The sequence below is a fragment of the Homalodisca vitripennis genome, chromosome 6 (assembly GCF_021130785.1).
Source record: "Homalodisca vitripennis isolate AUS2020 chromosome 6, UT_GWSS_2.1, whole genome shotgun sequence".
Lineage (NCBI taxonomy): Eukaryota > Metazoa > Arthropoda > Insecta > Hemiptera > Cicadellidae > Homalodisca > Homalodisca vitripennis.
In genome coordinates, this window is record NC_060212.1 from 109,842,552 (window position 1) to 109,914,640 (window position 72,089).

General features: G+C 33.2%; 3 protein-coding genes across 4 annotated transcripts in view; 2 read left to right on the plus strand and 1 right to left on the minus strand.

Annotated features, from left to right (window-relative positions):
• Positions 1 to 4,806: 4,806 nt before the first annotated feature.
• LOC124364714 (aldo-keto reductase family 1 member A1-A-like) lies at positions 4,807 to 17,661 on the minus strand. Its single transcript, XM_046820403.1, has 6 exons — positions 17,504 to 17,661; positions 12,512 to 12,651; positions 12,011 to 12,057; positions 9,655 to 9,893; positions 6,808 to 6,964; positions 4,807 to 5,015 (listed from the first exon to the last, which is right to left on the minus strand). The coding sequence occupies exons 2-6, from the start codon at positions 12,516 to 12,518 to the stop codon at positions 4,887 to 4,889; spliced, it is 579 nt and encodes a 192-aa protein (XP_046676359.1). The 5' UTR covers positions 12,519 to 12,651; positions 17,504 to 17,661; the 3' UTR covers positions 4,807 to 4,886.
• A 4,727-nt stretch (positions 17,662 to 22,388) lies between these two features.
• LOC124364715 (aldose reductase A-like) lies at positions 22,389 to 45,864 on the plus strand. Of its 2 annotated transcripts, none has more exons than XM_046820404.1 (7): positions 22,389 to 22,521; positions 23,265 to 23,435; positions 26,202 to 26,340; positions 27,941 to 27,987; positions 31,778 to 32,016; positions 33,678 to 33,834; positions 45,650 to 45,864. In XM_046820404.1, exons 1-7 carry the CDS (start codon positions 22,405 to 22,407, stop codon positions 45,782 to 45,784), a joined length of 1,005 nt encoding a protein of 334 aa, XP_046676360.1. In that variant the 5' UTR covers positions 22,389 to 22,404; the 3' UTR covers positions 45,785 to 45,864. The 2 variants fall into 2 exon arrangements, with proteins under 2 accessions (XP_046676360.1, XP_046676362.1); XM_046820406.1 differs by lacking the exon at positions 33,678 to 33,834 and adding an exon at positions 34,287 to 34,443.
• A 13,415-nt stretch (positions 45,865 to 59,279) lies between these two features.
• The window catches only part of LOC124364716, a 286,928-nt gene continuing 274,118 nt past the window's right edge, over positions 59,280 to 72,089 (plus strand). The window contains exon 1 of the mRNA XM_046820407.1: positions 59,280 to 59,516. Coding sequence (XP_046676363.1) covers positions 59,417 to 59,516 — 100 coding nt within the window. The 5' untranslated portion in view covers positions 59,280 to 59,416. The remainder of the gene's footprint in view (positions 59,517 to 72,089) is intronic.

Here is a 72,089-nt window from a genome sequence, read left to right on the forward strand (position 1 = left end):
TAAAATATCCGGTTCAAGCAACGTTGTTAGAACCGTAGCTGTTGATAATCAATCATTATTAATAATTGAATTGTGCAAGTCATTTCCAAGATTACAACTTTTTTGTTGGCATGTCTTGGTTACATTTAAAGTATCAGAGAACAAGTTATGTCCGAGCAATGTTTACCACCCCTATGGAGGACAATTCAAAAAGAACACAGCGTCCCCGATGTGTCAGTAGTTTGCTCTACACTCGATGCAACCTAGTTCGCAACTGCGACCGAATGTGCCAGATTTGAACAACCCCCTCTCTCGCACTTTAGGTTTATTTTGGGCTCTCCCATCAAATACTAATTCCCTTAAATACCAAATTTTTGAATCATCAATCTAATAATAACATTAAAAAAGCCACTTTTCTTACCTCTCAAATCTCTACTGCCAAGTGCGGGTGTGCACCATAATTGATGGGTACGTGGCTTTATAGACTGATACTCGTATTGCGCAAATTAACGTAAAAGTGTACCTTAAGTTATCGTTTGATCTTTGGCCGTTAAGTGCCATTACGTACCTCTACTGTTAGTAGCAAGGTAAGTGACTTGTTTCCTAAATACAACAAAATGTAATCTTAATTCAAACTTTCATAGTTCTACATAAAAAAATTAGTTCCTCCCCTTTGTTATTCTGAATTTTCTTAACTGCCTAAAAATGTTAAATCGTTTTTATAAAAATATATGTTTATTTATACTGCCAGCTGTCAACAGTAGTTGTTTATATTTTGATAAATATTTATACTTTTTTATCTAATACACTAAAAATGATTTGTTTAAAGTTCATTATTGGCGATGGAAGGTTCGAAAGGACAATAGGATTTTAGAAACCTGATTTACACTGACAATATTTTAATATGCACAATCTTGAGCAGGTCCTCGAAAGCACATTTACAACAGAATAACGTAAGCGTATGTTGGCCGGAAACGTCTGATATAAAGGTTCTGAGAAATCAGTTCGCAGCTTTATAAATTAATAACGTTTACCCACTCGTATTCACTTCTAGTGATTGAATTCTTTCATTGGTTCTATTGAATCATGATAAAATGAAGTGTGTGTGAAGTTTTATTTTCCAATAACCAACTGGTATCAATATTTTAATACGTTGATATTGCACTCAAGGCCGATGTTTCTTTAACGATAACAGTTATTTAACGTGACCTCGCGTTTTTCTAATCTTATCTCTTTAAAACTAATTATATTTGTAATGATTTTTCTCTAGCGTACCTATTCAAACTTCGCCATTCTATTTTCTAAGTCTTCACTAGCTGGCACCCACTACTTTCCACAAATTTGTCTGTAACAATTTTCATTAAAAGATATCTATAATTCGGAACAATTACTGGTTATTTAAACTTCAAGAGCTAATTGATGAAGTGCTAAAATGGAAAGCATAGCAACTTCTAATTTACGATTAGAATAAGAAATCATTTATTTCGGTAATAACAAAATATTTTATGAAATGAGTCACATACTAAAATAATTACAATCAGATAAGTTCGCTTAATAGTTTACATTGGTACAATCTGACAGGAATTCTTGTACACTACATAGATATCTATCTAGAAAAATGATATTAACTTTCTTTCAAAAATGTTTTGAGCTGGATAGGTTTTTCAGGTTTCGAGGCAGCGCTTTATAGAGCCGCAGATTAGAATAGTGTATTGCTTTTTAATATGGGTCAATCTCTGAATCAATGTTACCTTTGTGGCGGGTTATTGTACTGATGGTTAAAGGTATTTTCTGTGCAAAATGGTTATTTATAAAGAAACTTAAAACTTCAAGTATGTATATACTTTGGAGAGTGAGAAAATTCAATTACTGAAAAAAGGCTTACAGTGAGCACGATGACCAGAACCTGACATAATGCGAACAATTCTCTTTTGGAGTCTAAATAGTCTTAAAATTACATTAGATGACTCAAAGAATGCAATAGCATATTAACCTACTGTACAGATAAATGTAGTATATTTAAAGGATCGTTTCTTTACCAACTACAGGCATCAACACTTGAAAGGCTAAAGTAATTCGAGACAGCTTGGTGTATAGGTTATGAATATGTTAAGAACAGTTTAGTTTATAATCCAAAATAATACCAAGAAGAGGGGCAGATGTTGAAGAAGAGGGACAGATTTTTATGGGATGATACCATTTACGATGAAACTCGCAAAATCACGGAAATATGGTGAGAAAATAGTTATCTTAGTTTTCTCTTCATTTAAGAGAAGACCATTTGACTTAAACCATCTATTTAAGTCACAATATAACTGATTCATGATAAATTCTACTGATAAATTAGCTGTGAACATCACGACAAGAAGACATCGAACAATGTTTGAAATTATATTGGAAGGAAAGTCATTTAAATACAGGATGTCGAAAAGTCCCGCACGGGCTTGATGATTTCCGAACGAATTAAGGTAAAGCAATAAGGCGAAGTTAGGGCTAAGAAGCCCTCTCTAACACTTAACCTGAGGACCAATGGCTTAAAGGTGACTTCCGAACCACCACCAATGGCCGGGCAGGCGGGCTGCTTGCAAGGACAGGAACATCAGCGGTCACCCATCCAAGCAGCAGCCACGCTCGACGTTGCTTGATCCGGTTATCTTGCGATAACCCGCTACACTGCACCATTGGCAATAATAATAGATAGTTTAATATTCTTGTCTTAGCTCAAGTTGTGAAAGTTAAGCTTAGTGCAGCAGTGCTGATGTACCAAGTTTTATTGATTTACTTGTAATCGCTCGGGGGTACCAAACCAGAGCGGGAGTTTTTTACACCCTGTATATAGAAAATAGGAAGGGAAAAGTATGGTCCTTGGGGTACTCCTGAACTGGCTCTCATCCAACCGCCTTGAAATTGTCATTGATAGGGAATCTGCCTGATTCCTTTCAGAGAGGTTCGAGGAAAGAAGTAAGAGAGCCTATCTTTCCAGTTTACTAAAAAAATCGGAATGGTTGACGCAATGGATAGCCTTGTATAAATCACAGTATATAACACTGACACACTATGACTAATCCAAAGCGGTCAAAACGGTCTCCATGACGCTATTGACAGCACTGCAAGTTCAATGTTCCTTTTTTCATGAAAGTAATAATAGTAATAATCATCAAGTAATATTATTGTTTGTTGATATAAAATCGGTTTTTGTTTTTCAGTAGATTATAATATGTTTTTGTACACAGTGCTTAATACAAACACCATTGAAAAACCATTTTCTTGAGATGATACCAGTGCTCAATTAAACAATTTTATTGACGATTTTATCAAAACATTGCTAGAAAACACGATTACAAATATATGGTTGTGATGAAGAGTTATCCAAATTTCATTCCTTACATTCAGGCATTTCTTACTTAAACTGTAGTGGTTTTATAAAACAATTCAAACTGTAATTGGCCACAAAGTTTGATTGAGTAACATTAGATACCTCTAGTTTGTGCCAGTCTTCTTTTTTATATAATACCTTTGAAATGAGGTGTCACTTTCTAGGGGTTGATAATTAAACACTTTGACTTACCCCTGAAATCCTCATTTTGGAGGGGGGAGAGGTGAAAAATTTTCATACTCCAAATAAGTCCTTAGTTGGTCAAATAAACATCCCCGAAATAAATCGCTCTATTCATAAGAAAGTTAATGGGGGGAGGGTCTTTTAAGACATTCGGTATATAAGTTAAGATTCACGCAAAATGTCAAGTCATTAGAGTAGGTCATTCTTGAGATATCGTACTGACAGACGTGCAGAAATTTAATGTGTCCATTCCCTCGACTGACAGTAATAAACAGAGGACAGGGTTGTCACGAAATTTAAGACTGCTAAAAATTGGAGAAGACAATAGATTCAATCTCCATACAAAAACAAGTGCTATTGTTTCGAAGGACGCCGAATCTCTCCAGTACAGTGTTGCGGTGACGAGGTTGTGCTAATGTTGGTATAAATTAATGTTATTATATGATTGAGGTAACGTCAAAGTACGTCACCCCACGTGACTAATAAGCTTCTCATACGAAATTTTAAGTCTATAGCTCAATTTCATTAGGCTATGTGTTATTATGTTCCATTTTAAAATACACAATATACAACTAAAAAAAATTAAAAATGTTTGTAAAGTCGCTATCGAGTACTGCTTTACAGTACAGTACTATGATAGTTACATTACAATTTACAATACTTCCAAGCGTTATTTCATTTAATCAATCAAATTTTAAGTAGTGACTTGATCCGTTGTCTTAAATATTCAGGCTTTTAAGGGCAATGTAAACGTATTTCTCAACATCATTAATGACATTAATTACGGTTTTTAAAATTCTACTTTAATTTTATTAATTTTCTAAACGCAGCAAAGGGGGCTGAAAGAATATATTATATATGTTTGTCCGTCTATGAGCAACATATCTCGAGTATAATCTGACATATAGACTTTACATTTTTTATAAGGATTCATTTCTATATAAGCAACATCAAGTTCAAAGATAGTACATGTCCCTCTGTGATATGCTGAACGTTAACAAACCATGTGGCCACAATTAAAAAGCGGAATAAATCAATGTAAAAGGAAACTTTATGAAATTTTAACAAGTGACATAGTAATATATGAGGCCCAAAAAACAGAAAGCATGAGCTATACAGACTTAAAGTTTTTGCATGCATCCTCATGGAAGCCTGATACGTGAGACGTGGTATGGCACACTTGCAACCGTTTTTTTTTTTTCAATCAAATTAGGAAAATATTTTAAGTAATATTTTTGGATAAAACACAGTCAATAATTGAGATTGTAGAACATTTTTTAAATGTATTATTTAAACTGGTTTACAATGAAAAGCGTATGACTCAGGTATGTGATGAAGGTTGTAACGTCTACGGTTTCCTGTAAGGATACTCAGGATGAGTGAGCATCCCCTCCAGGATAAACCTTCTTCCGTCTTCTCCTCGGTCCAGTACCCCCAGCCGCAGCATTTCCTGCTTACTCAGATGGAAGTCGAAGATCTGGAACACAAAAACTGATTTATTTCTAGTCTCTAACCTACGCATAACACTTATATGAATCACATTAATTTATTTTTAACATAGGTGATTTAAAAATTTAAATCTTGATCTCATATGACCTGATCTCTTCTTCAGGTGTATGACTAAACTAATGCATGACTACACTATAGGTTGAAGTAAACATAACATACCAGAGCGTTGTGCCACGCACAAGTCAGGAACCACACAGACATGTTGAGCGTCTATTCCAAGCCCATTAAATGTATTTTGTTGTTTATAGCGTTTTAGAAGTATAAAAATATCGTATCATTTATCGAAAACAAATTGACTTAAATAAAGTTTAAGTAGATATCTAATTATATCCATTACATAGAACCCCTATTTCTTTAAACATGCATTACAACTTGCATAGTAAATTAAATATTTTACAGAAAAATTCTGTGCTTTTATCTTCAAAACGATTCATTCCGGGCCCAAGGAACGATATGTTAATATCTTATAAGTGCACTTCCATTATAGCTACTCCTATCGACGAACACTATAGAATAGATCGGATTGCGGATCTCGAAACGTAGTATTACTGATTAAACTGATTATATTTTATCACTGAACAATTTAAAATACAATTTAGACAGGATCCAGCGACGCTTCGTCCGAGCTGTCGGTGTTAGGCTGGGTCACAACTATTTTGATGTACCCATTGATCTAGTTGAGGCCTCTCTTGGACTTCTCCCTCTGTCTACTAGAAGGCAACAGGCTGATGCTCTTTTCCTATGAGGAGTTCTTCGTGGCACGGTCGATTGTCCTGACCTACTCTGTCGCATTGATCTGCGAGCTTCAAGACTGACCCGCTCATGTAACCTGTTTTTTGGTCGGTCGCACACCCCACCAACTACATCATGCACGGCCCTCTTCCACGTTTGCATCGACTGGGCAACCAGCCGTGTCGCCAGTTCGACTTCTTTGATGACAGCCAATCTGTAATCAGAGGAGTCTTCCAGAGTTGGGTTCCCCGGTGAATGTTTGTTTTCCGGAATAGAGTTCTCTAAATAAATATATTATATCTCGAGCTTACTTATTGTTTTATGTTTATGTATGTTATCGTTGTTTCTTGTCATTGTTATGTTAGCTATTGCTATTATTGTTATTATTAATACTGCTTTTCTCGTATTACCTCTATTTATTGAATTGTTGATTTAGTTTATTAGTTTGCCTTTTGAATTAGCTTATTGTTGGTTGAAAAAAAAATGATTGCTTAGTTATTGAATTGTTGTTTTAGTTTATTAAGTTTGTTTATTGATTTAGCTTGTTGTTGGTTGTCGTGCTTGCAATATTTTATTGCTTTGTTCTTTATTGATACCTTTGTATTGTTTTTCTATAATTTGTATTGTCATCTTGATATCCTTATCTGTAAAATGGTGTATTACCGTTGATAAATAAATAAATAAAATGTCCGGAAAAATTATGTTTCCTTCATAGTCGTTCCATCGTCAAAAAAAAACTTTAAAGAAGGAAGAGGTTTTCCTTAATCTATACAAAACATTCATAGGTTTCCATTACACAAAAACTTAACATAGTGTTCACAGATTGGTTGTAAATTATGCACAAAATATGTTGAGATAGGTTCCGGGTACTTTTTTTGAACAGAAACCATATTAAATTTTCCTCTTTATTCTAACAAACTAAACTCCTCATCCACGTATTAAAAACTGACCATTGTCGCTCGGTTCTTAAGGTACTAAATTAGGCTCAATCATTGTGAGCCAGAGTGTGTTCATTAAATTGTACTTACGTCAATGTTTTGCTTCAATCTTCCAGGGTTGTTGCTCTTTGGTATGACAGCGATACCCAACTGAAGCATGTGACATAGCAGCACCTGAGCGGGGGTTTTGTTGTGAGTTTTAGCGATTGCTAATACGTCAGTATCCGTTAGAGGATTTTCAATATTCCTGTGTGCAAATTTTATGATTATAAGTTTGTAATATGATCCTTAATCTAGTTTTACATTACACCCAGTTAAATTGTGTTTGACGCATGCTATCCTCTAGGCGGTTACTAAACAGTAATCATCGAACAATTTTATAATGACGATCATTTAGTAATTGTAAAAGTTCTTCTTTTATTTATTAGCTGAGCGTTAGCGAAGCCTGTCACTCGAGGGGATGGAGACATTTTATTTCTGCACGTGTGTCAGTACGACATCTCAAGAACGAACTACTCTATGAATTGACATTTTTCGTGAATCTTTACTTCTATACCGGGTGCCTTAAATGTTACCATCCCCCATTAACTTTCTTGTGAATAGGGATGGAGTGATTAACATTGAGGAATGTTTATATGACCAACTGAAAATATTTTTGGTGTATGAAAACCCTTCCCCCCAAATGGGGTATTTTGGGGATAAGTCAAAATTTTTAAATAGCACTCCTTGCAAGTGACACTTCATTTTAAAGGTATTACAAAAAGAAGAAGAATGACACAAACTAGATGTATCTAATGTTACTCTGCCAAATTTGGTGGCCAATTAAAGTTTGAATTGTTTTATGAAACCTGACACATTAAGATACATTTAATTTTATTGTAAGGCAGAGAAAAAAATTCACGCATTAGTTATTTTGAAATTTACGACACCAAATTGTTAAATAAGTTATAACAAGAATAAAAAAACAGAAAAAAACCATGAATAACATAACCATGGTTTATTTTGTTTTGTTTGGTCTGACAAAAATCCCAGTAGGAAGTCCTTGAAATACTAATGGCTGGTTTTGCCATGTTATCTCTTATTGGTTAATAGGAGACACACACATTAGCTGGACTGAAAGTGTATCACATACTAAGACACACTTTTCTAGAGGTTGCTATCTAAAACCTTAGACTTACCCACACAATACTCCATTTTGGAGAGAAAAACTTTTTGTATCATTCTTCTTCTTTTTATAATACTTTTAAAATGAGGTGTCACATGCAAGGGGTTACTATTTTAAAAGATCGACTTACCCCTCAATACCTCACTTTAGTGAGAGAGGGGTCAACAGTTTTTATTCATCGAAAACCTCCTTAGTTAGTCATATAAACATCCCCCAAAGTAAATCATTCCATCTCTATTCATAAGAAATTAATAGATGGGTGGCTTTTTAAGGCACCCGGTATAGAGAATTTCGAGTTAGATGATGGTACATGTGGCTGAGTGTGTCTCTATGAACGCTCGTGCATAGGACTCCTCTACAATGAAATGGGTTATAGATAAGGAATGTTGCTTACAAATACGCGTAACCTGTTAATTAAGTTATGTGACGTCTAAAATAATCACATACTTGAGAGACTATACATCGTACGAGTTGTCACATAACTACTAGCTTGCTGCACTTGTGTCGATACAATGTTTCAGTTGTTTACGTGTATAAATAATATTAAATACGACACATTTACTTCAAAATATGATAAATATAATAGAACAGAAGCATGTCGAAAGACTTTAACGATCTATGTTGATACCTTGGCATTCGGTTGCAACAATATCATCGTCAAATGTATACTCTTTTATGGTGTGTTACAAAAATGTGACTTTTGATGATTCTTGAAGACGATTACAATAGCCAATAAGGTAAAAACCCATCCAGCAAAGTACTTTTATATTTCTTTTTTCAAACAGAAATATTAAATAAATAATAATATTTTAATTGCATTTTAACTATCTATCTCGTGTATTATTGTATAATTTAGTGTAGTAAAAAATACTCTATACAGTCAAACATACACACTATTTTACGTTGTTTTTGTATCCAGATATAACTTTTAGGTTTTCTACTGGCCTTTCAATACCTCTACAGAATAAAGCTCTTTAGAACAAAAATGCTCTTGAATTTTTCAAAAAAAGAATTAATGCACACAAACCTATACATCCCCTATGCCTAGTACTTTTCCATTGCCGTTTCTAAGTATTTTAACTTTAGCGGCTTCAAAATACACATCGGAGCCATAATTAGTTTTGAATACTTCATATTTCATAGGAATTTCTAAAACTTGCCACTTCGTCTTTTCTTTGAATCGTATTCGAACAAACTTTTCAATTCTGTTCACTTTGGAAAGATGGATATATAACTATTGAATATATTGTTCAATACTCCAAGCACGTCATATTTGAACTTACAATACATAGTCATAGATTAAATGTAGTTTGAGTATTTTACCAAACCAAGTTAATTTTTCTGTAGTTTTAATGTTAAGAAAATTATTGTTTTGAGTTTTATAAATTTTGGAACTAGATAAGTTTTTCGTGAACTTCATCTATAAAAGTACTGGCAATAAAGCCTTTTGGTGTTTTTTTTCATTATCCATTTTTTTTCTTTTTTTTCCATCTATTTTGATGATTGATACTATGGGTTGGAGTGTCTAATCTTTTTTGGAAATAGCTTTGGGCTTATGTGGAAATCATGTCAGATTTGCAATGTCTGTATCAGGGGTCATTTCGATAGTGGGGTAGGAGTGACATTTAATCATGAACAACAATGAAAAACAATATATATATATATATATATATATATATATATATATATATATCTTTTCCTAAAGTAAAACATTAAAAGTATATAAACTACATTATACTAAGTTCGACTAAATACTGTCAAATGCTGCTTACCCACAAAAAAACCCTTGAGGAACTCCCATAGATCCCATAGTGGCGTATGAGGTGATGAGGATACCGTTCTTCTTATAGTATTCTTGCTCTTCTTTGCTCTGCTGATAAACGTGAAGCTCTATCTGGAGGTTGGAGGGTTTGATGCGAGAATTCTGCACAATATTATCTATCTGTTTCACGTTGAAGTTGGACAGCCCGATGTACTTCGTCAAGCCGGCGTCAACCATGTCCTCCATCGCCTTTAAATTGTATGAATGGAGTTATTTACAAGCTGTGTTAAGTTATTAATACGTTTAAACTATTTCACGGTGGTTTATTCAGTAACGTTATAATGTGAATAACGACATAAACTCTTGGTTTATCTTGCGAATTCCGGAATTACAACAGGGATGCTAACGTCCAGTCATCACTTTTTAAAAGTACTCAAACTGCACATTGTGAGATAATTTATGGACTTTGAAAGATAGTCCCAGCTCCGGTCACCGTAATATTGAAACGTAAATAGACATATCTTAGTTAATTCCAGTATTTAAATTAATTTTATTCAAAGTTGTATTCAATCTGTTATGTAGTTATTAGTGATGGAAGACGTTCTTATATCCAACCATCGATTTATGATCCATCCATCCATACTACTAGATTATATTCATCTGCAGCTATTTTTAATATTATTAAGATATTGATATCGTAACGTAAATATGTTAATTTAGATACGACAAATATTCTTTGTTTAAAGTTCTTTTCTGACGATGGAAGTTTTGAAAGGATAACAGGATTTCGGATATTTGTCTTATTTTTATGTTACAAAAGGTATAACATAATGTTTCGAGGATCGGAATCCATCCTCTTCGTCGGGTGGAGATGAATTAATAGATACCATAAAAGAACAGAAAGAAGAAAAGAAAAGAAAGAAAAGAGTTCAAACATGCCCAAAAGCCGCTTGGCCAGGCTTTGTTCAGATTTATCGACCCGGTGCCGAAGAAAGACCCGATAATTTCCTCGTTAGTATCACACTGTAGCCCATGCTGGTGTGATTGTGATTCTCGTACTAGTGAGTTGTGCTCGGAACTTGCATCCTGTGCAATGACAAAGCTTGGACTGGACTCCAAGCGTCAATCATGGAATCCAAACCTGTTATCTTTTCGCGACAAATATCATATAAAACTTAAACTGCAACAGTGTCCGTTTATTCTTGTTAAAGATCATTATGATTGTGCTTACATGGAAATTGACGTCCCACCTTCATATAAGTATTAGTTATTAGCATTAGAGAGATATATTATAGTAAGTACAGTAGGTATTAGTATATTATATACATTAGAAAAGTATCTTAACGACTTGTTTTGTTGCGTTTTAAAGTGTCTCAAAGACGAAACCATCGTCAATAATACATGTTAATAAAAAGAATGTCCACCGTGCCTTTAAATTTGCTTTTAATATTTTTAGTATAGAATATAATTTATTGTCAATTCTCCATATAATTTTATTGGTTATAGTATTATTCGTTCAAATAAACTTTACTATTTTTTACTTTTCAATTTCAACATTATCTATATAATTTGTAATGGGGAATGAAACGAACGATTCCCGAACCATTCGACAGCATTCAATACCTATAGTAACACATTACCGTACACTGGTTGTTATATAGTTATTTTAATTTTTAGATAAAGAAATATTCATGGGGTGTTTCTTTTAATGTTTTTAAATATAAAGTGTAATCTCTATCCATTCTAAATTTATTGGCTTGTACTTATGTGACAAAACTGCTAATGTTACAAAGAATGTGTAAGATATATTGAATAATTCACAGACCATGTTTGATGTTTTTTTTTTTTTTTGTTATCGTAGGACAAGAAGCTTACAAATTGCACCTAGTCCTAAAGGGCCTTTGCGCTGCTTCCGGAGTGACGGGATATTCTGGAAGGGTAAGGTTGGGGTTAGGAGCCGCCTCCTGTCGAGATCCATGAGGGAACATTTAGAGTATTAGTCCCGGGCATGTCCCCTCGGAAGAGGAGAAGCCAGCTCTGAACCAGCCTCTTCAGCAAAGCATGCAGTGGGTGGTACGCCCTTATGTCTGGGCTAGCCAGAACAACTGACTTAGGAAACCCCCAACTCCAACAGTCATCTCCCGCAGTAGACTAGACCTATCGAATTACCCTTGCACCCCAGAATCCATGCTACATTTGAGGTTAGTGATGTGCCGCTCCTGGACATCCATAAGATTGCCTAGATTTGTGTCACATCTGTTTTTGCTGTACCGTGTGTGGCTTCAACTGGAAGGTATAAACCCTCCTGGGGAATAGGATGTTTGATGTTAGAGAAAATATTGTTATTCATTCATGAGTTAACTTACTTTCCACACAGCAACGTGATCGGTCTGCATGTCTAAGCCTTCACTACCTGTGACGGAATTTACAATGTTAGTTTGTGAGAAAATTATACATTGTACCAATAATTGTTTATTTAAATACAATTTATACATAGACTCTTACAGAAAAATGAAAACCACATTTACACATGTGTTGCAAAAAAAAAACAGTGCAAGAAATGTCACATAAAAAAAACAAATAACAAGCTTCTGATGATATATGTAATGATTTTAAGAGTTGCGTTTAAAAAGTCAAGTTTGGTATAGAATTACATTACTTTATTTGGCAAATTATAACATAAGTTATAAGAAAACAATTAACGCAAATAAAATAATAAGTTCAAGTTATTAATTAAAAATAGGATTTTGTTATAAACATACCAATAATTTGTTATTAATATTGGTAGTTTTTAAATCGATATTAAACACATTTGATTGTAATAATAGAAACTGGCTAAACAGTATTTATGTTGTGATGAACATTACCTGACATGATGGTACTGTCGTACTTGTACCCCACAGCGTGGTGTATCAGATACAAATCCACGTACTCCAACTGTAAGGCCTTCAGCTGCTTCTCTAAGAACTCCCTCGCGTGTTCGGCATGGATCCCCTTTTGGTGGAAGCTACACAGATACACAGTATTATGAGTGTATCTAGAATAACTTTGAAATAAAAGAATTATATGTATGTAATGGATACAATTAATTTTTATGCTGAATTTATGATGCTATTACTAATTAATTAATAATTTTACCTTACATATTTACAACATTATGTCATATATACCGAAGGTTAAAATTGGACACTGAAAGGATCTTGGAAACAGTAAGAAATACAACATTAAATGGACAAACTTATGCGAAATAGCAACACCAACTAATATATGTATGCAATTAATTATCCGAAAAACTTTGTTGGAACCTTCCAGAAATCCACCTCAATATCCAAGTTAACTTTATTTATTCATATAGTGCAGATTATTTACATTAAGTAACATCAATCTAGGTAGATTTCTTATAAATCTGGTCATAGCAATCGTTCTCATAATTCCCAAACAATATTCTTGATTTTCTTCGATCATGAGCTCCAGAACCCAAAACCACCATAATACAAAACTGTATACGTGAACATGATAGTTAACGTAGTTTGTAAAAGATTCAGATCAAACCAGGTACATACACAGAACTATATTTGTATAAATAGCTTAGATGAGTTCATTAACGAGTCTTAACCAATGAAAAGTTTCTAGATGGTGGCCGTTAAAATTCGAGCAAAAATTTTAACTCAACTAATTTACAACGTAGACCATAACTTTAAAGTGTATTACGTGATTTCAAACTATTTTTATTGAAGTCACCACTTTCTTTTCGGCCTACGGGTGTATGTTTTGCACATGCTTTTAAAGTAGAATGACAGGTTTACCGAAATATAAACAAAACATCTGATCTTGAGGTAATGAACAATCTGTTAGGAAAAATTAAAAGGGAAATATAAACCACAATAATATTCAACATTATGTACTAAAAGGAAAATAACGTTAGCTTCTCTAACCTAGTAGTGTTTTACAATTATTGGTTTTCTAACTGTTCAATCAGTTTACTCATATTATTATTGATAATGTCCGAAATTTTTGCATCATGTGGATCTAGCCCTGCTTAAGCAGACTTTCCTTGGTTATTGATTTTTTCAGGTTAGGTTACTTCTGCAATATCAACTCTGTCAAAATTTACAAACTCAATTCATACACTGCTATTATTAGCTATGTTGACTTTAACACACTAAAATCTTCCAATGCTAAACAATCGTTACAAGAGCACTAAAATATATAGTAAAATACTGGTTTGAATAAGTTTAACAACAACTAATCTATGTGTTAACTAATTCAACTTACAATGTATTTACTTACTGCACGTAGTACCAATATTAAACCTCATCGGAATCACGGAACCTCATAAATTAAATTTCAACACGTTTAATATTAATTTTATTTATTAAAATTCATTTTTCAATTAACTACTAGTTTCACCCTAACGAGGTTTAAAAAAGGATTAAAAATATATTTATTAGATCTTTACTAGTTAATAAAACTGTACACTAGTGTAGTTTAATCCTGGAAGAAACTTAAACTTTCTGTTTATTATAATTGTAACCTTTACTCAATGACATTGGGCCTTACCTTACATTCACTTAAGAAATAAATTACGTAAAGAAATATTTTATTACAAATTTTGATGAAAAAACGTCAAAGACGAAATGACTTTATAAAAGATAAATAAACTTTGACAATGTAAATAAAAAAACACAAGTACAACAAGGAAAAAAATAGATGCTTTATTTACAAGATATTTAGCAAGATTTTATTTTAGAACGATTTTTTTTTATAAACTGTTATTATAAACTTATAATTTCATGTATATACCACAATGACAATGAAAATGAATTAATTATTTCGTAATTAGAAGATTGTTGTTAAATGATACTGACCAAATTTCAGAAACTGATATAAATGATAATAATGAAAATGTATAAATATTTAACAAATCCTTTAACATTTATAAGCCAGTAATCATTGTAAAAATAATAGAAAAATATGAATAATAATGATAGATTATTACTATTTTTACTTATATACATCTTTTTATGTTAAATAATTGAGTGTTTCATATTATTTAAAAATATTAAATAACCATATATTAAGATTAGCAAACGTCTTTTTTTAAGATGCCCCATTATAATAAATGGTCATTTCTTTCGACTAGTCGCACAACTGCATTTCTATTTTATTCATTCTATGCTTTCGATATATCTAAGGTTTCAGATGGTGGCTATTTAAGTTTAGATAAGGAATGGTTATATATAAGTTATTGTGCATTATAGCGCAAAACAACAAACTGTTTTAGGAATCTCAGGTAATTTATAAAAATTTTCAACTTTTTTTGTGATATAACGTATGGTTTTTAGATAGAGGGTGTACAATATTGTAACTACGTTGCAACATTGCGGGAATAGTTGTGAACGCTATAACTACCATAATTCGTAATAGATACTTATAACGTTATATATAAAAGAAACTTGGTACATATACAGTGTTTATACATAGTTTGGATGAGTTCGTTAGCCAGTCTTAACCAATAAAACGTTTGCAGATGGTGGTTATTTGTATTTGTACATATGTTTTCGAGTATTTCACAAAGTATAAATAAAAATTGGCACTTTTAATAAATGTTGTTATTCCAAACAACATTTATGCCTACTTATTGTTAGAGAACTTTTTAGGTTCCAAGATTGTAGCCATTTTAAGTGATAAAAGTATAAAATTGAACCATTATAAGTAAACATGTTTTCAAATATAATTGTTACTAATTGTAACTAAATCAAGTCCCCCGTTAAAAAAAATCTTTACGGCTGTAAATGTTTTTGTCTAGAAGATTTTAAGACAATTGACTTCCTAAGTATTACGATTATATTGACAAACCAACATTGATGGTTATTTTCCCATCAAGAATGTGTATTTTAATTACGGTAGCTACTTTAAACTTAACTAAAATTAATAAATAACTGTTTTGATCGAAAATAATTTTTAATCCAAATTTATAATTCCTATATTATAATTAATGAATGGTATAAAAAAAAGGTTAAACAATCATTTTTATATTGAAAATACGTTATATTTTTAAGTCTTTAATTAATAACATATTAAAAACCCTATTACTTTTATGCCTATTAATACACCATGCTTTTCTGATAAATTCGATAACACACGTGTGGGATTTTCCAGAAACATATAATATATATAATAGATAGAATTTAAATTTATGCAACTTGTAATTAGTGTTACTACAGCAATACATTTTGTTGTATTTAACATAATCTTGGTAGATTCAAGGGACATTACTCTGTATTACTGAAAAATTGAAACACAAAACCATTTGGCATCTGAAACTCTCTGGTCTCAAAGTTTACACCTTTTCTAGAGCAAATGAAACTCTAGAAGCTATCGAGAAACACAACTTATAGTATCCTAGAAGTACCCAACTATTCTCTAGCATTTACTGCTCTCTAGTAGACATTTGCTTATGCTTCCTTAAATTGCAGGTCTTCAATCCTTATGAAAAACTTGCATTTTAAAAGCCTTACTCTTAAAAAATAACATGTCATGTTCCACATACATCTCAGGAGACACAACTTTCTAATCCCTTCTCTTGTACGCTTCTACTCTTTAGAAGACTTCAGCTCTTATAAATATGTGGCTTCTGAAAGAATACCTATTTGGCTCGCCTGGGTTTCATTCGTGTAACTGGTATCCTTCTTCTTCTTAAAAAAAAAAAAAAAACTGGTCTCAGAATATGAAAACCTTTGCAGTTGTTTATTCTCATAAAATATTTGCAGTTATCTAGAAACGTCCAATCTCTTAATAAAGCGCCCATTAATAATTCTCCCGCCATATATCCTGCGCCTGACATTTGAAGCTTCTGGTCATAAGAAGGCATTAGTCTCTGTTAATATCTAGACAGTAGGAGCCACAGCCCTCCTACATCCGGAATTATCTCTGGTTCTTAGACTTTCTAGTATTTTGAACCATCTGTTCTCTGAAAATTTCCTGTGTGTGGAAACTTTCAGAATGAAAAAACTCCTCAGATATATCCTTCACTCTGTGATCTTCAAAACTCTCCATTTTACAATCTTCTCCGCGCTTACGGCCTCTGGAAATTTCCATCTACAGTGAGGTCTTGGAAATGTTGGAAAATTTCCAGCCTATATCAACTCCTAATCTCTCAGAGCTTTGATTCTCAGACGGCTCACCATAAACAGAATCGCCGTACACAAGCTAAAGCAAAAGCTAATTCTTTAGTCAATATCCATGAATCCATTTCTGAATGATGAATTCTAATGTCCCAGTAACCCCTACTGGCGACATTTGTTAAGTTTCTGAATCATAATTTTCGTAAATGATGTTTATGCCGATGTTTAATAAAATATAAGCATAATTTTAGTGTCCATGGATAGATGATCTGGCTATGAACGCTATTTATGGTCAAAGCACTCAGGAAATTTATTGTTATTATATGCAATGTTTATTAAAATTTTGGTAAGTAAATTGATGTCTACCAAATAAGCAGAAAAGTTGTATAAAATGCTTTTGACTACCCGTGCCCTTGGCTCCAAGAGCTCAGAAGATAGTTGTTCTAGAAAATCCACACCAAATTTGATTCGGATTCAAGTAACTACTGTATATTCCAGGGCAGTATGAGTATAAAATATTAGATACAGGGTACTAGATCCTTCAGCAACACACTAGAACAAGACATTTATTTGTAGGGTGCATTCAATGATATTTGTTAACATTCAAAAAGAATAATTACGGTTGTAATCTTGATAACACATAGACGGATTTGTTTACAAGTACACAGCATTTATTCCAGAAGTACCTAACACTGTACACAAATTTTAGAAGATATATTATTAGATGTTTACCAGGAATGTGCCAAGTCCGATGACCGGTAACTCGAGTCCGGTTGCGGCAGTAAACACAGATCTGGGCCCTAATTTGGCTAGCATCGCTGTTAGAAGGTAGGGGTACCGCGTGACTGTGTCAGTGGAACCGCTATTACACCTGGCTGCTACGAAGTGGGCGTTTTATCGTTATAGATAACACAATATCTGATTACTGAAGTACTTTGTGTTTTGAAAATCATTGGCCTAATTGAATTATATTTCACAACTTGTGATAATTTGTACTTTTTTTATTTAAACTTTTCCAGTTTTACAATATGTGTAATACTTCAACGATTATGTATATTTATAATAAATTTTTAAATTGCTGTTAAAATGTACGTACATATGATAATTTAGACACTTAAATCTCTGAAATCGACCCGTAAATACACTTTCAAGTAGGTAAATCGTTTGATCTAAGACGTTATAAATGAACTATTTGAGTATTGCTATTCAAAACTAAACTGTAACCAAAAATAGCTTACAAGGAAAATAGTCTACTGTTGACCAAAGTATACTTTTCAGACCAACTTTCTTGATCAGACAGTAAGGCTAACGCTACTATAGTGAAGGGAATTGTCAGAAGTAGGCTACTCTTTTTGACTAAAACAGACTTTTTAGAAAAAACGTATGAATCCTTTTTTATTGTGCCTAAAATGGAAACGCTCCAACAGTAGCGTTTTAAATTTAATTATTTTAAATTTAAAGTACTGTTTTCACGCTAATCCTCAAATAAGGGCCAGTGGTAATTGAAATAATATGTATTATTAACATGTCCATTTACTATTAAAAATTGTAGAATTCTACGGAATTTGAATTTTGAAATTGTGTAAGACGCCTTTACATATGCTTTCTTATTACAACGGAACTACTGTTGGGAGTTTACGTTTGGTGTAGCGAGAGGTACTGGGAAGCTGGGTAGGTTCGAGCGAATTCCTTGAACTAGCCATTCCAAATATATGCCGTTGTTCTTTCTCCACCGCTCTACCCCAGTGTAAACTCGTCCGGAATGTGTTGATTTGCCTAATTCAACTTAAGAGCATCATTTAGTCATTGTTAACAATATGGTTAATCCTTTGCATTATTTAATCAGTACTCGTACTTTAGGAATTCGCGAAATGTATTGTATGTTTAACATATGTATAGTGCCTATTTAAATATATACTTATTGTTTAACTAAATTTCTGCATATTTATTATGTATATATATTAAATATAAATATTGTTGATAAAATCATTTAAAATCCCCCTACCTTCAATCATAGATGAACTTATTGCTGGTAAAATGCGTTTTAAATATTTAATTCCATCAGGTTTTTCAATAATTTCATCAAGTTTGTTCGAAATAAAAACTTTAATCGCTTTCTTGTCATTCAAAAAATTGTTATTTCCAGCCTTTTCTTGAGCATAAATATAATTAATAATTCCATCAAGTTTTGTCAAATCATCGATATATCTGTATTCAATCTTATTATCACTGTATTTTCTTACATTAGATCCTTCGATTCATTTTTCCCAAATTGGTTTAATTAAATTCATATATTTTTTACCTCTACTTGATTTAGGTTTTTTAGTTGATGGATCATTATTTTTGTAAATTGAATCAGATTTCCATAAAATTTCAGTATACTTTTTCAAATCTTCTTCAGAATACAAATTATCTCGTGGAACATCATTGTCTATTAATAATCTCCACAACCCTTGAGTACCTTCATACGTTTTTTCATTAATAATTATATCATTATGTTCAAAATTCACGGGTAAATTTCCAATCATAAAACTTTTCTTTTTTCTGTCCCAATACAAACCAAATTTATCAGCCTTTGCTCTAATAGGATTTTTTACCAATTTCACCAATTATTATATCCGTTGTCCCAGGACTTATTGGTTCAACTATTGAAGAATCTTCAATGATTCGGGGTCTAAATGGTGTTGAGGATGGTAATTTTGGTAATTCAAACTCTTCAGATTCGGGAATTGAAATATCGGCAAATTGTCGTGCAACAGGAACCAAATCAATCATATGTTTATTTTGATTTAAAACATTTTCAATTTTACCTTCAACATTTTTAATTGCAGAAGTTACAGGTTGATTAATTTTTTGAAGGAATTCTTGTTCTTTTTCATCCATTCTAAACTGTTCTTTAAATTCTTTGATTAATTTTTTTTTCGATTTGATCAAGTTTTTTTCGCTTCTTCAGAAGTTACGGTCGCCATTTATTTAGAAAAAATTTGAAACGTGAACGTGCAAAGTGAAAACGTGAACGTGGAACGAAAAAACGTGAACGTGAAACGTAAAAACTTGAACGTGGAATGTAAAAACGTGAACAGATTTACCGTTTTTCAGTTATTTTCATAATGTAAATAAAAATTAAAGATAATGTAAAAATAATTATAACAAATATTTTATCAATTAAATTTGTCAGACCACAGACCATAATTTATATTAGAAATTTTATTTAAATATTTACAATTTTTAGGCTTCAAAGTTAGATTAATTGTTAAAAATCCGTAGTCTTCTTTCCAAATTTTATCACATAACTCATTAAAGTGGTTAAAACTCATATCAGATCCCACATAATTGTTGTAAATCTTTCTCGAATAGTGATCATCTTGCTTAAAAACACACAACATATTCAAATTATTTCTAATAACCTGTTTATCAACCTTTGAAAAGCATTGGGAAAGATAGATACAAGATATGTTTTTGTGACGAGACATTACGAAATATTCCTTAATAACATCTTGATTTTCTAAAATACAATTATCAAAAACGATTAAAGAATTGGGTTTACATTCGCTTAACGGAACTATATCCTCAGAAGCATTATAAAAATGTGATATTTTTTTGCTTAAGTTCCTCTCAATATTTTCAAATCTTTCTTGCAATTTTGTATATGCGTCTTGTTCCAAAGATTTACTAAAAACATACAAATTTGAATCAACCTATTGTAGATAAAATGCAATAATAAAGTTGTCTTTCCACATCCACTTGAACCAACAATTAACAATCTAATAGGTTGATCTTTCTTGTTTTCTTCAAACGTTTGTAGTTTTATCTGATCTTTCTTTGTGCTTTAAAAATTTCTCCATTTAAATAGCAAAAATGAAACTATTCAAGTTGACTTCAGAAAGCTCTAAATTAGTTTTAAACTTAGAACATCCTATTCATTTAGATGAAGGATCAAATTATTTTATTGGTTTAAGTGGTTTTTATTCTGATAGTTTTGTAATAAAATATTAGTGAAAGTTCTCCTTATTGTATAGGATTTAGTGAAAATAAAATAACAAAATATTATGGTTTAAACAAAGGATATTATACCTTCGATCAAATAAAAAATTCCTTTAAAAATTATCTGAAAACATTCAAACAATCAGATAAATCTTTAAACTTTGACGAAACACAGTTTGAAATGCAAAAAATTATCACTTTAACAAAATTCAAATAAAATCACCAGTAAGAATAATAAAATCATGGCATTCGGTTGACATGTTTCACTTTAATCGTGCTATTAAACAGAGATACACAGAAAAAATATGTGACGGTCTTTGTTGACAAGAAATATTCATACTAAAAATCAGAGCAAACCAGTCAGTGTTGCTGGTTTTTGAAAAATGAAAAATACATAGCCTATATTGTTAAGAATATTTACTTTGACAATCTATTTTGATAAAGAAGCCTTTACACAATACATCAAGATATCTAGTGTGCAACGGTTCTAAGCCCTCGGCACAAGTGTTCACACTTATATTGAAATAATCGCAGAAGCAATCGGACTTTTGATTGAAATTTGATTTAAATTGTAAATAGGGGTTACTAACGTATCTGTGGCCTTTAAGTATGGTCGAGACTCCTCACAATAACTACAACTCTTCCCTTTCACCTTGCATATCATCATTATTTATGCTGGTGTGATGTATTGACTGAGTTTTAGCGAAGGTTATGCCACCCGAGGTACTGTAAACATTGTATGTTTATCTGTCTGTACGCACTATATCTCGTGAACAACCTTTAGAATTGTCATTTGCTTAAAATGAAGGTGTATGTCATACCACTCATGTTATACACTGGTCTCATCGGTTCCTTTGATGACACAAGAAAAGAATAAATAAATATGTAAGAAGTATACAATGGTATGATAAAATGTAACATTGCAACCCTTGTGGTTGAATGATCTATAGTGTTGAAACTTTGCTCATTGGAACCCAGTCTACATTGTATAAGCACACAACCTTGTTCTTCGTGAAGGTTATAGCGAAATTTCCACTGAGAGTAAGATCGTTCATTTGCTGCTTTAGTTTTTAACGGCAATAGAAATAAGAAAGTATTAAAAGGGTTAAAAATATAAAACATGTAATTTTTAACATCACGCATTTCTTAGCTAAATACACTCAAAATCATCAGACATAAATAATAATTATATAAGCATTTTACTACAAAACAAAGTTAGTAAGTGTTCGCGACTTCAGACAAATCTTAGGTGTGTATAAGGTTCTCTGAACACGATTTGACAATAATTTTAATGATTTATGGTTGGTTTTTAGTACAGCAAGCCAAAAACTTCTACCAGGGAAATATTTTTGAATATTTTAACCCTTTTGACACACTACCATTATCTTCTCGCGGCTGATAATAGATTTCTTTCTTAGAGTAAACTGCTCAATTTGTACCAAAAACGTTTTTAGTTATCAAATTAGCCTAAACGGATTGTGAAATTCCACTAGGTAAAAACTTGACAGAGGTAGGTATGTTCAATTTAACAGTAGTAGCTGAGAAATGCAGTTCAACTAAGCCAATGACTTCCAAGCTTCGAGGAAACTGCAGTAGTCAAACACACCGTTATCGGTAGAGATAAAACCTTGTGTAGCTAGTAGTGTTCAATGCCAGCGCGTGTTGCATCTTCTGCAGCAACGATGCTCACCAATCTAGGGCCCAGATCTGTGTTCACCGCCTCTACCGGACTCAAGTTACCGGTTATCGGACTTGGAACCTTCCTGGTATGTTTGACTCTACCAGATATGTTCAAATGTTCAATTTATATATTTCAAAAAAGATATAACCAATCATATAGTATCACATTTATAAAGTTCTTGATGCAAGTTCTAGTGACTGCGTGTTTAATGCTAGTTTTAAGCTATTTAAATCTAGAGCAACAACGTAAATTGGAACTTCATTACAAGGAATGTATTGTGTAGTACGAACCTTATTTCTCTGCCTAAAACTGAGGTTTTTTGGTGCAGTCGGTTTTTAGTTAGTTTTTATATTTAAGGGTCACAGCGCTTTAAAATAACGTATGTGATGATGAAAAATGGAAGCAGCTTACATTTTTTTATAAAAACTCAATTTAATAGCTTTTCTAATAATGTATTTATTTAAAGTAAAATACAGGATTTAAATATTTCAAAACCGTATAAAACAAAAGAACCTTACAATATGTAAATGTAATAAGACTTCTGGGAATGAGATGTTTTTTAATAACGTATTTCTTATGAAACTTAAACTTTTATAAATAAAATCTCTGACATGACCCTAAATAGTACTTTAAATACTTAATATTCCTCGGGGAACGATTCATTACTTCTGTCTTTAGAAAAGGTACCTTAAGGGGTTGTGACTAAAAACATTTACAGAAATCTAAACAAAAATACCTAACCGAAAACTGGTGGTGGACTTTAAAAGGGTTTCGTCAGAATTACACGGTTTTTACTATACGAAAAAGTATAATATTTGAATTGTTTAGAGTACTGATGAAAGTACGTTGGTGAAGTCTCTGAACGCCGCGCTAGAGCTGCGCTATCCTCTCATAGACACTGCCTTCCTCTACGACAACGAGCACATCATCGGCAAAGTGCTCAAGGATTGGATGGATAATGGAAAACTACGCCGTGAGGACATCTTCATTACCACTAAGGTAGGTGAAATCATTACTAAAACACTATACAAGTACTACAACCTGATCAATCCATTTTAGATTCATGTTCTAATAAGAACTCTTTATAAGAACTCTAAAATAAGAATTCTTTATTGAAGCTTCACCATTGATGCCATTTTAACAGAAGATAAATTGTTAGTACGAGGCACTTTATTGTAATTTAACTTTGCGCTTGATAATAAAACCATCTAAAAGTCTAATTAATTCATAATAGCAAATTAAATGTCATAATAAGAGAACATTAAATGTCTATTCTCTATATAGAGGCTGAGCGCTAGCAAAACCTATCACTTATAAGGGGCTGATAAAATTTAATGCTTCTCTTTCTGTTTATTTGACTGTCTATCCGCTTTATATCTCGAATACGAACAGACCTGAAATTTTGTATAAAGCTTCATTTCTATACCAGAAACATAGAGTTCGATGGTGGTGCACGTCACTCTATGAGGCTTGGCTCATTAAACGATAATATACGAGATTTTAACATTAGCTTTTATTCACATCAGCTGGTGTATTAAAAACAAAATTAAACTTTCTAAATTTTCCCTCGTAAAATTTCATGGGATTTGAGTTTATATAGAAAGTAACTCGATGGAGTACTGAAAATAGTTCAATTTAACCAATGTATATTTGCATCATTGCATTCAGAGAGAGAATGAGAAAGAGAGAGAAAGAGAGAGAGAGAGAGAGAGAGAGAGAGAGAGAGAGATTGACAAATTTACTTAAATTCCGTTATCTAAGCGGTTAGTTGTCGAATTGTGTTAAGGCAATTAACGGTTAATTATGCAAGGTAAGAGCTGTTATGGCATGGTTTTCTATAGTACTCCAGGAATATAAATTACAGATATTTGGTACTCTAAGACACACTTACGTCAAATGCTATACCGAATGTAAGCCTATTTCTATTTAATTAACTATGCATTTTTAGTTTACTGTGACGTTGTATGGGTTGGATAGTTCACCTAACACTATTATAAAAGATAATACATCTTTCATGTGCGTTATTGAGTTTTATTTTACGGAATACTTTAGGAAAATATTCGCAAATTTCAATTCTATTAGTTATTGCAAATGTTGCCAGTGTCTTTAATCAGTAAAAACTTCACTTCTATTAAAAACTAGCACATAATAGTAAGCTCATTCGGTAAATGACAACGAGGTAATTTTCAAGAACGTCCACAGACAGCTTTTTTGTGGATGATAGTAGAGTATAAGTAAAAATATTTAAAATTCAACATTTTAGAAAGTCTATACATTACTTAAAACATTTTTTGGGATATAATACCTTCACAAATAATTCATTCATATCAAAGATTTCAAGACAGACATTGTAGAAAGCAGGTTAAATCTCTAATCAGTGTTGTATTTAAAATCAAGTTTCGAATTTATAATCATAATTCGCAAAGTTCCAAGATAAATATTGTAGCCTAATACTAAAATTCTTAGGTGTGTGATGAAATTTAATTTCCATGTAAATGTAGAAGCAAACAACAAATTATCAACGAAATAATGGTACTAAGTTTCTAATTTTTAAATTAAATTATAAAATATTTAAAAACCGATGTCTTAAAATTCAATCATACAGAGTGGGGCAGGGAAGTATCCTTACTATCGACAAGGCATTGTGAGTAGAGGTGTCGAGCTGGATGAGTGGGGGTAAGCTCAAAAAACGCTGTGGCCTTGAAATTTCGGTTAGTGCCGGGTCAGTTGTGGCATGGCTTGGTCAAATGTACAACGCTCTTTAGGGTGTGAGGTATTTTACTCGAAATAAGTCTACTTTTCTGCATCCAGCGCTGCGAATTCGTTATGGGGTTCCCTCTCGCAATGCTTTCTCTAATCTCAAATCCATATTATTGTGGGCGGAAAATTTCCTGCATGCAGTAGTGCAGTGCGAAAGAGTTGGGGCTCAAAGGACTTTTCCAAACTCCAAAAAACCGTGTCAGAAGATCGATCTGTCATCCTCCTAAGCATTCTGCCCGCATGCATGCATCCGCCTTGGTAACAGCACTGTGCGTTGTAGTCTCCACTAGGAACTTCGCTGCCATCCATGCAAGATGGACATCTTCCAAGACCTCATAGAACGGGAAAGTTAAAATCGTGTTCAGCCATTTGAAACTTGGATTGCAAACTTGCATCGTGGTGCCCGTGTTCTGTTTGATGACTAGGCCACTTCCACATTTCTGGAGTGCAAACACGAAAACGGGGACACTAATTGTGATTTAATAGTATAGAAAAGATATGAAGAATCGCCGTTCATCATTTCGCATCCATACTTTGTACGTTTCGAGATAGGTACGATAAAAATATATTATTGCATTTTTGTCTCCAGTGATCACTTTTATGTTGTAGTGATTCTATTGATGTTTGTGTTATATTTAACGTACTGAAGTAGGTTTGATTTAGAAAGTCTCTGTTGTGTACATTGATGTCGTCAAAATAACGTTTTTACTGTTACTCACTCGTCATGTATTAGATGTTATCTATAGAAGAGGGCAGCTGATAAAAGTCCATAGAATGTTGTGTTAGAGATAATTTTATTTTCACTACAGGCCCCAAATGTAAATCCATCCCCAATAATAAACAGGGGTATTTTGAATCTTTACCTTTTATAGTAAAATATACTCTAAAATAAATTTCAAAATAATGTTTGACAATGATGATCCTAGGGGAGCGGATATAAAACAACACTTAATACTAAGTATCAGGCATGTTTATGCAGTGGATTAATACTGTGTATCTATGTAGCTTCCACCCCAGGGGATCCGTGTCGAACACGTGAAGGAGTTCCTAGAGAAGCAGCTGAAGGCCTTACAGTTGGAGTACGTGGATTTGTATCTGATACACCACGCTGTGGGTTACAAGTACGACAGCACCATCATGTCAGGTAATGTTTATTACAACATTAATGTTTATATTGTTCATGTCTAGTATAAGAAGACTTTTTATTTAAGTATCCACACTCAGCATAGACGTTTTCCCAGTAGCAAAAAGTACCAAGTAAAGGTTTTAGGTTGATTTGAAGGGAGATTTATTGGTTAAAGTTGGTGATTTAAACCAGTAAAATGACAATCGATAGTTGACTTACAATCGACTGATGCTATCGGACTCTTGCCGACTATTCCAGTCGTGTAAAGTTACTAATTATTAATTTTATGTGGTTAGCAGGGCCCCGTTCAGAAGATAATTTATTTTTGTAAGCTTCATATATTTTACGGTTTAATTATAGCGACACGATGCTACAATATGTTTGTATATAAAATATTAACTTAAGTTTAGTATAAAAAATTCAAGCGGAGACAGATAAACAATACCTAGATAAGTCGTGATATAGCTACGTTCCAGCAAAACTTTAGCCAGTAATTTTTAACGAAGTTTAACTTGTGAAAGTACAGAAAAACATGTTCAAAGAGAATATTTTGTATTGTTAGTAATAAGATTTGCGGGACTTCATAATAAAATAACTTAAATTTCTATATTTTTTATTTTAATTTTAACAACTAGCTTATCTATACAACATTTCAAGACAGATATAGCAAATGTTTTGTCTCAAAAAGTAAGGAAAATTCAGTCAATAAAATAAAATCAACGTTTGCTCTTACATATTATATAAACAATTTCCAGGATTGAGTTAGTTAAAAGTTTTGAAGAGGTGCTTGTCTATCTCATCTAGAGTACAATGTATAAGTGTTTTCGAATCTTGAGTCACTTTAGCTACTTTTTCCCTGAAAGCTGTTCAATACGAGTAACTTAAACTTTCAAGATATCACCGCAATGTTTATTGAACTATGTAATCACGATTGGCTGTGGCAATACTAGTAAATTTTTAAAATAACCAACGCAATGTTTAATTTATTGATATTAACCTGGTTTAAAATGTATACTTCCATATTCCTTGAGTGGGAAATTTCTCTATTTTGTAAAAACGTAAAATATGGTTACAGTTAACATATTTTATGTATAATGTTGTTTATGGTTATTTTATAACATCTTTTTACAACTCTTTAGAAACTACTATGTTTAAAACTAGTTAGGTTTACATATGTTATAACTTTTATTTGATTTTTAATATGGGGTTTATAAAGCACACATCACTCTAACGAGTTTTCCTAAAGTGATCTAAGTCTTAGTTATGCCGTACGAGTATCTTCGACAACGTTTTCTAACACAGTTATACTTTTATTTCGGCTTCTATGTCGAGATTCACCTTCACTCAAATGACTTTTTACAGAAAAAATACTCTCGTTCATTGATATGTCTAAGTTGATAAACTGTAAAAGTGGGTAGACCATAACATATTTAACCAAACAATTTAAAATTTTATTTCAGCTCTTTTGAAGGTTTGATATTAGAATTTGCAGTTTTATTTTATCACTGAAAACATACAGTTGTATTGTTAACTAGTGTAATATTAATATTTGTATGGAATTATCAGTTTGTTACTAGTGTTTGTAGAAGAGAAAATTATCGTTGTAATGTCTGTACAGGTAGTGAAGGCCTAGACCTAACAACTGATCACGTCGCAGTATGGGAGGTAAGTGACAATTAATGTTTATTATGATAAATGGACAATTTAAATACACTAGAATATTTAAAATAACTAATACCATTACAATAAGCAATACCAGCTAGAGAACAATACTTGTTAAAATACTATGCACTGTTTGATGTACTGGTTTCTTTGTCATTTCGTTATTAAAATAAATTAATTTTTATATAAATATTTATTTATTTCGAATTATTATAGTTTTATATGAAAGTTTTTTTTTTTATTTTATGGTTTATTGTATAAAGGGCAATTTCTGAAAGTAAGACTGGACAAAATTGTATTGTTGTCGTATAACAGCTACAATAAACCGATTCGACCAAGAATCGAAAGACTCGACAGAACATAACGTAACGTAATGAAAAGTTGGACAGACTGCAATTCTACGGAAAATGTGCCAAATTACAAGTCCCTAGGACAGACAAACGGCTGACGGGTGATCATACGGATGGACAGACTAATGTATGGATGGACAGACTGATGTATGGATGGACAGACTGATGCATGGATGGACAGACTGATGCATGGATGGACAGATTGATGTATGGATGGACAGACTGATGTATGGATGGACAGACTGATGTATGGATGGAAAGACTGATGTATGGATGGACAGACTGATGTATGGATGGACAGACTGATGCATGGATGGACAGACTGATGTATGGATGGACAGACTGATGCATGGATGGAAAGACTGATGTATGGATGGACAGACTGATGTATGGATGGACAGACTGATGCATGGATGGACAGACTGATGTATGGATGGACAGACTGATGCATGGATGGACAGACTGATGTATGGATGGACAGACTGATGTATGGATGGACAGACTGATGTATGGATGGAAAGACTGATGTATGGATGAACATACTGATGTATGGATGGACAGACTGATGTATGGATGGACAGACTGATGTATGGATGAAGAGACTGATGTATGGATGAAGAGACTGATGTATGGATGGATAGACGGATGGATAAAGACAAGATTTAAAGAATGCTTTTTCGAGTCCTTAATAAAAACACGTTAAAACTGCACATTTTAAAATGTACGTCACTAAGTAAAGGAAATAATTCATGAGTGATTTTCGGGGTACTCTAAGATTAAAAACTGTAAACGTAAGCTTCAAGATGTAATATATTAAACGATTGAACTCAAGAATCAGCCAAAAATTGCAATTTTGTTAGAAATTACTTATATTGTTGGGAACAAATCTGATTTTTCGACACCCTACAGCTCAATACTATTTATATTTTCTTTACAATGACAACCATCTTCTTAAAACAACAGATTATCATCCGGACGCTGGTCAAATATTGTGCTAAGGTAGGGCAAAGTACTTAAATATATAAGATCAAAGGTTAGAGGTACGTCTATTCATTGGAGGTAATAATTACACTACTATTGTGGAAGAAAAAGAAAGATTGGACCACGATCGACAGGTAAACGGGCGGTTCACCTATATTTATGGAGGATAATAGTATCCTCCAGGCGTAAAATCATGTATTCATAGTGGTTACTGGGCTACTACTGTGAAAGAGTCAGATGGGTCACGATTGACAGGTCAACGGGCGGTTCACCTACAATAACGGAAGATAATGGTGTAATTGAGTGAGAGTTACCGATGCCTATAAACAATACGAGCTAGTGCCGAACTGAAGTGTGTACGCGTTGAAGTGTTTGAGCAAATGAACTATGTGTTTGGCAAATGGTAGAGGTGTTTAAATTTAATTCTGTTGTATATCGTAATGCTATCCTAAATGCCACAGTATTGCTGTTTTTAGTTTTAATTGGAAAATTTAAACTACTCATAAACTGATATCGGTCTTATGGAGTATAAGTACACACAAATCTCTAAAAAAATTGATGGTCCTGTCAAGTGTTGCAGTATTGGTAACATGCATATTCCACCAGAGCCTTTTTAAAAGGTTACTTTTGAGGCATCTCCATGATCATTGCTAATTCATTGAAAGCGTTAAACAATATAAACGGATGCTTTCCAATTATTTAATTGATAGGAAAACAAATGGCTAAAATTGGGATCATGCCATTTTTCAAATGTCATAGAAAAGTGTATCATTTATAAAAGTTGAGTAAAGTAAAGATGTCTTATTTTACCAGGCGAAGTTAGGACAAAGAAGCCATCTCTAATACTTAACCAGGGTCCCAACGACTTAAATGTGACTTCCGAACCACCACCAATTGCCGGGCAGGCTGGCTGCTTACAAGGACAGGATCGCTAGGCGGTCACCCATCCAAACAGCAGCCACGCTCGACGTTGCTTGATCCGCGTATCTTGCGATCACCGTTGTACCCGCCATTAGTTAGGCGTTTAACGCCACAGAGGACGGTTTAACACTCCGACGGCATCTGGTAGGAGCCTTTGTATTCGTAGTTCAGTATTTTCAGCAAAAGATATTTTTTTATTGTTTGCAATACCAACAGTTTTTCTATGGTTATTATGGGTGTATAGCAACAAGATAATACTAAGCAACCTCTTAGAAACATCATCTGAAGATCCACTTTATTCCTGGCGCATAATGCAAAGAGATAGACTACAAAATCCTTTCACTATTTCCATTAATTCAGCCAAATCTTTCAACTATGGAAACATTGAATTCCATTACGTCTAATCGAGTTAAACTTGAAGCTAACGAGTGTATTCACTTAAGAGATGAAGTAGGTCGACACGACGCTAATCAAGTAAGAGAACTATGTAACATCTTACATAGGAAACCCACTATACGTGAATTCGAGATGCTGTGTCTTATGACAACTCACATGTTCTCGTAACCTTCACAATTTGTTATAACTGGAAGCAAGTTCAACCAGAACTAAATATCCTGAAATAAAACGTTATCATCGTCACGACATTTTAAGAGGCCGTTTAATTTAAAGGATTGGAAATTAATCTTTTAATTATAAACGCTATTTTTTTTTAAAGTTAAACATTTTTCATGCTTTGCACAGAAAGGGAAAGGCGTGGTTTATCACATATCCACTTACTTCTGGGGCTTCATGGTAAGATCAGTTCCGATAACATTGATTAAGCTGTTTGCTTGTTAATGTTTAATGTATGTCCTGAAACAACGAGAAGGATAGGCTGTAATAATATGAATTTTTCCTCTTCTCTCTCCTCAAGTTAGCTGGAAAAATTTAAATACATATAGCTAATTATAAGGTAGGAACCCACATCTACATGTGCCATTTAATATGGTTCGCTGAATTTTAATATAACATTTCAAATCTATTGTACATTTTATTACGCTACATATTTTCCTACGTTACATGTTAAAATCTAATATAATTGTACTCAGTTGCTTACTCATGCCAATGGCGCAGTGTAACTGATATATTGGATTGCAAGATAACCGGATCAAGCAACGTTGAATTGCCTGGAGAAATAAGACACTTTTACCTTTTTGCTGCCTTTACGCCTTTTTAAGTGTTGGAGAGGGTTTCTTAGCTCTTTACATGATAAAATAAGACATCTTTACTTTACTGAATTAGTTTACAAAATGTAATAACCCTGCGATTTTCCCATTTTCATCATGGTTACCCATAAAACCCAAATGTTCACAACGCTCAGCCAAACCCCATATATTAACATGCACCATCAACAAATTCAGTGTCCTTAAACTGAATGGAGGTACATGCTAAATTCAAGTCTGTAGGTCAATTCGTTCTCGACTCATCATGAAGTGAGTCAGATTATTATTAATTTCATTTGTTATAACCTTTAAAAACACTCTTGTTCGTCAAATGTGCAGGAGATGGAGAACATGGTGGATGCTGGTCTCACAAAATACATCGGGCTGTCCAATTTCAACGTGAGACAGATTGAGAGAATTATGGAAAATGCTCGCATCAAACCCTCCAACCTCCAGATAGAGCTTCACATCTTTCAACAGAGCAAAGAAGAGCAAGAATACTGTGAAAGGAACGGCATCCTCATCACTTCATACGCTACAATGGGCTCTATGGGAGTGCCTGAAGGATTTTTTGTCAGGTAGATATTACATTAGTATAAAATAATTTACCGTTCCAGACTTTTATTTTCTTGAATATTATAATTTTTACTAATTTTCCAAAACATTTAGAAAGGTAACAAATAAATACGACTATATAATTTTGTTGCTTTAACAATTAATTGTTATCGCAGTATTAATATATCAAAATAAAAAATGCATGGTACTGACATTTTAAGACGTGCATGAAATACATGACATAGTGATGAGACTCCAAACCATTACAATCATGTCGTTTAATAATTGGCACAAAATATCGTACTTGAAATTAGTCCTACATTCTCCTAGAAACTTAATTTAAAGGCATCACTAAACCTCGTTGACGCATAATCCACTGACCTATCAGTGAGACACAGTCCATTAAAGTTGCTCTAGTTTTAAAGGTAGCAAATTTGTCGGTGAGTGTAACAAGGTCCACTCGATCAAATTGAATTATTCTTGTGTTACAATTCGACAACCATTTATGCTCTGAAGCATGCATGGACTATAATATGTCTAGTCCTCAATTTTGAACAGAGCATCTATAGAATTATGAAGTCATATTAACTATTCTATGTGGAAGAATAAAAATAGCCTCGTCTACAAATGAACGCCCAAATATTTAGTCAATTGATGGCTCCATCTTGTTTAAGATTTTTGAGTTACAGTGATGTTAGGGGAAATTCGTTCTCGAGTCATCATGAAGTGACTCAGATTATTATTAATTTAATTTGTTATAACCTTTAAAAAAACTCTTGTTCGTCAAATGTGCAGGAGACTCACGAATGTAGTAGTAAGACTCACGAATGTTAGGGGAAATTTGAATGGTTTTACAACCCACCAAAAACTTCTTAGCAGGAGTTGTTACATATTTCCTAAGGAGGTTTCGAAATTCTTAACAGTTGGAGGTGAGAATTTCGGGATCTAGTTCAGAATCCACTAAGTAAATATGCGTTTTCCCTGTAATTACTTAAGCATTCTTAACTAAAAAAAAACTAAAAGTGTTATTTTTAACAATTTAGCGTATCTTTATATTATTGGCTGATAAGTAGACAACATTCAAACTGGAAAAAAAATATAAAAACATTTCTGGAAGAAATAATAATATTTATTTTCATTCAAAGTTGTGTAACATATGAGGTACCTACACATCTTTGTGTCTCATATCTCTGTGTTCATACAAAATCACAACCTCATAATGGACACAGATTGTGAATTGTACATATTTTAATGTGAAGATATAGATACAACAACGTACCTAATATTTTTGATTGGGTTAGTAGAACATTCCGAGTACAATAGAAAACGAATCCAATGCACGGAACAAATTAAACGCTCGGACTGCCTTGTAAGGAGTAAGAGACTCAGGTAGTAAATATTTGAATAATAAGGATAAAAACTACGTGGCGCAGACCGAACTTCGAACCTTAGAACAAACTAAAATAAACCTCCGGACTACGCCGAACCTCATCTGTCTGAATGGTTACCTCCTTTGTCACTAATTCAATCAAACTTTATGCAGATTAATACACGAAGATTGTATGTGCCTAAGAGAAAACTCAAAATCTCAGCCAGGCTCTTTTATGAACTTCAAACACAAAGCACATATTAACATTAATAAAAAATCTTGGAAGTTGTTTAGTTATATAACATTTTACAACAGGAAAGTCGACAATCCCCTGACAAATGCAGACGTGCTAGCGATCGCTAAGACTCACAACAAGACAGCTGCCCAGGTGTTGCTACGTCACATGATACAGTCAGGTATCGCTGTCATACCCAAGAGCAGCAAACTGGAGAGGCTGAAGGAAAACATTGATGTAAGTATATTTATATTTAGTAGCGATCGCTAAGACCCACAACAAGACAGCTGCCCACGTGTTGCTACGTCACATGATACAGTCAGGTATCGCTGTCATACCCAAGAGCAAAAAAGTGGAGAGGCTGAAGGAAAACATTGATGTAAGTATATTTATATTTAGTAGCGATCGCTAAGACCCACAACAAGACAGCTGCCCAGGTGTTGCTACGTCACATGATACAGTCAGGTATCGCTGTCATACCCAAGAGCAAAAAAGTGGAGAGGCTGAAGGAAAACATTGATGTAAGTATATTTATATTTAGGAGCGATCGCTGTGACACACAATAAAGCTGCTGCCCAGGTGTTACTATATCACACGATACAGTCAGTTATACTGTCAAATACAAAGCACGTACCGACATTTAATAAAACATCTTTCAAGTCATTTAGTTATGTAACATTTTACAACAGGAAAATCGACAATCCCCTGACAAATGCAGACGTGCTAGCGATCGCTAAGACTCACAACAAGACAGCTGCCCAGGTGTTGCTACGTCACATGATACAGTCAGGTATCGCTGTCATACCCAAGAGCAGCAAACTGGAGAGGCTGAAGGAAAACATTGATGTAAGTATATTTATATTTAGTAGCGATCGCTGTGACACACAATAAAGCTGCTGTCCAGGTGTTGTTATGTCACATGATAGTCAGGTATCGTTGTCATACCCAAGAGCAGCAAACTGAGTGGCTGACGCAAAACATTAAAGTACGTTTAGATATATTTATTTTACTGACGCACAGAAACCCTAGGTAAGACTGTAAAAATTGAACAAAAGAATAAAGTCATTATGGATATTAGATATGGTATAATATTAATTGGATAAAATTGAGGTTTAGCGTATATTTAATTATTATGTAGAGGTAATTTCTTACGAACAATGAATAAGTTATAATGTAATTTATGTCTGTTGTAGGGATTGGTATAGCATATTAAACGTACATACACTTCAAAACGGCCTTTAATCAAATTGGAATAAGGTGAATTTAAGTCAGGAGAATTGATTTGTATCGCATAGAACTTGTAACAAACTTGTATTTGTCTTTTCTACAATTATATGTAATTTGAACCATTGAGATTTGTAAGTGAACATGCGGTAACTCAATTATTCCTTTTTGATTTAAGTAACATAAGTACGTAACTAAAGAAACTGCAACGTTGTTATAATAAACTTTATCTGCAAAAAATAAGTACTCAAGATCTGGTCATTCTCTAATTTGTTGCATTAATTCGTGATTTTCGTTTACTATTGTATGAAATGCATTTTTATCACACTGAATAAAATTTATTTAATTTCAGATTAAAATAAATCTGAAATAAATCTGGGGTTTTTTATTCCCGAGTCTTTTAAATTTAAATTTAACAACAATAATCATGAGGTTGACACATTATTTAAATTTCAAAATTAAAAATAAATGGTACTGATAAGATTTATGATAATTAATCTTTAGAAGGTAAAATATTACGTGACGTAAACATAAATAAAATTGTATAACGAAAACACACATAAAAGAGTTTCTGTGTGTTATTATAGTTTTGAAAGTAAATATTAAAATAAAATAACAACATTTCTACAAAAACCATTAGATTTAAATATCCACGTAAAATGCACGTATACTTAAAAATGTTTTAAGGTTAAACTTAAAGTTAATAAATGATAAATATTTTATTGCGTAAACAATGTACAAAATTGTATTGTAATTTGTCAGTTTTATATGTCAAATAAAATGTACCATTCATTCACGACTATTGGACTCATTCATACATACAATATTTTCCATTCATAATCTCGTTCATTCGAATTTGTCCACTCTAGCCTTAGTGTCAGTCAGCCAATTCAATCGTGTGTTAAGAACTCATCTGTTTTATAAAATGTTGCTTGGATTAAGACTGACTTCAGACAAGCTTTAAATGCCTTGGGCATATTTACACTTTTAATGGAATTTGACAGTCTGTTGACAAATTGAGCGTCTGCCTGTGAAGGAAGGCGTTCATGAACTACCGTCCTGTGTAAAATTTTAAATGCTGGCCTACACGATTCTCTCCATTGCAATTTTTCAATTATTCTGACTTTTTTTTTTTTTTTTTACTGAAAAAAATATGGAAAAGTTTGTGTTTGTGCAATCTCCCCACAAAACCAATCCGTAGGAGAGGTGTGGGTAGACTATTCCATAATATGCCATCATCAGCACCCGGGCTAGGCAATATTTGGATAGGTTTCAATATATAGATTCCTGAGGATAACTTTGAGCTAACACTGTCTACATGGAAATCCCATGTCAACTCCCGATCTAGGTGTATTTATTTATTTATTCATATACGGTTAACACCATTTTACAATATACAGTAATTTTACTTGCAGCCAACATCAAGATGAACAACAATATATTCAGTATAAAAGAATAATTTATGATATTAAATACGGTAACCTGTAACATAACCTGCAAAGTATAAATCAATATTATAACAAATTCAAAAGATAAATATGTATATGTATGAGAACTCAACATATTCTGTTTCAACTTCCAACGGTCAAGGACTAATATACAACAATACTACAAATATAATTCTACAAAGACGGCTAAATCCAAACTCAGTTACAAAGGGTCAAGCCAAACATGCAACATCACTCAAACCAAACTACTACTTACAAGCTATGGATCAAGCCAAACATGCAACTGGACTTTATATATATAATCTTACACATAAATAGCAAAAAATGAACCTATATAATTTATAATAATGACTTTAGCAAAAGCCATAGCAATAGATAAATATACATGGCTTGTAACAAATATTGACAATGATCATAACAAGAGGTAAAAGTATGTAATTACAACGAATAATTAACACACAAAAGCTACAACATACACCAAATGCATATCAGCTTCAACAAAAAACTTAATTCATTTATAGTGAGGACAGAAAAGTAAACAGATACATGCTATCAGATAATAATTACAAGATATACAAAATTTAGGTGAGCGAAAATATGTACAAAAAAAATTCAACAAACCAACAATTACTACATAAATAAATACAACATGCATAAGTTACTGCAGCAGGACATGTCAGCTCACAAAGCACTGAGTTTTCTGTATTCCAAGTAATTTCGTTGAGTAGACATCGTCGATATCAGTTTCATCCAGCATGACTGTTGGACTGTAATCTGACTGACTTTGTCGCAGACCGAAATGAATGAATGTTGATTTAGCAGGATTTGTTTTGAGATTGAGTTCGTTGAAGATTTGATTAGTACTGTTGAGCTCAGTGAATGTTATCATTTCGAGTTATCTGACTGAATTTGTCTTAAAACATAGAGACGTGTCATCTGCATACTGGACGATGTATGCTGACAGAAATTGCGGGTACAACATTAAACTATGATGTGACCAATAATAACATTAGATGTACAATCCTTGGAAGTTTGAAACGTTTATTAATTAACTGCCAAAGAGATTTATATTCGACAAGTTTTAAGTTAAAATCTTGTCAAAACTAAAACAAACTACAATTTTTCACTATATTAAATTTCAATATTTAAAAGATCTTATAAAGTACATATCTTTTGACAGTTCGACTGTTAAATCCGCTATTCAAACTACGCTCAACATAAATTTGTATTAAAATTTCTTGGTTTAATTATTCAAAGTAATGTACACAATAGTGTCTTTTAAAAAACTATAATTTTCACACGTTTAAGTAAATTTTAGTAATTAACTTCTAACATTAAACAGAATGATTCAATGAAATAACAATAAATTAACAAACGAAAGGTGCTTGAAAAATTCCAGTCGTTATACAATGCCACCTTCCCTAAATTACGCAGCAACTCGCCTACAGCTGATTGACGACAGTCGGAACAATTTGTTAGGCATTGTTCTTATTGTTCTGCTCAACCATTGTCCACATAATCAACAAGTACTTACAAGAACACTATTCGTTCTAAATATGTTTGCTTGTGGTTGCCAAGCTGATTCAAGATACGAGGATATAGGACTTCAACACTTTTTAAATTAAAATTGTTTTATTGCTTTTTAATATAATTATTACAATTATTGAAAACCAAATTAATAACTGTCAGAAAAGCTTTTAACAGTGAAATCATAAAATTTAATTATTACATAATTATTGCACGTGAGAAAGAACTTACTGAGCGCTTGAAATTACTAATATATAAAATTCGTACGTCATGAAGCAGCCTTTAATTATAAAAATATTGTTTGAAAATTGTACTATTTTATACGATATATTACAGAATTCACTACCTTAAAATAAAACGCATACATTTCCCACAACCTAATTATTGGGCATTCAATCGGAAATTAGTTTTAATTAATATTATATACAACGGAAAAGTCGTGTTTATATGTTTTCTTCCACTTTACATGTTATCAGTAATCAGCATTTATGTCTGAATATAATGGTTTCGAATTTCAATGTTTTAGTATAAGCTTTCAATGTTATGCAATCTAGTCAATTACCTAATAAACACACCACGCATGACATATACAAACCTACCACACCTTGATTTGTCATATTGATTTAAATAACTCATCATCTTTCAGTTATTCATACCAGTAAACAAATGGATATACTTATTATGTTATTTATTAGTAATTTTTCCCAGTTAAAAATATATTTAATATGAAACATACATATAATAATCCGAACACTTATTCTGTTTCAACTAATATTGACAATAATCAGTTATTACAACAAGAGATGTTTAAATCACTGCTTATGAAATAGGAATATTTAAATGTTAGCTATTGTTTGCATCTATCAAAAGTTTCTCTCTGATCTCATCTTATCAAGTATATGATATAAAATATGGTAAAATGTGTGCAAGGTACTTTTATGTCATTACATTATTTTATGTTCTTTTAAAGTTTTAATGTAAATTTATTGTTTTAAACGTATTTTTGTCAGTTTTATTATTCTTGTGTCAATATTCCTTCAGTGTCACCAAAACCTCATAAAAGAAAATTATAATATCATTTGGGACTCTTTACTAAAGATCATTTTTGCGATGGAAGAAGGATTGTGGAAGTAATATGAGATATCGAACATTTAACTTAATTCAGTGACACAAAAGGTCAGTAAAACTATTATTAAAGATTTGCAACTTCATCTCTATATCAGATGGATAAACTAACACGTTACTGCAATTCATGGAATTACAAAAAACGTGTTGTGTTTTAAACGTACATCAATTATATATTTATAATTTAACTAAAGAATACAGGCTACAACAGATCTGCACGTATTAACCAATCACTAACAACTCACCAGTGACCAATAGGAAATGGTTATCGTCACAATACAAATATGATGTGGGCAAATCAGTTAAAAAGGGTGGCGTTTTTGTTCGTGTTATTTTTTTTATATAAATGGAACCTTACTGAGAATATTTCACCCTCTATTAGCGATTAATATTATTAATAGTAATAGTCCTCATACTTTCCACATCGCTAGCAAGTTGAACACATTGGGATAAAATGGGGGAATCTTCATAGAAGAGATAATTATTGGGAGGAATGTTGTATCCTCTTTTATTCGCAATATTTCAACTCGTAAAGTTCATTGACATATTACACAGTCCTCCTTCGCCTCTGCAGTTGGTGATCTTAAGGGGATTCTGGACTCAGACATATCTTTTTTTAGTTTTTGATGAAAGAAGACTTTTAGTATTTTTTAACATTGATTGGGTTCAGAAACCCCACATTAAGTGGTGGAAGGACGTATAAATACCATACGTACCATTTTATAATTTTTTATTCAGCAAAATGTAACACTTTTTTAATATTGATATAACTCGACTAATATTTGACCTAACACCTTCAAATTTGTGTCATTTTGTAGCCATGGATACTATCTAAATTTTTTAGTATTTGTTTGACCATACCATGCATAAATTATTTTTTAACCAGGTTGAAAATAGTTTAAAAAACTTTTTTATAAGCACACATTATAAACCAATTTTTATTTTAAAATCTACTAATGCTAGACACTTAATTATACCCAAAAAGTTGCTTTATATAATCAAGAACATGAAGTAAACATTTCAGCTTGATATCTTGTTTATTACCTGAGTTATTCAAATCTATTCTTCACAAAACGCTGTACAATGTGATTTTCGGAAAATTACATTTAAAGTTTTGTTAGTTTTTTTAAAGAAACAAACTGAAGAAAATAAACATAAACTAACCTATATAAATTTAATTCAATAAACAATAATTTTCTACCATTATCACTAACAACAATACTTTCTTACCATAGGCCTACTGTATACTGAAAATAATTTTTCATTTACATAAGAAACCACGTTTATTTTGCTTAGAGTGGAAAGTAACATTATTTTAGAACAAGATAAACAAACACATAAATTATATGCCTCAAAACTCTCCAGCTCCATACATCTGTCCTTCTTTTTCTTTAATCCTCTCCTCTTCTTCCATCTGAGCTTGCTTTAATTTTGTCCTGTAGGCGATGTTTTTTTTTTCTTTTTTTCTGGCCGATGATAGTCGAAGACGGGAATTGTCCAATCTTTTGGCAATCAAAGAACTAAACTTTCCTAATTTGATGCCAGATGTTTCTTGATAATTGGAACACATCTTTAGCTATCCTGTATTATAGACACTAATGGCCTCAAATAGGCCTATTTCAAGTTTTATTTTTGAGGTGTACACGTTCTTCGAACATTTAGACCATATGACATTATGCAATGCCTCATTAGCATTTTGAGTTCTACCTGGCAGACATCTGGTCAGTAGAGCTTCTGAGGATAGTCTTATATATAATGGTACCATTTTAGCTGCTGTTGCTTCTGATAATGGGGTTTTGATTCGATCTTTGTGCGATTCAGGTGATCGATTTTCAGCAATGGCTCGCTGAAAAAAACACCAGGATTCCTTTCCCTGAGGACAGTTGTGATGCTGTGGATTTTTATCAGTGGACTTGCAATGGCTTAGTGTAGCAAATATTCCCTGCTTCATCTTTGATATATCACCAGCATTTTTTTGAATATTGTTTCTGTAATATGCCGTGAGCTTCTTTATTACAGGTTCCGACAGATTGCCATGAGTACGACCACCTAACGGGGTTTTTGTCCCGATATTATTTTTGACTAAGTTACGCAGCCCAGTACCTAGTCTCTTTGCCACATGATTTATACACTCTACTTTGTCTATTTTTACATCACCGTACACCTTTTTTTCATTCAAGGTAACCAATGTTTTGGCGTCGCCATCTGATACGAGGGTGGTATAGCGAAAGGATTCTGACCGAGAAAAGAGTCGATGCGCAGCCTCCACCTTCATGCCTGGTGAAGATCCGACATAGTTTTGGTTACATGTTGGTTTATGTACTTCGTACCAGTTTTGAAGTGTCAGGACAATTTTTAGTTTTTCGCTTCATTTTATCGCATTGATTGCAAAACTTAGAGAGTACTTCAAAGTCTATGACAAGTCCCGTGAGTACCTCTATACAACAACCAATACCGTACTTGGAGGTAAATCCCCTTTTTTGCCAAGTACCATCATAACTGACAGTTATGTCTATGATGTTACTTGGGTTGTCAATTTCTCCATAACATTTCTTTACTTCATTTCTAGCGCTGATAAGCGATTGGTTCACTTCTTGCCTAAAAGACTGGTGTAATACTTTTATATGAGAATAAAAAGTCTTGAAGTCCATGGGTTTCATATTCATGGTCATGCAAAAGATATCTAAGGCCCTGTGACCCTTCCCCATTGATGTAAAAGCTTTTACTACTCTACGATTTATATCGAACACTTTTTGGGGAGATTCATTATTGGTTAGCGTAGAAGACGTCGGAAGCGTACTTACAACACCGCAAGTAGAACATGTCATTTGTATGGGATTTCCAAAAACTGACTTTTTATCTACATGGATGACTTCCAGAGTTTCACAATAACAATTGTTACATGGAAAAGATGCCAGATATTCTGTCAATATTTTCAAATCTATAAATCCATACTGGGGCCCATCATCACTAATCTCAATGTTTTCCTTGTAGCTAGTATAAAGAGCAAATCCAGTAGACTTATTACTAACCTCATTATCACTTGATGAATAAGCTGGAATGCTATAATCTAAAGAAATTTGAGGATTAGGCCTTGAGATAAAACCACTAGTTGAAGCTACACTTTCAACACTAGGCCTAGAACTGCCTTCACCTGTCATTAGTTCACCATCACTACTGTGTTTTTCACTTCCCCACCTTCTTCCTATTTTCTCTAAATTTCTCTTCTTCATATTTAGTTTTTGTTTCTTTACCCTGCCCATTTTTCCAAATAAAAATAAAGAAGAATATACTGCAATAATAATCTTGAGTGTAACTAGGAACAACTATCAATCAAAACAATAACATTATAGTACACAGTTTTTTTTTTCTTTCTGATCTATGACAGCTGACAGAGAATCAATACAAACTTCAAAGGCATGTAAAATAAACAATGTATATTAGTAGCCATACTATAATGTGTGCATAGATAATAATATTAGAGGATTTTTCAGTGGGCAAGAAATAGCTAATTTTGTTGCCGCTGACGCCTGTGTAGTACCTAATGAAAATTTAATTTTTCTTTAGGAAATAAGGTCCAAAAACACTATAACCTAATCTTTTCTTGTAGAGAAATGTCCAGGGAGCAAAAATAAATAAAAAAAAATGTAATAATTTGACATTTTAGGCCAAATGTGTGTCCAGAATCCCCTGATCTTAAGACGAGACGGTGTTTAATGATCATATGATAGTAATTTTATATTCCTTATTGAGGTAAACAGGAATTTTCATGGCGTTTATTATCGTTCAGTGATAAAAAAACTCAGTAATAGTATGTTTTGAGATCTGGAATCTGATCTCTTCCTCAGATGAACATCTAACCTGACACAAAACTACAATCTGGTTTAAAATAAACAATTCTTACCAGAGCTTTGTAACATGCATGAGTCATGAATTTTTCCGTACACTCTACTTCTAAAACGTGGACTTTATTTCTAAAAGGCGAACAAAAAATGTCGATCGTCACAGCAGAAACAAGATGGCAGCAAATATATATATATATACCGGGAGTGGGCATTTTTGTATTATTTGTTCATTCTAAATGAACTTCTTAAGACCGTACTGTGACTGCATTGGTTTATTACCAGTCTTTAATATGTTTCATACTACTTTAGGTTTTCTATTAGTTTATTTTAAACATTGGCAACCAAAGCAGCCTAATTTCGTATGATGGCTGACTGATCAGTTATCAGCTAATGTAATTTATAACGACTCAATTGATTTCCTTTTTAAGGAATCCAAGTACATCGGAAATTTGATTTATTCTTAGTTTTATGTAGTTGGTTGGTCAGTGTAGACCTACTGTGATCTGTATTCTTTATTTCAGTTTTAATAAGTAGTGCTTAGTTTTTAATATGAGCACGTTTTAGAAATAGAGTGCATGGAATTGACACACGACGTTGTTGTTGTAATTCCTTATTAATGAGTGTCACAACGCTCTGGTATTATTTGTTTATTTTAACCTAAATATCAGTTATGTATTACCTTAGTTATCCATCCGAGGAAAAGTTCTGATTGCAGATAGTTACTCAATTTTCTATCACTAAACGTTGGCAAATGTCCAGAAAATCCTGCTTCTTTCAGAATCCTCGCTTAGTCAAAAACAAGGTTTAATCAAAGGACATCTTCTTAGAATTGATACAATGCCGACCTAAAGGCCGTCTAGTTACATTAGCTTTCTCAGTAAAGCCTCCGCTTTGATTATGGCAACGACAGTGCAAGCCGATTATGTTCACCCTTCAAAATCTCTAGTTAAAGGAATATACTTTACAGTTTACCTGGTAAACATTAATGTAACAGCAATGCGTCGAGAGTCGATTGGTAAATATAAATTTACTTCTAGCGATAACATTTTTCTGATAATAAAATGAAGCAATAAAACCAACACATCATAAATCTAAATTAAGCAATAACAATAAAGTTTGCTGTATTGCCTGGGATTAAATCTTCAAATCCAGGATAGATAAGATGGCTCATAATCATTTTAAATGTCAATTGAATTCCAGAGCAAGGAGGAACAGGAATCCTGCTTAGAGAGAGTGATTGTTGACAAACAAATGCTCTATATTTCTAAGCCACCACTATAACTATTGAAGTAAGATGCTTTCGTGCAGACTTAGGCCATCGCACGCTGATCTCTCAACTCGGCTTTTTTTCTCCATCAATTTTGAAAACCCTTACCATTATTCTCCTCCAATGAGAGGAAACCCCCTCACCAAACTCGATACAGTCTGAACTGTTGGAAAGAATTACTGAACTCAACATGTAATTTCCCTTTCCAAAAAACAGTTAACCAAAAAAAATACACACTAAATAAGAATAAATATTTATTTCGTTAAAATTATCTCGATTACTGATAAAAATTCCAAAGAAATAACTACTGGACTTAGTGCCGTTTTCCTATTTTCTAGTGGGACGAATAAACGGAAGATTTGGAATTCTAAACGATGGTTTTAATAAGAACAAACGTCATGCGTTTGACCATTGGCTAGGCAGATATTTGCACCCCTTCCATGTTTTAGTAAGGGCTGTATTTATTTAAATAAATAAAACACAGTTTGTGTGTTCTGTAGGCACTAGATGAAGGTTTCAGTTCATTATTTAATCACAGTTTCCTGATTGTACCAAGAAAATCCCGTGAGGCGATTGCAATAAAATGTTTGTACAGAAACTGAAGTAGCAACTTCCTCTTCCTTCCTTGTCCTCAATGTTCAAAGCAGAGTTTAGGGAGAGAAACAGTTTGCGAGGTGGGCGGAAATATATGTATAGTATTTTTTTAGTAAAGGGTTAACTGAGAAAAGCGAGCATGGCATTTCACCTAAGACTCAACATCGTGTCGCTACCACGGATTGAACTAAACTTCACTTCATTCTAGAATCAGGTTAAACATAAGTTGCATTAAAACTGTCGTTTCCTCAATCGACGTAAAGTCCTTGCAAGGAAACAATACGATCCATAGATTTAGAATGTCCATGCGCGCTCTCAATGAAACAGTTGTAGTATCATTATTGAAAATATGAGACCCATGGTAAGTCTATTACATTTGAATAATTAAGTGAAAATCTTCTGTAAATAATTAAATATGCCTTTGCGTTTTTAGAACACACTGTTTTTCAGTAAAGGTGCCTATATATTAATAATACATTGGCTGAATATAACTATTATTTCTAATTTTGTTCATAAGGATTTCGGAGATTACGTTGATTACTTATGTGTGATAAAAGTTAAAACCAAGATTACATTTACCTCAATACTATGATAAACAAGATTGGAGTTTCAGATCTTCAACCTCCAACTGAAAAAGCATCCAATTTGTTTTAAGGTCAAAAGTCCGTTTCTCTGCCTGCCCGTCTGTATCTGTCCGGTAACCTTCTGGTAGAAAGGTCTTATAAACTTGAAACGAGCTACACAGGGTCCTTATAATCCAAATAAGAACCGTATTGATTTTGAGGTCAAAAGGTAAAAGGTTAAAGGTTTGCCCGTCTCTTTCATTACGTTTTGTCAGGTATTTGATGCCTTGTTGTTAAAGATTTTTTACCGCCACAATCTATAAGATTATTTAATTTTATAATCTTAGGAACCGAAGTCGTCTTTGATTACTTGTGTACTTATGTAAAACTTAAAGATACATTTATATTATCCCATTTATATTATACATTTATATTATACTAACAAGTTTGGTGTTCTAGATATTCGACTTCCAGCTGAGCAAGCTAGAGATGCTGAGGCTTGGAGTGCTGGATCGAGGGGAGTATGGGAGGAGGTTTATCCTGGAAGGAATGTTCTCCCACCCAGAGTACCCCTACAGTAGGAAGACACAGTAGTCGCAACATAATATATTACTTATCGGTATTCTATGCTTTTCATGAAAGATTATGTCTGAGTTAAAGTTTTTACAACAGTCGATGTTTTAATTTATTATTGGCTTTTTCATTCCATACAATGCAATATTACAAAATAACGGTTTGTTTTCGTTTTGTTACTTTGAAAGCATGTGGAAAACAAACATGCGTGACGCAAAACGAAAGTTTTCTCATTCAAAACATGCATCCATGGCACGCTGAAAGAAGTAGTTACTACAACAAGGTGCGACAGTAACCTCTCACTAGCACACCTGTAAAGCCACTGAACGGAGAAACGCCCTGATATCAAAATGGCCGCGACAGTTCCGTGAAAAAATGAACATTCCCCCCCCCCCCATTCAAATCGTACATCCATAGCCCGCCAAAAGAAGTAGTCACTTCAAACATTACACAGTGTGCGAGATGATCTAGACCTAAAATAGCAAGGTTTTATAGATTCCAGGTACATTTTCTAAGCACTGACAAATATTAAATATCAACTTTGAAATATACTAAACCAAGCGTCGCTTCTCTAAGTATAGAACTAGTGACATTAACATCATCTGAAAGGACCGTGACATTAAATAGCACTGCAAACCTGATAATCACACGTGAAAGATTTTTCTCTAATATCTTTCTTGTTTTCTTTCTAGGAAAATGACTATTTATAAGCACTTATACCTTCAGAGCCTATTTTACACGTTTCCGTTTATTCGAAGTATGATTAAATCTGCTTCTATGATCATCCAAGCTTTCTTAACAGTTTTTAACATTTAAAAACAAAAACACATCTCAAACGTAAAGCGAAGTGACAAGCGTACAAATCTGCTGATATAGGATGAGATGCACAATGCCTTCAAGCAATAGAACAAATTATACATCGGCACATGCTCGTATAAATTGAATTCAAACAATCTCACTCTATTGAGAGTTTCTTATTGGCCATAACAGTTTTGAAAGCATAGTAGGATTTGAATATTTGGCATAGTTATATATTGCAATAGGTACAACACAAGTTTTAGAGGATTGGAAGCTATCCTCTCCGTCAGATTGGGTGGGGGGTATTAATACATACAAAACCCCCCGAAAGCCGATTGGAGTCAAATGCAGCGTTGTCGCTGGACTCCAAGCAGCTTTTGGGTTTGTTTGAACCCTATTCTGTCCCTTGTTTTCTTCATTGTGTTCTTTATTTTTGTATATATTAGTACGAAGAAGATAGATTCTAATCCTAATTCTAGGTTCCAAAGTAAATTGGCAGTAAAGGTGCAAACCCTTAAAAAAGTGTAATGGTGTCCATATATTTTTCGTCCGTAATCAAAGTGATTCCAAATCTTCATCCGGACACTTGGATTTCTCATAGTTTAGGGCATGCATATCAGAAACTTGGTCACAGTATTAAAAAACTCAAGGACTCATGAAAAAAATTTAAGGGAAACATTTTCATTCATTATAATATATTGCCAATGCAAGATATATTTGAAAATCAAAGTTTTGATGATTTTGGATAAACTGTTGGTCAAGACACAATCGACAGATTTAGCATCTTGATACACCAGTCTTGGAGATTAGTTAGTAGGATTAAGAAACTAACAACTCAGAAGATAAAGAATGTGAATTTCGTAGATTAAATCGTTTGAAAGACCGAGTTATCTGGAGTATCGGTATTCTGGGGGAAGGGGTTCATCTTCAAATTAAAGAAGACCAAAATTACTGGGTTGGCTTAACAAACTTTTACTACTCTGTCAGAAATTTTAATATTTGGATCATTTTAGAAATAATTCAAAAAGACAGAATGTGCTGCTCATAGTGCACTTTAATATCAAGTATATTCTAATAGTTATTTACAATAATAATTACATTTGGTTATTTATAAGTATTAACCGGCGTACATTATATATTCATACAGATGAGTGATTTATGTATATAATTCAAAACCAGTCATTAAGTATTCATACATTGAGTGGTTTATGTATATAATTCAAAACCCGTCATTAAGTATTCATACAGATGAGTGATTTATGTATATAATTCAAAACCAGTCATTAAGTAACATTGATTAGTTAAGATCGCAAACAGTATCATTTACGTTATCAGTGCCGAGTGCGGCAGCAACAAACTCTCCTTCCCGCTGAAACCCGGAAGTATGGGGTGAGGGTGTCGGTGGTGGGGGGGGGGGGTTGATCTGCCACCCCACCTGACATTCTGTGATAATGAATTATAAATATGTATAGCCACATTAGAGACCGAGTCCCATGTTCCACTTTACTTGGAGTTATTGCTTTCTTCTTGTATCATAAAAACTATGGTGAAAAGAGAGAGGAATTGTAACTCCCGAATTTCTCCTTCTTTTTACCAATGACATTTTATAAACTATCTCAACATCTGATCAACAACTCAATACAATAATTTTAAACGACTATTTGTGCTAAAACAAAATAGTATGATATTAAAACTTCAATTTTTCAAAATTTTGAAAGTAAAAATAAAACTCTTAATTAATTAAATATTAAAATAATTGTGATGTGTGACATATACCGGTTAATTTATAGCAGTTTTTAAATGTAAAATGAACATCCCAGTTAATAATGCAATTCAGCGTACCGCATTTTGGTGTCTAATCTAAATTAGCACTAATTGTTGGCATGTAATTGTACTTTGTTTTGAATGCATCTAAATAATACTTTTATACTGGCGCCCGATAGCAGTGGAATAAATGTCAAGTACCTGCGCCCAAAAAGGTAAATGGACTGAGTGGTGAGGAGGATTCGCATTGGTGTAACATGCAGGAAATTCCACCACTATGACACCACTACTGAGATACTATTTGGCCGGAAAGCACGCAATTGTTCTTGACTATGGATTAAAGATACGACTTTCAGTCTTTTATCGATGAGGTTGGGTTGAGCTCTAGTTCACCTTCCTCTTAGTGCACCGTTTGGAATATGACGCTGTCACAGACTTGACTCCTGGAATATTGAGTCATGTTTGTCTAAACAGATCCAAAAAAAGTCGACGACGAAAATGATCATATTGAATTTCATACATCGTTTCGACATAGACTTAAACCTAGACTAAAAAATATATTTTAATCTTGGTGGACACTACGATGTTTTAAACACGACCTTTAAGTTCGATGCAGCAAGCAACCAAGTTTTCTACAAATAACACAGGTATGGTAGGAATGGTTGATTCAGCTCTCTAACTAGTTGTCTTACGATGATTATAATTACATAGTGTCGGACGATCGGTTTTGAGTATGAAGTGAGGAAAATACGATACGATAAAAGATTTTTGTTGTTTAACTCATTAGGTACCCTCCAATTTCGACATCTACCAAAACTAGCGTGGCTGAAGATCGGTTTATTTCTTAGAATAAATTCCTCTAAACTAATTTGTGTGCTAAATGCTAACTGGCACTCGGCTCTAGGTGTATAAGGAAACCCCAACCTCCTTCCTAATAATCAGTAAACTATAACTATCAATAAAGTTTCTCTTGTATATCAATTTTTCGAATTTTTTCAGTTATTGATGTGCCTCTTCTTCGGAAATTCATCCATTGAATTTCCCACATGTTACATGAATGTCCAGATGTTACATCGAAATTCGCCGTACCTAGTGTAGGTAATATTTAGTTGCCAGCAATAACCAAACACTATCTCGCTAGGGTTGGTTGTGATCTTAGTACTTCCTGATTGGACACAGAAGCAGTTGTCTTGACCAGTTTCAAGTAATGAGAGAGACCATAAATTTATTTATTTATTTACATACCAACGGCATAACACCAATTTACATGCAAAAATAAGTTTTAGATGGCTAGAGTGCAGAGGAAATGTGGCTAAAGAAGAAATAGTGAGTAAGGATGAAAGCAGCATAAAAAACAAAACATGCAAGAACATGTAACAAAGCAAGATAGAATACTATGATAACCAGACAATAAACATTAAGAAATTTTAAAAATCCAATTAACAAAAACGGTAAAAATGTATAATATACAATAAAAATATGTAATAAACTTAAAAAATGCAACAATGAAGTATAATAACCATATAAACTCCTAATTTTTATAACAATAATAATACGTAATAATAGTAGGGAATAAGCAACAACAAAATATAGATAGTAACGATATGTGCTAACAAATATACACTGAAATATTGGATCCTGCCTCAATTAAATCAACATTATAGGGTTCTGCAGCAGCACACTTGATGGCTTGCAAGTTGGAGGAAAGGAAATCCATCGATGAACAAATCAGAATGGAGCTGTACCGTAGATAGTTTCTGGCAGCATGACTAGGCTCAAACAAACGCTGTTGTTTTGTTTTCTTGTGGTGATACGAATTCGAATCATCTTGAGTAGACAAGAGCAGTCAATCCGGTGGTTTATGAGCCAGTAGGGATCCTCAACACGACGTGTACGCTCCAAATACGAGCGTAATCTGAATTCGACATAGTCAGTAATAAAGTGCCGTTATATAAACGATTACGAGAGTTACTGCTTCAGGTATTTTAGATGTTGCAGACGTAGCCGAATATCAGAAGCTCTGTAACTCTTCAAGTTGTAACACAATCCCTTGGTGTGGGGTTCGAGCCTGACATTTCCATTGGACCAGTAGTACTCTGGGGAGTCCAACGACTATGGTTTTCCGAGGCACTAATTATAATTATTGCGCAGAGTCAAAAGATTGTCTGTCTCCCACGTATGGAAGGCGGGGAATTAATAATCAGGAGCCGATAGCTAATATGTATTGATGATAAAACAATCCAGCTTTTGGTAAAACCGTTAGAACCGAGAGAAACTTTCCCTTAAAAGAAATTATTGTCAATCAAGCTACATAAGAAGGGCTACATTTCCAGGGAGTCTAGATGGGAGGGTGTAGAGAGAAATAAAATATCCAATAAAACATTCTTTTACCTTAACCCACTAAAATATAGACGTCTGACGTGTTATTAATAATTTTATCACCTTTAAAAGTTAAAAAGTTAAAAGATTAAGGTGATATCACCTTTATCACCTTAGTCTCCAACAGGTTCTACATGCTGTATATATTGACAGGATAACAGCATTTCGAACATTTCCCATCGTTATCTCTATTTATATCACGATAAATGATGTTGTGTTCTTATACTAAGTTAGTTATCATATTTTTTCATTTAGATACCCAGACTATACGTAGGGTCCAGTATTGTACTGTCCATTAACTGCATCCACCCACGACTGCATGTAGTGTTACTGAAAGATCAGTTTTTGATATATATCATAGTTCAGTTAGTCATAATTTGACACAGCAACTGGATTGAATGTGTCCCACATTCACATACTATCTGGTAACCAATAAGAAGAGATGAAGGGATGACATGGCAAAACCAGCTATTGGTACTCCTAAGACGTCCCAATGGGCTTTGGTCAGACAAAACAACACCTAATAAATGCTATGTTAATCATGGTTGTTAATGTTTGTTGATTTTTGTAATAACTTTTTAATGATTCCTTGTAGTAAGTTCTCAAAACAACTCGTGAGTGAATGTTTTATTTGTTCTACAATAACATTAAATGTAACTTAAACTGTGGTGGTTTTATAAAACAATTCAAACTTTATTTTACCAAAATATTTGATTGAGTAACAATAGAGACCTCTAATTTTGTCCATTCTTCCTATTTTTATAATACCTTTTAAATCAGGTGTCACTTGCTAGGGGTTCCTATTTAAAAATACCCCATTTTGAGGGAGGAGTATAGAATTTTCATACATAAAGAACTCCTCGGTTGGTCGTATAAAAATACTCCAAAGTAAATCACTCCATCTCTATTCATAATAAAGTTAATAGGTGGGGGCGGGGTAGGACTTTTAAGACACCCGGTATGTATATCATCTAACTAATATATGGGAGATGAAAACTTATAAGAGGCACACGCTAAAACCCAATGAAAGAATCATCTATTATACTCACCTAACAACATTGTACGAATCGATAACTTTTATTATCGTTCAATGAAAGGTATGTTTATAGCTCACTGTATAACGATCATTGGTCTGTTCATCTAAGTACAAGGTAGGAGTACGCCTAACAGGTCTCACTGAAGAAGCATACAAAATTCTAAACCTATAGCTCATATTATTACAATAGTTATGACTACATGAGTTACTATGTCACATGTTAGTCATTGTAAATGTTAATGATTTAATTCAATTTGTAAACAGATCCCATGTAAAAAAAGTCTGACGCTCAGTGTGACATGCACCATCATGTAACTTGATTAGCTTGTATGGAAATGAATCTACATGAAAATTTTAAGACTATAGGCCAGTTCGTTTTCGAGTTATTGTGCGGATAGACAAGACAGAAATGGCATTTTTCCAGCCCCTCGAGTGATTGCCATCACTCACGCTCAGCCAATTAAATACCAATGATAAGAACCGATACAATGGACGAATCTTGTACACAGATATTCTGCTATAGTTGAAATAGTAAAATCGATTACTGCTATACAATATTTACTGAAATTTAAATTGGCCGCCCACTCTGTTAGAATAATTATTGAGCTGTGATTAGTTACGTGCATTATGTAATATAAGATAACAAGTAATTTTCGTATTAATCGGTCGACATTTTAGAAATCGATAACTGTGATTAATGTGTCACTGAAAGGCGAGTTGTTTGCTCTCTTTGTCACGGTTATTAAACTGTAACTTTTTTTAATACGTACATATGAGTTACTTAATAATGTATATTCAACGAGAATGATTGTATCTACAAGGAAGAACCTACAATAATACTGGCCTAAATGTATTTTGGCAAATCATCAGTAATAATTGATCATTGAAATGCAATGTTCTGTTCTAGTTTTTAATATTAAAAGACTTATTATTGTAACTAATGCGTATAAGGTATATAAACAAAAAAGCAGAATCGTGTATGAACGTGAATTATTACAATTTTGTTATCGAACGCTGTATACTCTGTTTCAAAGCGTAGTATAGACCATGATTGGATATAAAGTTCAAACTTCACCTTGTAAACGTAAAATACTTTGTAATACAGATTAGTTATAAAAACGAACACAATTTTCTATTGTCCTCTAATTAATAAAGGGTGATTAATGAGTGGCTCAAAGGGAAGTTTGCAACTCACTTTGTCATGGTTACGTAGCTGTCACTCTTACTACATGCATACCAGTGATATATACTAGTATAAAATGTTACGTTCTCGTATAATTATCACACGTAGAATATTGGTAATCATTATTTGAATCGATAACAGTGATAATCAGTCCCTGAAAGGGATGTTTGCAACTCACTTTGTCATGGTTACGTAGCTGTCACTCTTACTACATGCATACGAGTGATATATACTAGTATAAAATGTTACGTTCTCGTATAATTATCACACGTAGAATATTGGTAATCATTATTTGAATCGATAACAGTGATAATCAGTCCCTGAAAGGGATGTTTGCAACTCACTTTGTCATGGTTACGTAGCTGTCACTCTTACTACATGCATACGAGTGATATATACTAGTATAAAATGTTACGTTCTCGTATAATTATCACACGTAGAATATTGGTAATCATTATTGGAATCGATAACAGTGATAATCAGTCCCTGAAAGGGATGTTTGCAACTCACTTTGTCATGGTTACGTAGCTGTCACTCTTACTACATTCATACGAGTGATATATACTAGTATAAAATGTTACGTTCTCGTATAATTATCACACGTAGAATATTGGCAATCATTATTAGAATCGATAACAGTGATAATTAGTCCCTGAAAGGGATGTTTGTAACTCACTTTGTCATGGTTACCTACCTGTTACTTTTACTAATACACACCTGTGATATACACTACTAAAATATGCTAGTATTATAATTATATATTACTAGCACATACAACTAGTAATATAACTACTACTACTAGCACTAGCACTAGTACTATTAGTAGTACTATATTATTATTATTATTGGATTTTGCAAGCAATTTCTGTGTGTTCGATTGGACAGCTCCGACGATTCTAGTAACATTCGAACTATTTTAGACCAATTTAGAGAAACACAAAGTTGAAGTTCAGAGTTTCTTAGAGAAAGCACTTGTGATGTAATACGATAGGGTCCTATGATATTTTTAAAATGAAACTATCCATTTACTCATATCTTACATTAGGTCTCCAATTTTTTAGTTTTCATGATTAAGAGGTTAAGCAAAATTGTTTTTTAAGCATTTTTTTCCGATACAAAGTTGGTTTTTTCGATTTTTTTCGTGAAAGAATATATGTATACATATATACCTACATGTAATTATTTTATGAGATCGTATTCAAAACAGTAAAGTTTTCTAAATTGTATGGGTATAAATATTGAAAATTAAAAACAAAAATTAATATCAATAATACTTACATAACGACAGCAGTCAACCATATGCAATGTGATACATGAAACAGTAAAGTTTTTGCTTCCCAATCCATGTTGGCTAAATCATACTATTTCCTCGGTTCAGTCTAGGAATTATATCAGTATTTATATACCTAATCAGCTTGTATCATTAAGAAATGGATGCGATGTTCCCTCGACGAGTTTCTGTAATAAAAATTGCATTTAACGTTTAGCGTTTCTTGTATTGCTTTGTGATTCCACTTGCTATAATCACAGACTCACTGCGCTCGCTTGTTTCCTTGAGTTGCAGTCACGGAACGAATGGTTTGTTGAATCATGCTAATGCCCAATGCCCAGTCGCTCCGTTTTTGTTCCCCTAGCCACTGTAAATATGCCGTACTAAAATGTCTATAAAACCAAATCCAATACCTGTCATGTACATATTATCAACTTTGTTTATTAAGTAAAATACATAATAAATTAATTAGTTTGCCTTGCTGCCGTGATGTTAAAATAAAAACTGTTATTACTGTTGTTAAGTTTTTTAACTCTATAAATGTAAAACATTAAAAAAGTAGTTAATTTCAAGAAACATGTGGTCATGCTGTCATAATACAATGTTTACACAGAACAGTTGATTAGATTTAAGAGGCTCTTTCAATTATTATTTCTCAACTTTAGAGACCAAGATGTGATTTATCTGCTTTAGAGACCAGTGGGGCGTAACCTGGAAGAATTTAGATGTAAGAATAGGCCGACATTCATCCCATAGGCCCTAAGAATGTCCGTGTAAAATTTCAGTTCAGTCGGTGAATAAGTTCTGGGTGAAAGCAAAACAAACAAACAAAGACACTTTTGCATATACGAGTATAATATTATTCGGTGGTAATCAATGGATGACTGTAAATAAAGTGCCACTGTGAAGGAAGATTGTAGCATATTTAGCTGTAGTATGTAGCTTCTTATCAGTGATGTATATTTACCACCATTGCAGTTTATTTAAACTGTATATTCCTTTGCTAAACGCAATCTAGTAATCGTTAACTATGATTGATGACTCAGTAAGTGTAAAGTTCATCGTTGCATCAAGGTTGCTAATAAATATGCTGATAGTATCTTGTATATAATACTGTGTATTCCTATACTTCCTATACTCCTATACCAGTAATCGACAGTACTATGATGAGTGAATCACTAAGTGTAAAGTTTATCGCTGTATCGTGGTTGCTGTAAGCCACTAGTAAATGTGCGTGACATTCACTATAGTACACACTGACGATATATTACGTGTATATTATCGGGCCTGTCAGCTTTCAGTAATCGATAACTGTACCTATGATGAGTGAATCACTAAGTGTAAAGTTTATCGCTGTATCGTGGTTGCTGTAAGCCACTAGTAAATGTGCGTGACATTCACTATAGTACACACTGACGATATATTACGTGTATATTATCGGGCCTGTCAGCTTTCAGTAATAGATAACTGTACCATGATGAGTGAATCACTAAGTGTAAAGTTTATCGCTGTATGGTGGTTGCTGTAAGCCACTAGTAAATGTGCGTGTCATTCACTATAGTACACACTGACGACATATTACGTGTATATTATCGGGCCTGTCAGCTTTCAGTAATCGATAAACGTGATTGATAAGTCACTAAAAGCTAAGTTTGTAAACCGTTCTATCACTGTTACTGAATATCTATTATAAGTATTTATTTTACAGTGAATACTATTACATTTGCTTAGCGTATGTGATCTGCTCATACTCTGGGGATAGTCTGGTCTATCTGCCCGCGGAATAACTCTAGAACTAATTTAGGTATATAATCGAACCTTTGCATCGAATTTCATTTATACATATCCTATATAGAGTTTGATAATGATACCCGTCCCTTCAAGGGATTTTGCTGAGCGTCCGTGAAGTCTATCGTTCAGGGCGATATTTGTAGAACAAATTGATACTTTATGTTTTGCATGAACCTTATTTATGCACGTGTAGTATTGACCCAAACGAGTTGCTATAGTATTTGCTGAGAGTCAGCGTAGGTAATTACTCAGAAGTCTAAGAAAATCACTTTTGACTCACTTTCTTCAGATATCTATATTTCTTATGAGCCTTAGAAAAAATGAAAGTTTTAATAACATTTATTTATTCATAGTCGAGTAAGATGACATATTTCCCCAGACGTGATTTGGCTGGAAATGTGAGTTTTTAGCTTACTGTCAAGAATAGTAATCTATTAATGTTGAGATGAATACAGCAAGGTTTATTAATTTAGGAGTTAAAATTAAATCGTTTGATGTTGCTCGTATCAAGGTATAATTATTTTTGTTACCTATTATTTTTGTTTGTTTTGCTTTTACGCGTAAACTATTTAACCGTTCAGAACTTGTACATGGTCATTCTTACGGTCCCTGGAATGTATATAGCCTATACTTAATTCGAAAACATCCTCGGGCTACGCTCCACTGGTCTTTAGAGTTGTGGAAAATCCCATATTGGCCTCTAAAGTTGTGAAATATCAATTAAAAGGCATACCTAATGTAATAAATTGTTCTGTGTACACATTGTTTATTATTTGAACAATGCATATAATAATTATGTAAATAATGTATGTTTATTATTTATAAACTTTTAGTATAAATTTAAAGACCTATATAAAACTCATCTTAGTTCAATATTAACAGAAATAGGCTTCTCTGATCTGTTGTATATATTTTCTTGATCGGGAAACAAGGCAAAGTAAAGAATGGAATAAAACATACTAATAACAAAGTAACTTACAATGGCCTTAAATATACACTTTTTATGTATTTTTTTCTCGTGACAATAAGACAAACTACATTCTGCGTCAGAACTAAAATTCACTCAAACCAGTAGTGGTCATACACATTCAACGCCTACTAAATTGCGTGCAAAGGAACGAGTAACTGTTAGTAGTGCAGAGACATTGTAGTCTAACTTTTACTTTACATTTAAAGACTGCTATGGAACCTAAATTAGTTGCCTTTTTACAGAAGTAGGCTTCTCAGAGCTGTGTATGTATAAATATTTTCTTGATCGATAAATAGGCAAAATCAGCTTTAAGTATACACAGTTTAACATATTGTATTGATCGTAGCAACAAGGCAAACTCAACAATGGCGTCAGGTATATAATTCACTCGAATCAGAAGTGCTGATACAGGTGCAAACCCTACGAAATTATGGATGAAGCAGCGAGTAACTGCTAGTTATTAATATTTCTTTAAAACCAGTTACATACTATCTGTTGATGGTACAGCTGTAAGTTACAAAGAACAATATACAAATTTATACCCACAGTTGAAGTGTAAATAGGCCCTGTCTCGAAGCTCTGTAACAATCGATGTCGGTGATTGATGAGCTGTAAAACTAAAGTTTGAAGCGCTCCCATAACAGTTACTGGCGTGTTGTTGTATTCCAGACAATTCTACGAGCAACAAAATAACGTTGTCTGGATCGTGTAGGTGTGATATCCTTACCCGGATATCATATAACTCATATACAAGTTTAAAACTCGAATCTTGTCTTTATATTGTTGAGTTTTCTTGTATGAAATACTTGATGAATTAGATCAATGTCTCTTAATGATAAACCTTCCATTGCAAGTTTAAACTAATCGAAGTAAAGCTTAAATCGCACAAAAGACATGAAAACCCATTAAATATAAATAAAAATAATATAATAAAAATCTACACTTTACACCCGTTCGTTCACTGGTAGTTCACTCATTTGAAAATTTCGTACGAACATAAGATTTGGCATGTCTCAGATTTCAAAAATTTATCGGAGGCAAAATTTTCAAAATTTTAGTTTCAAGAGTAAAGGGAGATCCACAAATCACTTCCCATAGTATTCTTATTGGAATAACTTTTCTAACAAAATCTTAAGCTCCAGTTCACTTTCCTCTTACGCCCAGCATCTGAAATCTGATACCTACTTTTGAAGACTGACTTCTGGAATCTGGAGTCATGTTCGTCTTAAGAGAAGACGCTCTAAAGGAGCCCCTGTCTAAAACCATCAAATTTCAGGTGTTGTGCGCAAGAGGAAGATGAACTGGAGCTAAATTCAATATTATGTACATCGAATCAGCCCTTCCTACCATAGCTGCTTTATGTGTAAAAGAGTAAGATTTAATTTAATGGTTTCAGCTATCTTGTTCCAACTAATTCCATGGTTGGCCACGCAGTCTTATAAGTCATTCTTGTCTATGTAGAAATGAAGTGTCATGCAACATTTCAGCTCTATAAGTCAGTTCATTTTCGAGATATCGTGTGGACAGACAGTTAGATAAATGAACATTTTCCAGCGCTTGTTGTAGCAAATTGTAGGCTTCGCTAACGCTCAGTCAGTTATGGCCTAATTTGGCCCCAAAATTGCACTTTCAGATGGGCTAAAAACTTGAAGATGTATCCTTAATGGAGTAAACAATCAGAAAATTTTAAAAAGTTGGTTTTAGTAATTTTAGAGGTGACAGTTTAGGGAACGAAAGTGGTAGATAGGGGGACATATCTTTCCATTTTTGACTGTTTCAGTAAATAAAGGTACAAATTTTACATTGTAAGGTAATTTAACGTATACGATCTTTCCTTTTTTTATAATTAAAATTGAATACCTTTTTCAAGAACAAAATTTAGGAACTGAAAGAACCAATGCGAGTTAAAACATTGTAAAGTAATTGTTGTCCTTAAAAATGTACTTTGACATTCAATGAGGCGGGGGAGCTTTATAACCTTGGCCGGCAATGCCAGTACTCACGCATTCACACGATTATTACTCACGCATATACTCACAGGCACATTAATTTTAGTAATGACAGAATAAATTTTGTTTTTATCGCTGCGTCTATTCGACAGTGTATAACAGTTGGAACAAAAACGTCTAGGATTATTGCACAAAGTCTGACGTTAAGTTAGTGTAGGTTCTGTCGGGAAGTATCGGCTGGCCTATAAAACTTCTAGACATAATTCCTGCCTTTACGGGGTAGTTATTAAGAAGAAAATCGCGGCATGGGGCGCAGACGCGGTGGTTCCCTTCTGCTCCACCGCAGCGCCACTGTCGCTGATCAATATGGCAGGAGCGGGTCCCCCTGTTCCTCTATCGACGCGCTACGGTACCGGTCTCCTGATGGGTGAGAATGTGGGGGGCTGTGCCCCGCTGGTCGCTGGGCCCGAGGGTCACGGTGTTGTGGTGGTGTAGTGTAGGACTGGGACTGGGATGGGATACTCGTCCAGGGGCCCTGGGCCCCCGTGGGGACTCCTACTCCTTCTTCTCCTCTCCTTCTTCGGAGGTGTCGTCTCTGAAGAGAATAAACAATGTGAGTCATTTATAAGAATAGTTCAATTATTTTTGATCGTGCATGATTTGAATAAACTAAATATATTTCAATGTAACCTGCAAGAATTGAGTAGCCTCCCACGAAATACATAATATACTTTTTAAAACAATCGTTTAGTTGTATTCCCGAAATAGACGTTTGAAAAATTATCCTTCCAACGCATGTACTTTAAATTTACGATAGTAGTTTTAGTTTATAACCATCTAAAACAATATAAACTACACTGTCTGAAAAATTTTAATTGAACAAAATGTTGGATCTTATGGTCAATCCATTCTTTTCCTAAAATATTAATATGGTTTTCGACTGTTAAGGGCACTTTACATTACCAATATAAAATTATAGGCTACTGCGTAACTCTAAGCTTCCATACATTTACTTTACTAGTGTTTGGTTTTCATACAGATTATAATTGTAGAATAATAATTTTAAACGTGGGTAGATACATATATATATACGTATGTGTGTATGGTACACAAGCATTTACATAAAATGTAGAAAACGTAATTTTTTCATACACGAAATCTTAAATTAAGTATACAAAAATTAATTTGTTGCCTAAATTATGTTGAAGCAAGCTCTCAAGGTGCTCAAGGAAAAAATATCAGTCCTTCATAAAAATTTGTCTTTAACAGGAGTTCAAGATTGCTTTTATAGCCGGTAGAATTACAATGCCATTAAGTTGTACGAGGCCTACATAAGGTACATTGACACATTAACTGGACTAGCCAGTCTCTGTCAGGTGGCGCTCCTAGCGGTGGGACTCGCAGTTACTACGATTTCCGTACTACACGACGCCGATTACTAAATACACCCATAGCAATTTGTAAATGTAAATCTGTAATGTGGTTACTGATGGATTGCTCAGATTGCAATCATAGATTGGAAACTGCAACCACTTTCAACGGCACAAAAGTGGTGTAATACAGTTTATTAGAAATGTAATAAATAGTTGACACGGGCTTAAACAACACAATACATGTAGATTGGTTTAAGCGTAAAATATACCATAGTTAAATGTTGTTATAAGTAGCAAATGTAAAAACGACTAAAATTTATAGCCACTTGCGTTTTAAGAAGGAAACCTAGTTACTAAACAAACAAAATCTATAGAAAACCAAAAAACGTAAGATATAAAACATAGTTAGTTTAAAAAACGGATATAATGTACTTAAACTAAGTACACTTTCTAAAAATAATAATAATATGTCTAAATTTTTTATTTGAAAATATTAAAAAGAACCTAAATTTTCGCTTATATCTTTTTATGTCAATATAGGCTATGCAAACTTTTTTACAGATTTACTTATGTTTGTTTACGTTTTGTCAATATTTGTGAACGTTTTTCGCTTATTATTGTACTATGGATTAAAATAGTGCCAGATAAACGGAAATTTGAAATTTTTGTGTTTTCAAATATTGCATTCAGACTCCATCATTGGGATAATTCCGGAATTTGGTATAAACTTACATAGCTCGTTATCGGGCATCACTCGATACGTTGTCGTTTATCGATCCCTCTGAGTTCATCGTTGAATAGGAATATCAATCAATTAAGACCACAACATCATTAGAGGGATAAGATCATTAAGATCAAGATCATTTTTATTACGTTACTGATAGCGTTGCCTTCATTGACTAATATAAAACACACTGCTGGTCAGGAAGAACAAGGCAGGGTTGTTTAAGGTTATGGGTTACTGTTGAAATAAGAATATCTATTTCGAAAATATGTGTTTTTTATAGGTAAATTGGTTTCTTATAGCATAATTGATAAGCATTTTATTTTATTTGTAATTAAAAAATTATACTATTGAAACGAAAAATTGTTTGATGCAACGGACTGTTTTAGCCCTCTCTTCCACTCAACCTCAAGATAACGTGCAATCTCAATAAAAAAATACGAATAACAAAACAAAGAACATAATTAGTAAATTTAAAAATAAAACTGAGCTATATACAGACTATATTTTAATATGCCTTGTGTGTGGTTTTTTAAAGATTCTTTTATATTCTAGCTTCCGAATACTACCATGCATAGATATATACGAGTACATACGTTGAATATTAAATAATAGAGGGATTTGGACTGATTATTAAAAAGTTGTTTGTTTTGTTAATTAGCTTCATTTGTGTGTTACTTTTGTATACATTCACACAATGAAATCCATTTATTTATTTGCCATGAATACAACCGTTTTACTAATTTCCAATAACATTACTGTATTCCATAAAAATTGTTCACTTGTTTGTCAGTACATTCTCATTTGTATGTATTATGTGTTATCTGTTACAATTTAAATAATAACTGTTTTAGGACTTATTAGTAGGCCTAACTTATAGAAAATGTAAGAACTACGAATTTAAAAAACTAAATAGTATTGTTAGTTTACAAACAGGAAAGTGTAATAAAAAATTATAACGTATATTACATGTTTATAATGGACCTATATATAAAATTTAAGATACGAAAGAGAAACAACCTTTAATCATCAATTATCAAGTGATCAAAAACATTAGCATAACGATAGTATAATTTTAGTACAATTAGTTTTGTGTGTTAACTAATAAAATGCAATAAAAATAAATTAAAATTTTCTTTCAAATAACAGTTTTTTCCAAATGTTATCCACATTTTATTTTCAACATATATTTAGGTCCTAAATTGTACTATTTATTTCTTATAGAACATTACTAAATACCACTTGTTTATCTCCTAATTCTATTCTACGCTAAATTATATTCCTACGATAAGCTTAATTTAGGTCAACAAAGTGGAAGGTTGGTAAAAGATTTTTTTAACATACGAGAATATTTTAAAACCCCAATATTCTTTTGGTTTTTGTAGTGGCTTTAACCAAAAACTGCTTGCGTCGTACAGTGTTCTAATTATATTAAAAACGCGTTCCGAAAAGATTTTTCAAGGAAGTAAGGGTATGAGGAAGAAGACATTAGCTGGCCGGGGTGTATACAACAAAGGGTTCCCACCCCCCTCCCCCACACGTGTTCGCTAGGTAGTAGTTTCGATCAATATTTGAGTGACCTTCATCAGCACGACAAGTGCCTGTAGTATCGCCTGTTCATGAGGGTCTATGGGCAAGACCATTACAGCCTTAAAGAGCTGTTGAAAATGTACGAACACAAACCAACTTATATTAAAAACACAACTAATAGTAATGCTATAGGTGTGAGAGGCAACTAAACTATTTTTACACTTTCTCTTCCGGAAAGTTGGTATGCTGAACATAACATTATTATTCCTTAGTTCTTTCCGAAGAAAAACGTTTTTTAGAGTTGAATGAGATCAATTTTATGAAATTCAAGTGCTGAACTCAATTTTTTGGCTTGGTGTTTGTGTTGTGGTAAAATTAATCTTATAACAAAATAACAATGACATTTCTTATAGACATATTTATAGATGATTTATTCATCTAATTTGCAGAAATAATAGAGATCAATTAGCACTATAAATTTATTATTCATTACTGATTGTGCTTGAAGTTGATGATAAAAATCAGGTTTTGTAGCACCGAATTTTATAAGAACCGGACCTAAACACATAGTTCGAGACAGGGGCATGACCCCGACGTGATGAGATGATGGGGTGGTTTCAGAATTCAACGGCAGAGACAACTGGTTTACAGCTAATGTTCGACGCTCAGCTAAATCCGTTGGAGTGACATACACTACCATCGAACTCAATTTTGCATATACCGGGTGTCTCAAAAGTCCCACCCCTATTATCTAATTTACTTTGGGGGATGTTTATATCACCAACTGAGGGTATTTTGGGGATAAGTCAACATTTTTACAAAAGGTACATACCCCAAGCTAGTGAAACCTCATTTTAAAGGTAGCAATAAAAAGAATAAAAATAGCTCAAACTAGAGGTCTCTAACGTCACTTAAACTTGGTGACCAATTAAAGTTTGAATTGTTTTATTAGGTTTAGGTTATATTTAAAGTTGTTGTAAGGCAAATAAAACATTCACTCACGAGTTATTTTGAGAACTTACGACAAGAAATCATAAAACAAGTTATTACAAGAATCAAAAAACATCAAAAACCATGTTATTATAGCATTTATTAGGTTTTGTTTTGCTTGACCAAAGCCCATTCGAAAGTCCTGGGAATACCAATGGCCGGTTTTTGGGATGTCATCTCTTATTGGTTACCATTTAGTATGTGAAGCACATTCAGTCCAGTTACTATGTTACATTAAGTGAACTTAATGTGGCTCACATAAACATCTCCCAAAGTAAATCACTCTATATACATTCATATGCAATTTAAAGGGGAGGGGGTACTTTTAAGACACCCGGTAGAGAAATGAAACTTCTTGCAAAATTTCAAGTATATAGACTTGATTGTTCTAAAGATATTGTGGATTGATAGATAGATATACGAAAAGATAGAATGGTATTAACATTTTCCAACACCTCGAGTGATAGGCTTCGCTAACGCTCAGATAATAAATTAAAAATCGTATTTATTAAGTTACTAGACTCTATACAATCGCTCATGTATATTATTACTCCATTTACTACTCGCCACAAAAAACTAACACATAACAGTCACAAGAAGCAGACAATACAAGTTTTGGTTGAAACGTTTAAATTCCTGGACTGCCATTATAAGCCTACACATAGTTAAAGTCTGCACATACAAAATACCGCCTCACAGGAGCCGACGTGCCGTAGGATTGTTTAACCTCTTTCACATTCACGCCATAAACGCTTTTCTCTCATTCGGCTCCAACGCCTAAATACATTGATTAAGGATTTGTAATATTAAACAAAATATGTCTTCAAAATAATTATTTTATACAAAACTTTAAAAAGAAATCCATCCTACCCAATCCAATCCCATCTAGAATGACACATTACAAATTCAGAAAGTTTAGGATATAATGACGTTCTACGTACGTTTCAAAAGTTTCACCTACGCAACGTAAACTGTCACAATGTGTTCACATCAACCTAATGACACATTATAAATTCACGGTTTGATAGGTATTCTAAGAAAGTTTAGGATATAATGACGTTCTACGTACGGTTCAAAAGTTTCACCTACGCAACGTAAATTGTCACAATGTGTTCACATCAACCTAATGACACATTACAAATTCACGGTTTGATAGGTATTCTAAGAAAGTTTAGGATAGAATGACGTTCTACGTACGGTTCAAAAGTTTCACCTACGCAACTTAAACTGTCACAATGTGTTCACATCAACCTAATGACACATTACAAATTCACGGTTTGATAGGTATTCTAAGAAAGTTTAGGATAGAATGACGTTCTACGTACGGTTCAAAAGTTTCACCTACGCAACTTAAACTGTCACAATGTGTTCACATCAACCTAATGACACATTACAAATTCACGGTTTGATAGGTATTCTAAGAAAGTTTAGGATATAATGACGTTCTACGTACGGTTCAAAAGTTTCACCTACGCAACGAAACTGTCACAATGTGTTCACATCAACCTAATTGTGGTCACAACACACAACTATCTCAGGAACTACGTGATGTGCTTTAACGATCTAATCGAATAAGTTGCTTGTCTAAAGGTTGGGACACACATAACCGCACCGTGCCCGACACGTGAGTCGGCCGATTGTCGGTGCGGGCTCAGCTCGGTTACCGTGAGGCCACACATGTCCGTATGCAGTCCGAGCGCAACAATCTCACTGTTTTGTACTAGAGCATGTTTTTCTTTTGAATTCTAAGTGACAGATACTTAAAAAAATATTCGGAAGATTACGTATTGCTTGAGATAATTGTTAATTTCATTGTTGTTTCATTGTTTATTAATCGCTGTGGTGAATGAAACATTGTAATGCTACAGTAAAGCTTTGTACAATCAGCCTAGTATGGTAAAATTTGTAAATATCATTATCCCCTATATATGTTTTATCCCTATAATTCTTGTTCATTGTGTTTCATTGCAGTGAATTTCGATCAAATACACTATAAACAGAATATATAGTGTTTTTTGTATTAAACCCAAGAGCTATAGTGTGATGCCAGAGAGTTTGCCATGATGCAAGCCCTTTTATAACAATTTGTAAAACATAGTAAATATTTGTAAAATATAAACTGGAGAACTTACAAAAAACAGAATTTACAAAATGTTTTTCTTTTTATAGCTCCCGAGGACAAATAATTTATTTCCAGATTTAGTCAAAAAATAGTAGAAAACATAAATATATTTTCTAAAAAAATTATAGTATGGTTGATCGGTCAAAATGATATTGAGTATATGTTTAAGATAATACATTAGTGTACAGTTAGTCTTGTCTGCTAAGTTATAATAATATTTAAAAGACACGTTATAGGCATTATAAAATAATTATTTATAATATAATATTTAATGTTACATGTGTAAAGCCTAATATTTGAATTGTAAATCATGCATAAATCCTTTTTTGTTTAATTACAGCACACTAGTTATACTATATTTAAACTTTGAAACGTAATAGTACGTTATTTACTACATAAGCTACAATAACTCATTTTTTATCATTTCATTCTTGCTCGATTCCGCTATTTTTATTTTTTACCCTTTATGTATATAGTATCCCCAACACAGGCACAGACTCTTATGGGGTACCTAAATTTTCCCTTATTTTGTAAATCTATTGGCCTAATTATTAGTTAAAAAAAAGAAAGAAAAATCTAGAAAGGATGTAACCTACTTTTTATATTTTATTACTCTAAGTACATAAATTAGAAATGAAGTAAGTAGAAAACATATTTTTGTTGTATTTGTTATTTACTGCATTGTAAATACGTTATGTCATAGTATTATTTATTATTAAGCACTGGCAATAATATTTATTTGTAATATTCAGTTTGTTTATTGTGGGGAAATAATTGATTTATTATATTATTATTATTTATTTTAAACATGGGTTTTTTCTTGCTTGAAAATCTTATTGTAAATAAAATATTTTTATTTTTACTTTATTGAAGTGAAAAGAATAAAAAAATAAAAATGTCATAGAAAAATTCTAATATGACCCTTACAAAATACCGGAATAAATTTATCAAGTAACTTCAATACATCAAAGAAAAATATATTTTTGCGCAGATAATTACATGCTTGTTATTTTTTAATTAATGAAAAATGTTTATAGATTTTTCATAATTCGAATTTAGTTGTTTAAATCACTTAATGTACAACATGGTTTTCAAATTTTGTTGTGAAGATAATATTATACTAGTTTCCTCTAAGGTAAGAAAATGTAATACTTTTATCAATAAATATGATTTTGTACGCGAACACAGGATTTAGAGTTAGTAGGCAATAATAAATAAATTCAATAAAATAGAACGTGTAGACTACTTAAATAGTTTTAAAAAGAAGAACGCAACAGTAAACAACATATGATGCCGCTCGTAGACCGCACCGTGCCCGTCAAAATTCAAACTAAACATATCGGTGACGGTGCGGGCACGGTGCGGCCACGACGGTCTGGTGTCGGTGCGGACATGTGTGGACTTGCAGGTTGAAAACTGCGCTGCAATTCTTTCACCGTATGACGGCCAGCACACGGCCGGCTGACGTGTCGGGCACGGTGCGGTTATGTGTGTCCCAACCTTTAGACGTGTTCCTCTCTTAGTAAAGTTGCATGTTAATAATTATTCGTTCTATACGATTCGTCTTTTGATTGCGTTCATCTCTTCTTCCTTTAGTAAATTGTTTGTCAATGAACTCTTACCATTCAACACGTCCGTTCATTGTGTTCGTCTCTTCTTCCTTCGGTAAGTTGCTTGTCAATAATTACTCGTGTCATTTCATTCGCCTGATCATTGCGTTCATCTCTTCTTCGTTTAATAAGTTTCTTGTAAATGAACGCGAATCAATTCGACTCGTCTGTTCATTATATTTGCTTTTCTTCATCAGTAAATTGTTTGTCAATGAACTCCTACCATTCAACTCTTTTTTTACCACACCAACTGTTAATCTTTTTTTTCGTTTAATAAGTTGCTTGTTAATAAACACATACAGTTTAACTCACCTGTTCATTATGTTCATCTCTTCTTAATTTAATAAGTTACCTGTAAATGAACGCGACCCATTCAACTCGTATGTTGAATGTGTTCGTTTCTTCTTCCTTTAACACGTTGCTTTTAAATTAGCTCGAACCATTCAACTCGTTTGTTCATTGTGTTCGACTCTTTTTACGTTGCTTGTAAATAAACTCGTACCATTCAACTTGTATATCGATTGTGCTAATCTCTTATTCATTTCCTGCTGACCTCATATCGATTAGTGATTCAATTAATGTGTTAACCAGCAAGCTCTACAAAACGACACACCTGAGCCAATTACTACCTCATACTTAGAGAAGGCGGACTACTACTACTACTTCATTTGTCACAAGGGGACTCTCTCGGTATAGCGCCAGTATTACTCCCGAGCCGCTTCTTGTTACTACGTGCATGCACTCTTACTCATTAGCCGTTTAGTGTTGGACTGGTATCGGCAACACTGCAACGCAATGTCGAGCGTCTGGAATCTCTTTAAAAATCACATTTTTTTTTCTTTTACAACAACTTGCCGTTTCTTAACGTAACACTATTAAATTTGATTGATTCATAATATGACAAACACTATTCGAATCGGATAATAAGTACTGTTGGTTTACCATAAAATATAACGATAAATAATATAACGATTATCACGAATAACCACTTAAATGTTCTTTTCAATTCGGTTTTGAATAAAAATGTAGTTTTCATGAACAAACCTTATGAGTCATCGTTAGACTGAATACGTGTGTCAGGCTGGAAGAGATAGCCCTTGTATTGCCAAACTGTGAATACACCAAGTGAAAAGTAAAGGTGCGCGAACTATAACATACCAGGTTTTAAAACAATAGCACGATCTCGTGGCAGGTCAAAGTACACAGTGTGCTCTGCAGAATGCCCCCTCAAGACACGGAGTACATACTCTCTCGGGAAATGCTTACTTCATATTGATTATGAATTGGGAACTATTGTCAGTTCCGAGCACTTATCTTTGTATAGTTTATTAAAGACAGTTGCTTCCAATGTCGGTAATAAACTTTTTCAGTTTACACCTGCAACGTTCCGTATTCCAACCAGCTATTCAAATGGTAAAATTTATAAATATGTGCTATATGTAACATTAAAATTGGTTACACCAAATTTTATCCAGCTTTAGGATATCCCCACTTAGGGTTTTTTCCTAATCTTCTTCAACATTAACCTAATCTTCTTCGTTCCAAAATTAATATTTCAACCAACAATCTCATAAAGAAAATGTTTTAAACGAAACAGTACACCATATCATTGCTGGATTGAAATACTCAGGAAGATTCGAACGTTATTTGGTTCCATTTCTTAAGCAGAGTTAAGATTTTATTTATTTTGCAAACTATATACAGATTTCATAATGTACACAGTGCAATCGATGTGGCGAATATTGAGAAATGTAAACTTCTTAAGATGTGTATCCAAAGATATGTTTGGAAATCTGAAAACTTATCGCAGATATACTATGGTTGAATATGATTGATGGTGCAAAATAATCAAACCTATTACCTATCATACAAAGTATCTTGATTCTCTCTACACAACAGCATATACCTTCTAAATAACAAAACTGAATTAAGATATATTAAATTCCATCAATTAACATTTTATCATTACTAAACCTAATGTTCTTGTTATAAAACTTTTGATTTAAGAGCTTTAAGAAACATTCTTAATTATCGTCCTAGTCTCCTCAATGTGCCTCCGCACCCTACGAGCCATATAAAGTTCAATAAAAGCCATATCAACATATTTCAAGTAAATTTGTCCAATAGCAAATTACGTACACGAGATAAAATTATTATTATGTTTTCAATGATTATTTAACATCAGTCATTTCATATCATCTTTCTAAATGTTCATGTTTAACATAGAGTAGCTAAACGCTTATTTTATACGAAAAATGTAACTAAAATATGTTTAAAACGCATAAATAGTTAAAGGTGCATAAAGATTAAATCTGAATAAACTACCTGAATAATTAGTTGAATTATTGTATTCATTACGTTTGCTTGAATCTATCTTGCATTTGTTTCCAATATTTATCTCGGTATGTTTAAATAAGTAATGTGTTTAAATTATTTATTAAGCTCTTTATTATTACAAGCGGAGTTAGGACCATTAGGTCCTTTCTTACACTTTATCTGTTGGCTGAGCGATAGCAAAGCATATAACTCGAGGGGCTGGGAAAATGTATTTGTATCCAACCGCACGATTTATCTAGTGCGAATCTGACCTACAGACTTAAAATTTTGTATACGGTAAGTTTAGGTGATGGTACATGTTACCCCGTGAGACTTTTTGTGGCGTTAAAACAAAATTTTTACATTAGTATTATGGGTAAACATGTTGGAATAAAAATCTCGTAGAATAATAAATTTGTAAACAAAACTGAGTATTTATGACATTTTAATATTTGACGTAGTATCACATGTAGTGTAATGAAACCTCAGTTTAGCGCAGCTCTTGGTGTAACATAACTCCTGCTATATTTGATTTTAAAAACACATTTATTCGAATATACCTAATTCTGACGTGTTTTAATATGTTTAAAATACTTAAAAAGAAACATATTTAAAATACCGTAATCTTCGTTAAATAAATTGAAGTAGTCATCCATTAAAACAATTAAAGTAAGTTTATCATTAATCCTAATTTTGTATAGTTATTATAGAATATATATTCCAATAATCTTTCTAACTGTGGTAAGTTTTATTACATTTACGTTTTTATTCGCTGGCCTATTCGTGAACAATCGTAAGTTACTTTATCCAATTAAATGGCTGCAGACGACTTACTAACCAGAACAGGAAAAGCTGACAGTAAACAACAATCAGCTGATGGCCTACCAAACGGACCTTAACTTTCCTCATTTAAATTTCATAGCAGAAGATTACATCCTTTTGTTGCTTGTGGGGACGTTTACAAAACTTGAGTTGTTTTCTTTGAGAAAAAACAACTGAACCTCTTAATAATCTTTTCAAAGCTACAAGTCTAAGGTAGCAATCAACACACATAATAAAACGTGCTTATCTGACTTAGATTTTTTCTGCTGCAAAACTTGTTCGGAAAGGACGACAGGATTTCCGACATTTGCCATCATTATATGGTACGAAAGGTATAACACAACGTTTCGAGGATTGAAATCTGTCCTCTTAATCAGGTGGGTGATGTATTAATACATACACAAATAAAGAACAGAAAGATTATTTTTTATGTATTAATATCCTACCCACCTGACGAAGAAAATAGATTCTAGTCCTCGAAACGTTGCGTTATGCCTTGTGTAACATATAACGATGGCAAATTTCTGAAATCCTATTAACCTTTCAAACCTTCCATCGTCAATAACAAACTTCACATAAAGAATTGTCCAGAAAGATAAGATAAGTAACTTTTGTGTCCTGGTAGTATTCTTTACTATTACAGAAATGCTGTGTGAAACGTGTTTACACATCAAGAGATACACATAAATTCGACGATTTAGAAAAAAAGTTTTCGACGTGAGTTACAAAAGAATAAATTACATTTTTCTAGATATATAGTTTTCTAGGTTTTGTTTAGAGTAACTCAACTAACCGCAATGTTTCTAACAATTCGCTATACCTTTAAAGTGGTGAATGATTTATAAGAGCACATTAAAATCCAATAACGCGGTTATTTTCGTACACTGTCAAATACACATTTGTAACGCATAGTGAGCCTACTCTTGCATTGCTGCCAACTCTCAACACTTAAGATAGAAATCTCCCTTTCGGGAATTGGCTCTCACGTTCACTTGTTGAGGCGATGGCCCCCTGTGGACCAACCCCTCCCCTTTGAACAACTACCCCCTCCATACACAACCACATAACGACACCTAGACTACACCTTGAGATATATTTGAGAAAGAACATATGGGACATTTGTTACTGAGAGTAAACAGTGCTACCAGTGTGACCTTGCTAAATTAAAGAAACTTTCTTGTTACAGACAGAAAGGAAATTTGCCAGTCTATTGAGTAATATTAACTTTATTGACGCTGTCAAATTACATGGAGTAACTTGTACCTTCATCGAAGTCATTCTTGTCTATGAAGAAAAAGATTTTCATTCAATAAGGTCTACAGATGAAATCGTTAGAAGGTCCATCACTGAACACAATGTTTCCTAGGCAGAAATTGCATTAAAAGCAAAATTTCTAGTCCGTAGCTCAATTAGTTCTTAAGATACCAAGCTGATAAGATACACACAGGTAGAGACAGATGAGGATTTTACCAGAACCCCTAGTGACAGCTAAGTAAAAATTTCAAGTTTATAATTCAGTTCATTTTCGACATATATCCCTAAATTATAACGCTCGGCTTAGTACCATGGACGTTCACCATTATCGAACTCAATGATGCTTCTATTGAAATGAAGCTTCAAGCAAAATTTGCATAACTCTGTTTGTTTTGTATATATCGTGCGGTAGATAGACACACAGACAGAATCAAATTTTTCCAGC

Coding starts and splice junctions, on each gene's coding strand:
- LOC124364714 (XM_046820403.1), bottom strand. Junction 6,965..9,654: donor CCTCAAGGGTTTTTTTGTGG/GTAAGCAGCATT, acceptor ATTTGCACACAG/GAATATTGAAAATCCTCTAA. Junction 5,016..6,807: donor GATTGAAGCAAAACATTGAC/GTAAGTACAATT, acceptor TTTGTGTTCCAG/ATCTTCGACTTCCATCTGAG.
- LOC124364715 (XM_046820404.1), top strand. CDS start 22,405: ATGCCAGCGCGTGTTGCATCTTCTGCAGCAACGATGCTCACCAATCTA. Junction 32,017..33,677: donor CCTGAAGGATTTTTTGTCAG/GTAGATATTACA, acceptor ATTTTACAACAG/GAAAGTCGACAATCCCCTGA. Junction 33,835..45,649: donor GGCTGAAGGAAAACATTGAT/GTAAGTATATTT, acceptor TTGGTGTTCTAG/ATATTCGACTTCCAGCTGAG.